The following is a 72,089-nucleotide window of genomic DNA, read 5'->3' on the forward strand; positions in this document are numbered from 1 at the left end:
GGAGGGTGGGGTGTTACAGTTGGTATCAGAGCAGTTCCTATTCTCCAGCATCACACATCAGCACCAACCTTGCCGTCTTCAAGTAAGAAAGTACTTAAATTCTTTTTAGTATGCTTTTCTTTTTTTGCAGTAAAGAGAAATCTTTAGAAGTATTTGTTTATATGTGCTTAAGCTAGATAAAAGTTCTTGTGTGAGGAACAACATGAGGTAGAAATATCCAGAATTGTTCTAAATTCGAGGATTAACTTTTTAAAAGGTATGGGGAATTGTAACATCCCAAATTTCCTCATTTTGAGTCTGAATAGTACTTAAAAATATTTAGAAATGCTTTATAAAAATTCTAGAGATTTTTAAAAATTTTTAGAGTATTTTTATGTAATTTTTGGAGTTCGTTTGGTATTTTTACCAAAAGAAACAAGTTGTAAAAAATAGAGAAAATTAGCCGAGATTCGAACGTGCAACCTCCGGCCAAACCAAGCCTTAAGCAAATCCGGCTGACCAAGTGGTCAAGCAAGTAGTTCTACTTAGAAAAGGTAGCAAAATCTATTTAAGATAGTTAACAGAATATTGGATTATAAAAGGGATAAGTTGATGTTGGATTTGTCTGTTTAGAAAAGGTAGCGAGTTTATTTAAGATAGTTAACAGAATATTGGATTATAAAAGAGATAAGTTGATGTTAGATTTGTTTGTTTAGAAAAGGTAGTGAATTTATTTAAGATAGTTAACAGAAATATTAATTTATAAAAAGGGAGAACTTAGGGATTATTTTCCAAAACCTAAACATCTCCTCTCCTTTTCTCTCCCGACGACACAGCGTCTCCTATTTGGGCGAAGGAAAAAAGGGGGGGGGGGGATCTAGGGTTCCTCTCCGGCGGCCGACCAAGGGAGATTTCCGGGAGATCTTCACATGGTTGTGATCCTCTCGTCAAGGGAAAACCGTGAGCACGAAGGAGGGGGTCGAAGCTTGCAATTCCCGCAAACCCTAGAAGTTTTCTTTCCGGTTGTAAGCCCAAGAACGCAAAGGTAAGTGCTTCTCACCTGCAGTAGGAGTAGTTTCGGACCTTTGTTCTTCTCGAATTTGAAGCATGAGAAGCGCTTATAGTGCAGATTTTTAATTAAGCCTATAGTGCAGATTTTAATTAAGCTTATAGTGCAGATTTTTATGTAGGCTTATAGTGCAGATTTTAATTAAGCTTGTAGTGCAGATTTTTAATTAAACCTATAGTGCAACTTTTTAATTAAGCTTATAGTGCAGATTTTTATAGTGCAGATTTTAATTAAGTCTATAGTGCAGATTTTTATGTAGGCTTATAGTGCAGATTTTAATTAAGCTTATAATGCAGATTTTTATGTAAGCTTATAGTGCAGATTTTAATTAAGCTTATAGTGCAGATTCTAATTAAGCCTATAGTACATATTTTAATTAAGCTTATAGTGCAGATTTTATGTTTGCACAGTATGCAGAAATAGTGTAGCATAGAATGCAGAATCTTGATTAGTATAGTATGCAGAATTTTGATTAGCATAGTATGCAGATTTTTGTTTATGCATTTCAAAGTTAGAATTTGTTTAAACATTTCAGTTTTTAAAGAAGTATTCTTTTATTAGAGGTATTAACAAGTATAAGAAAGATAAAGAAAAGAAAGAAAAAGGCCAAGGCCTTAAGTAGATCCCAAAGTCAAGACTTTAGGGATTTTTGGCACACAAGGTGCTTGTTACAATGCCGAGGCATTATATATTAGAAGTATTAAAAGATAACAAGTATTTTACTTTTATCAGTGGCACTATGCTGGACTCTCAGTTGTCCTTGGGTTGGGCTCCCATAGTCGTCCCTAGGTTTAGATAACCTAGTAGTAACGGCACGGCCGACGGTCGATGACCCGAGGGTCGCCAAATGGGCCGCCAAATGGGTCGGGTCGTTACAATAGTAAACCCTACTAGATTCGGGACTAGCTACCTCGGGTATAGTTAGGGATGCGCGCATAGCAAGTACAGTTGTCGGGCCCAAGAGAAGTTGATTATTATTTTGAAGTATTATAAGTATAAGTTTTTTAGCAAGTAAAATAAGTTTTACATAAGTATAAAAGTATTAAAGAAGAATTTTTTAAACAAGTGAAATAAAAGAATAAGTTTAGAACAAATGAAATAAGTTTCATTTTGTTTTAAAAGCAGCAAATTGAGTTTTCTTTTATGCTAACATGTTATTTTGATTAGCTTACTGTTCTTTGTTATTTTCTGAGCATGAGTAGCTTTACATGTTTAGCATTTCAACCTTTTTGATTCCTTTATTATTTGATGAGCATGAGTAATCTTCAGTAAGTAATCAGTTTGATCATGTTATAGATATATGTACATGCATATCGAGATTTTGTGAGTTAGATAGCGCTTACTAAGCATTTTGCTTATAGTTTGCATTTCCTCTTACTACAGATACAGGAAAAGAAAAGTTTTAGCAAAGGAAGGCGACAAGGAGGTGCGGATGGATGTGTGATGCCTGAACTATAGAAGCCTTGGGACCTAGCATAAGAATTTATTAAGATTGCCATTTATTAAGAATGTATTAGGTGAGTCATTTAGTCTTCCGCTGCTAGTTAATTGTATGTTTTGAGTTCTCCGAGAGTTTTAGGAATTTCTATCAACATGTGAACAAGGATAGTTAAGTAAAGTTAGTACTCCAGTAACGCTCTGCCCTCACAGTCTAGTAGTGAGGAGGGTGGGGTGTTACAAGGAAAGCTGTCTTGACATCCATTTGCCAAACCTCATAATCCATATGAGCAGCAATAGATAAAAGAATTTGGATAGACTTAAGCATGGATACCGGTGAAAAAGTTTTCTCATAATCGATTCCCTCTTTCTGAGTATACCCCTTCGCAACAAGCCTCGCTTTAAAAGTTTCCACCTTCCCATCTATTCCTCTTTTCCTTTTGTAGACCCATTTATATCCAATGACTTTTACATCATTTGGTGGTTCTACAAGCTCCCAGACTTGATTAGAATGCATAGATTCTATTTCAGAGTTCATTGCACTTTGCCATGATGCTGCATCTTTATTTTAGAGTGCTTCATCATATGTCCAGGGATCAGCTTTATCTTCACCAGGGATCAAGTCCGAAGACTCTCTCAAAAACATGAATCTTTCAGGTTGCCTAACAACCCTCCCACTACGACGAGGCATTACTTATAATTGTGCATCATTTGTGACACGTGTTGTAATTACTTGTGGTATCTCATCTTGTACCGTTGGTACTAAAGTAGATGTGTCCTCTCTTATTTCCTCAAGAATAATTTTACTCATGGCCTTGTGGTTCATTACATAGTCCTCTTCTAAAAATCGAGCATTGGTGCTAACAACGACCTTCTAATCTTTAGGACTATAAAACAAACCACCTGTCATTCCTTTAGGATATCCCACGAACAAGCGAACTTCTGTACGTGATTCCAACTTATCAGTGTCTCCCTTCAGCACATGTGTTGGACTACCCCAAATTCGAATGTGTTTCAAACTAAGCTTACGTCCATTCCACAATTCTGTGGAAGTAGAGGGTACTGACTTAGAAGGTACTAGGTTCAGAATGTATGCCATCGTTTCCAGAGCATATCCCCAAAAAGAATTTGGTAATTATGAATAACTCATCATTAATCTAACAATTTCCATAAGAGTCTTATTCCTTCGTTCCGCCACACCATTCTGTTGGGGTGTACCAGGTGTAAACAATTGGGATTAAATCCTCTGATAAGTAACTCCTAAACTCTCCTTAAAGGTACTCTCCACCATGGTCAGGTCATAGTGTCTTGATACTTTTATTATGATGTTTCTCCATATCAGTCTTGTACTCTTTGAACTTATCAAAGCACTCAGACTTGTGGCGCATCAAATAAATGCACCCATATATCGAATAGTCATCTATAAAAGAGACAAAATATTCAAAACCACCTCTTGCTTAGATAGTCATAGGCCCACATAAATCAGAATGAACCAATTCCAACACTTCTTTGGCTCTATACCCCTTTGCCTTGAAAGGTCTCTTGGTTATTTTTCCTTCCAAGCAAGACTCGCAGGTCAGAAAGTTTTCCACTACCAATGAACCCAAAGGTCCATCGGCTATTAACCTTTGAATCCTACTCAAGTTAATATGACCCAACCTTAGATGCCAAAGATATGTTTGGTTCACTTCCAAAGGTTGCTTTCTCTTATTAGAATTAGAAGATGTGTTATTAATTTCTATTTGTTGCATCGTGGGAGTTATTGGATTTTAGAGTATACAAATTACCAACCAACGCACTAGAACAGATAACCACCCTATTTTTCTTGACAACGACTTTGTCATAAAAAGAAACTGAATATCCATCCATAAATAATTTAAAAATTGAAATCATAGTTTTATTCCTACTATTTGATGTGCCACAACACAAAACAACCTCGACATGGCCGAGGGTTCAAATCATACATAAACACAAAAAGCTATAATAGTTGGACCTAGGATGCCTGCGACCACAGAGTTAATCTTTCTTGCACATCCTACTATTATCCTGCCTAAACCTATATATGAGAAGTGCATAATTTAACTGAAACTAATCACATGGAGCCAGAAACCTTGCTCTGATACCACTTGAAGGCGCTGGAATTCCGTTCTGTTTCAATTTCCCCTGTACAAAAATTATACAAGTACAGAACTTTTCCTAACAACCCACATTTTCGATCAGACATGTGTTTGATCAATCGAGCAAGTACTTTACGGATCAAAACACACCTTGATTGAAATATAAGATCGTTGACCTCTTGTGTTGGTATTCAGAATAGATATAAAGAAAACTAAACTAATTACACAGCGGAATCAAAGAACTAGTTGTACCTTTCCTTTATAGCCAAAGACCTCTTGATCTTCTGTTGTATTCCTCTCCTCTTCTTGGGCGTCGTGTGGGCGACGATCTGCCAAGATAACAAACACCCTTCCATTCATCGTTTCCTAACCGCAAACCACCACGAGAAGCTCTGGGATGAGGCACCTTCTCCTCTTCCTCTTCGTTTCCAAGCCGTCGTCCATAAAGGATGCTAAGCAAGGGGCGTCGACCCTAGCAAGAAAGAGGCACCGGCCCTAGAAAGGAGGAGGCACCGACCCTAGCAAGGAGGTGGAGGTGGCACCGGCCCTAGCAAGGAGGAGGAGGTGGCGTCGGCCCTAGCAAGGAGAAGTGGATTGTGGGAAAATTAGGTTTTGGGGCCGCCACCTACTCCCTTTTATAATCCTTGTCGCCGGCCTTAGGAAGATGAGATTAACCAAAAACTAACCGTGGATGGGTGGATGTGAGGCTTTATATAGAGGCTACAACAGGGACTTAGAGGAGGAATTGGTTTAGGCCTCCTGATGGGCTTGGCCTTCCTGTGTTCGGCCCAAACACTCAACTCAAGTCCATCTATAATAACCCATATCACTAAAGAGTTATTATTAAACTACCGCACCAATCTCATATTACAATATGGGCGCCTTTTTATCATGAATGTGTTAATCTCCCTGTGTTTAAGATATCGTATGTCTATTAATTAAATGAGTTACTGACAACTCAATTAGTTAACATCTGATTCCAAGAGTAGTACCACTCAACTTTATTATCATGTCGGACTAAGTCCACCTGCAAGGTTTACATGATAATCCTTATGAGCTCCTCAAGGGGGCATCATCAGCCTAAATAATTAGGACACATATTCCTTCTATAATCAACAACACACCATATAAACAGTACTATCTCCCAACTCATCGGGCCTATTGATTTAACGAATAAATCTCACCCATTGACAAGTTAAAGAAATAAATACTAACTATACGTGCTTGTTATTATATAGGGATTAAGAGGACGCACGTCCATAATAACAGAGGTTTTGTTCTTTTATCTAGTTAGTACTAATCAAACAACCTCAAACGATCCCGCTCAATACATACATAGTGTACTAGTATAATTTTATAGTCAAGATAGACTAATATTAAATTACACTACATCTGTTCTAATGGTTTGTCTCAATCCATCTTGGTTGTGAGCTACTATTTATAATTTATAAGGAACCGATAACATGATCTTCTGTGTGACACCACACACCATGTTATCTGCAATATAAATTAAATGGACAACTGCATTGACATATATATAAATATAAAATGCAAACATTTGACCAAAGTGATTCTCATTTCAAAATATTTCAAAACAAATATTCATACAAAAGCTAGGTTTATAGTATACATCTCAACAATAGTAACAAACTACTCTTCCTCTAGTAAAATGAAATGCAATATAAAAAGCTTTAATGACAACTTTGAGATTAGAAACTCAACATAGGTTGTCGTATGTAGATGAAGCACAGATGAACAGAGCTTGATTCACAGAGTAAAAACTTGAATGACTTATTGAAAACTCGGTAATGAGCCTCTAATTTAAGGTGCTTTTATAATCGTTTATCGGTCGACCGATCACCATGATTGGTCGGTTGAACCCGATCTAATCTTGTCGATTCAACTCTTGATTTCTGCCTTTATCAGTCTACTAAACTTCCTATTTGGTCGACCGAACATCAGTGTTGTCTGGGTTTGCGTCCATGTTCACATCTAATTGAATTGTATCTCCGTAAAATCAGCTTGATTAATTGATCAAGCATCCAAATCAGTAAGCTAAACCTCATTATTTTCTTTACATACTAGATCTTGTCTTATCCTATCAGAGTTTCTTTCTATGTTTGATCGACCAATCCATGGTTTGATCAACTGATCCCCTTCTTTCCATCAGAACGAGGATCTTATCCATCTTAACATTATCTCTTATTACCAGTCGACCAAACCATTTGGTTCGTTTAATACTCTATTTCCTACAAAATAGAGTTAGTACAATAGTAATACTAATAGTTCTAGCAAAATAGAGTGAGTAATAGTGTAGTCATGCATGCTCTACTTTAACAATAAGAATTGTCTAATATCGACTTTGAAACCTCCATTAGTTTTTTTAGTCAGATCAACACCTAAGATTGGTCTGACATTAGGAAGGGTCCACATGCCTTCCTCTCAGAAGACCTCTCTAGGACTTACATGCTAAACATCAGGTCCAGTTGACATGTTTGGACTTCCTTCGTTTAGTGTTTGATCTTTCTAATCCACTAAGACTTTACTGTATCACCAAATTAGCACAATAGATAGAAGTAGCAATGCAAAATAGTGTTAGCAACATTGTACTTTGGTCAACCAAATATGTTGGTACGGTCGACCTCGCGCAGTTGATCGAAAACCTTATTTTGGTCGTCGAACCTACTAGTCACACTTGCTTAGAGCTCACTCTTCCAAGACTTCTCATTATTTAAAGATTATTCCCTTAGGATTTTTTTTCTTTGCTAAGCATATGATCACCCTTGATCTGCTTGGGCTTTCACTGCCTTTGGGTTCAAATCCGGTAGAGCTTCCAATCTCCTGTGACCTGCTATCTCCGATTGACTCCTCCTATGACTTATTATCTCTAAGTGACTCCTCCTATGACTTATTAACTCTAAGTGACTCCTCCTATGATCTGCTATCTCCGAGTGACTCCTCATGTAACCTGCTATGACTAAACTGCAATATCAACATGTTGTAGTTGTTAGTCTCGGTTAGTTGCTATACGTTGTAGCAGTACTGTCTAATAGTTGCTACAACATATAATATAGTTTTGAGGAGTTGCTACAATGTGAAAGTGACAGTGTAATTACCCTTCTGCCCACATAGATTCCATGATCACTATAGCCCATAAAAGATAAACATTTTGAACCATTCTACATTCCTACTTGGTTATCCCTCATGTTTACAGCAAGGGTAATAGTATCATCTATCAACTTCACTGCGACACATGGTTTTCACCTCCGAATATTCATCCCTATCATAAGTTATTTTAATTTACTATTCACCTAGTGATTAGGGTTTAGAGTTTTATTTTTTTAGGGTTTTGAATTGGCTTCCAAAATAGCATAGTTATTTCTACAAAAATTTAAAAAAAAAACTCTATAGTATATTTTCTCCTTATTATTCTTCTTGTACTATTAAAATTTTTAATTTACTTTGAACTAAATCTGTCATTCCCTAGCACTAGAAGGTTTAGTTTGGATAATCAACTATATATTCCCCAAGTTGCATCGAAAACCAAGAATTGGGATAGAATTTGTATTAGTGGAAGAGATATTTTCATTCTATAACCAATATGCACAAGAAGCCAGATTTAGTGCAAAAATAGGCAACAAAAAGAAAAATAAGAGGACAAATAAAGCTAGATGAAAATAATTTGTATATTTTAAAGAAGGGCATACAGATGATAAACGGAAGAAAGAAGCACTAGTTCAAAGTAAAAAAGGAAAGAGCATATGGTGAAGTTAGGACTGGATGCAAGTCAAAGACTTCACTTGTTAAAGAACAAACCGGGTTAAATTGGGTTGTCACAAACTTCATGGAAAGTCATAATCATCCACTCTCCACTCCTTCAAAGGTGCATTTTCTATACTCACATCGTATTATTTTTGTAGTCAAGAAAGTATTAACTCAACAATTTTTATATGTTAATGTGCCAACTTGTCAACAAATTTGATTATTGGAGATAGAGTATGGAGGACCTAAACATCTAGGTTGCATAGAAAGAGATATTAGAAGCTTTAAGAACGATATAAGAGATGAATAAAAGGATATCGATGTCAAAACACTAATCAAGTTATTTGTAATTGAGAAATAGAAGAATTTAACCTTTTTATTTGATTATGAGATTGATTCAACTAACAGATTCACTAGATATTTTTGGGTAGATCATGTATCAAGGAGGGCATACAGTGTCTTTGGTGATACTGTTGTATTTTATATGGCATATAACACCAACAAATATGGGTATATTTTTGCACCATTTATAGGAGTTAATCATCATCAGACCATTGCTTTTGGTTGTGACTTTCTAAGTGATAAGAAAACTGAGTCTTTTATTTAGTTACTTAAAAATTTCATAGAAGTCATGCCTAAAGGTCCACCAACCATGATCATCACTGATCAAGATCCAACGTTGACAAAGGTCATTGCACAAGCTTTTCCTCAAATAGTGCATCAATATTGTTTGTGGCACATACTCAATAAATTTTTAGATAAATTACCCCATTTGACTTTCCACAGCTACTATCAAACCATAAAAGATGCCATTGTAAACTCCTCAAAGCCCGATGAATTTGAGAAGTCATGGAAAGAAGTTATCAAGTGTTCTAGCTTAGAGAAAAATGATTGGTTGTCATTGATATATGAATTATGACAAAGGTGGGTCATATTATATTTTATCCATGTATTTTGTGCTAGAATGTCAAGTAGTCAGCAATTTGAAAGCTCGCATTCATTTTTTTAAGAAGAATGTCTCAAATAAGAACTCATTGATAGATTTTTATCACCCATTTCAATTGGGCATTGTGACACCAAAGACAATGAGTTAGTTGATGTCCATATTAATATGAATGAGCATCTCAAGATTAAGATAAACTTGCCTATGAAAACTCAAATGGTTAAGTTGTATACAAAAAAGAAATAGTTGGATTTTCAAAGTGAAATGAGTGTGTGTCATGGTTATTATGTGCAACAAGCATCTATAGGTGTTGAAATAGTAGTTTATCATATCATGAATTTTCAAAGTTATTCTTTCTCAAAACTAAGGGTGCTCATGCATGATAAATATACAGAGTAGATATCTTGTAGCTATAGAAAATTTGAGTTTGAGGGCATTCCATGTAGGTATATATTAGCTTTTTTCATATCAACTAAGTGTTTCTACTGTTTGATAAGTATATACTCAAACAATGAATAAGAAATGCAAAGAATGGAGCAATATATGCTTTGGGTGAGAAAAATTTCATCGATAATCCAGATGAAAATTTGATATCCAGACACTTGAGGTTATCCTATAAATTTTTAGTAGTAATTGTTGATACATCTTTGACTGATGAGGGGGCAAACTACTTGGACGAACAATTCGATTGTATATATAGTAAAATATAAAAGATAAACATTAGTAGAACATGTGACAATGAAAAATCATATTAATATGAATGAACATCTCAAGATTAAGATAAACTAACCTATGGAAACTCAAATGGTTAAGTTGTATAAAAAAAAGAAATGGTTGAATTTTCAAAGTGAAATGAGTGTGAGTCATGGTCATTATGTGCAACAAGCATCTATAGGTGTAGAAATAGTAGTTTATCGAATCATGAATTTTCAAAGTTATTCTTCCTCAAAACCAAGGGTGCTCATGCATGATAAATATATGGAGTACATATCCTGTAGCTATAGGAAATTTGAGTTCAAGGGTATTCCATACAAGCATATATTAGCTTGTTTCATATCAACTAAGTGTTTCTACTATCTGATAAGTATATACTCAAACAATGAACAAGAAATGTAAAGGTTGGAGCAATATATTCTTTGGGTGAGCAAAATTTCATCGATAATCCAGATGAAAAATTGATATCAAGACACTCGAGGTTATCCTATAAAGTTTTAGTAGTAATTGTTGATGCATCTTTGACTGATGAGGGAATAAACTTCTTGGATAAATAATTTGATTGTATATACAATAAAATTTAAGAGATAACATTAGTAGAATATGTGACAATGAAAATCAAAGGAAGAAATCTATGGATGAGGCCCCCTCTATTGTTGATCCTTCTTTAGTAAGGGCAAAGAGATGTGGGAAGAGATTGAAATCATCAAAATAGTCGTTAACCTCAAATTTCAGGCTATGTCTTGGATGCAGTCGTCGACGTGTCTCACACGACAAGCGCAACTATCCAGTTTTGCAGCAAGGGTATGTATCCATTAATTATGCATTTGTATTACAATTTTGTTCTCAAATCAATGATTTTTATTAATACAAGTATATATGATGATGTGTCGATTACCAAATCAACTACTATAGAGAATCATCCTAGCAATGATGATGCCTCATATGAAGAAGATTTGACATCTATAGCTGGTACTATCAAAGTTTTATTTCATTTTATTTAGTGGTTCTTAATAAATTTTGGTTTATAATTATTTTTATTATTGCAAGTTCTAACAACATGTCCTTTGAGTTATGAATCTAGGTTTATCAAACTCATGATGAGTGGTTATTAGTTATTACAGATGAACTTGACATACTTATTGGTATTTGTAAGATTTTCTTTAAATGACTTTTCAAGTTTCATAAAATATCATGGAATAGTGAGGTTATCATATCAACTACTATGATACTATCGGCAGTAGCTACTAAAACTTTAGGTCCACAGTGTAGTAGCTACTGTGTGGTAGCTGTTACAACATTGGGGTATCTGCTATATCATTATAGCAGCTACACCACAATAGCTACTACAACGTGAGCCTCACGTTCACTATTCGTGAGCTTGATCATGACTCATGAGTCCTATTTAATTTACCATATTAAGATTGGAGAACAAATTTAAGAAATAAAATAGGAATAATATATACAAAAAAAAATTTTATTGGGTGATAAAAATGATTGAAGAACATATTTAAGCACCATATTTAACACAAATACATAATAATCACTCCATTTGTTGGTCTTCGGTACATTAAACTCTCGGCATACACGGTGTAGTAGCTACTGCCAACTAGTTACCACAACGTGTAGCAGTAGCTATTACATGTAGTAGTTATTTGGGAGTAGCTATTATACGGTGTAGCAGTTGTTGCCGACTAGCTGCTATAACGTGCACTAGCCAACTTGACAATACATTTACATGTGTTATATAATGGATTTAATCATCTTTTACAATAGTTTAACAATACATTAAGACTAACTTGACAAAATTTGTCAATAAAAATATATTTCGATTACAACGTAAGTTTCATGTTGTATTAATTACTATACAGTAGTTGTTATAATATAAATTAAGCGATATTACAGCTATTATCAGCTTAACAATACATTTACATCAACTACTATGAGAATATAATTCAAGCAACATGTTTAACATAAATACATAATAATCACACCATAAATAGAGTATGTGTCCCTTGTTATTCTCCATCTCCCTCGTGTACGTTGGTCAAGGCTGGGAGAATTTTAGTCGATCAGCATCCATAGTGTTCTCCATGGGCGATCAACCTTGATCACCATACACAATGTTTTGAATCCCAAACAACATCTATTATTTTGCATCTCCCTCACGTACTTTGGTCATGGATGGGAGAAGTTTGTAGAAGCGATCATTCTCTAGCTACTCAATGAACATTCCTCAGGGCATTCCTGAGGCTCTTTGTTCTAGCCAAAGGATGTTTGGACGATCAGCGTCCACTCCATGAGTGGTCTAACTTGATCAACATACATTGATCGGGGCTAGATGCTAGTATTTGCAATAAAGATATTCCTTTTCGAACCCCAAATAGGCTGCCTACTGCCATATAAAAGCTTACACTACATTGCAGAAGGCAACATGATCACTTTGTCATTTCCACTTTGAGAGGAAGAAACACTACTAGATTTCAGACAAAGACAATGGATGTCATGAAAGAAATGACGAAGGTGGTGTAATGACCCGCCTTCTACTAACTAAGCTGTAAGGCCGGACCGTCACATTATGCTGTGCTAAACTATTCCCTGACCATCATTAAACCTAGTTGCGGAACTGTACTATTTAAAATTTTGCTAAACTATTATCATTTCTTTATTCTATATGTGCTAGAGGGTGTAATCTAAGCTGTTGTTAATATATTTTACATCCCTCATGGTCAAGGAGCTGGACTAAAGGTTTCCCGGCTGATTTCAGGCCTCCCAATCGATCCACAGATCAATTGGAATGGTTGAATCGATCCAGTGATCGATTCAGCCGGATACTGTATGCGGGATTTGGGTTGGATCGATCCAGTGATCGATCCAGCACGCTACTGTGCTCGGGGCGATATTCTGGATCGATCGGCTGATCGATCCAGTCTGGCCAATCGATCCAGTGATCGATCCCAGAGCCTTCTGTTCGCTACAGAAATTGCTGGATTGATCGACTGATCGATCCAGAAGCCTACTGTTCGCGGAACAACTTGCCCAATCGATCAACTGATCGATTGGGAAACCTCGAATCGATCAGCTGATCGATTCAAATTTCTGATTTCAACCAAGGGTCTGATTTCAGCACTTGTTCGTGCCAAAATCACCTATAACATTTCTAAACTAAATGCCAAACATTCTAACATCACAAAAATAGTATTCTAAACATGATAGGATGCTTGATTAACTAATTCATAACATTTAACATGCTAAGGTGCAAAATAACCAAATGCTAAAAAGTTCTAGTGCTTAAACAAGCTTGCTGAAATTCCCTAAGATCTCTATTCCAAGTTCCATCCACACACATCTTCGTAGCATTGCCCTCCAGCCTCCGCTAGTCCATCTTTCCTTTACCTTTATCTGCAGTATAAGGAAAAGAAAGTATCTGTAAGATTTCGCTTAGTAAGAAATCATCTACCTCACTAAAACATGCAATCGATGCAAATCATGCTTTGAAAACATGCTATTTAAAACACGTACTGATTGAACTAAAACATGGCATGCTATCATACAATACATAGCAATCAAAAGCTAGTCATGGCATACTATCATCTAAAGCAGGTGTAATAAAACTAAACATAGAGCTATCATACATAATCATAAGAGAGAGCTGAACTGAGCTAATTCTAGCAAATGCTAAAACTGTATTGATTTCACCTAGCTATTCTGTGGGAGTTTAAAAACTATATACATATAATAGGTGAAAATACATAATCATGCTGCTGTTTGGGTCCGGCGACTGTACTTGCTGTGCGCGCATCCCTAACTAAACCAAGGGTTGCAAATTCCGAATCTAGTAGGGTGGGTTTGCTAGGTTAGCTGAACCTAGGGACGACTATGGGAGTCCAACCCAATGGATATCTAATCCAGTACAGTGTCACTGAGAAAGTAAAATACTGAACATAAGCTAATAGCTATTGTCTTGCTTCTACTAGGTTGTCTAAACCCAGAACTAGGTTATCTGAACCTAGAGGCGACTGTGGGAGCCCACCCATTGGACGTCTAGTCCTGTAAAAGTTGGAGCAAGACTAAATATACTATGTAAATGCTTTTAGTGCATTTATCCAAGCTAATAAAATGCCTAATTTGCATTTGACTGCGCTAAACATTCTATCGAGCACCTGGTGTACGCTAGTGCACACCTTATGTGCTGAAATTTGCATACGACTAAACTAATGCATAAAAATCACACGAATAGCTACTTATACCGCAGGTGAGGGGTTTCTTACCTCCTGTTCGGATTTTCTTACGATTCTAATCGCTAGATCTCCGGAGGAGACGATCTTCTAGCGTCCACGCGTTCCTCTCGCGGAGGGGAGCGTCCTCGTGTCGAAGTCATCGCTGGAAGGTGCCCTTGGGCGGAACCCTAGCCTTCCTTGTGGTTGGCGCCGAGAGAGGAAGAAAAGAGAGGTGGGCGGCGGTGAGGTTTTGAGGAGAGGAAAAATCACGATCCAAATAACCCTTCACTTAATTATTTCTTATTTATATTAAGTGATCTAATTCGCCCCAACTCCAACTTAAATAAAATTGATTCCCTTTCCTTTCAGCACGGCCCTGCTGGGTTGACTTGGTTACTAGAGTCACCCTATAAGACATAGAGTTCGCTAGGTCCCGGGTTCAATTCCCGCGTAGGCTATTTTCATTCTCTATTTATTTTTGCTACTTCCGCTATTCTAAAAATCCCATAAAAATATCCTAAAATTCCAGAAAAATCGTAGAATATTTCTAAAATAGTTTTGAGAATTTTTGAGCATTACAGGTGGTTTCAGGAAGATGATGTCAATCTATAGTTATGCTACTCGTTAACCTTTAAATGTCATGAAAGGAGGATCCCTCCATTTTATAGGAAAATAGAGGCGCTATAACTATTCAATCTAGGAATAGGTGTATCACGAGCCCACAGTTGCGCCCTTCTGACAAAGTTGAATTTTGCCAGTATCCATGGGTCATGATTTATGACAGGTATCAGTGGTCATATGATTTATGACAATTATGAGTAGTCATTCCACAAAAGTCATGGATCAATGAACCATATTAGGTAGGTCACCATTAATTAATCGATGAGTCTCCATAAATTCATTATTTTCAAATTATCTAAGTAACCATTAAATTATTATTAAAGTTTAGGGCTTGTTAGCTAGATCTACAGTATCTACTACAATATATAGCAGCTTCTTGGGAGTAGCTGCTACAATGTATAGCAACTAATCGACAGTAGTTGTCATACATTGTAGCAGCTACTCTTGAGAAGCTGCTGCACATTGTAACAGCTACTGCTGACTAGCTGCTACAACATGTTTTAGTAACTAATACAACGTATAGCAATAGCTACTACATGTTAAATATTTTGACTAATTTAAAATGATTTTAAATATTTTTTTTATCAAGTTGTTTAAAATATCAAAAATATTTTTACATGTTGTAGCAGCTACTGTGTACAGTAATTTTAAATTAATTTGACTAAGTTAAAATGATCTTTAGGGCTACTAGATTTTACATTATGTAGCAGCTAGTAACTATTTGGATAATAGTTGCTACAATGTATAGCATTGTAGCAACTATTTGATTTGATTTAAATAAAAAACAGAGATTGATATGATATATTATTGTTTAAAAATATAGAGTAATATCTTGTTGAGCGTAAACAAAAAAAAGAGTTGGAGACTTTTGTTGGGTTGAGATACATAAAGGGAATAATATTAATATCATAAATAAAGATAATAACAGAGGACAAACAAGAAGATCTTAAGCTAAAAAGTTAATATTAACACTAAAGTTTAGAAAGGGCTATAGCTAGACTTCAGTCATTTGATTTATAGCATTCTTTAATGCTACATTAACTTGAGACAATTGTCATCATAGTTACACAAGTTATGTTTGATTCTTTTTCTTTTGTAAAAGGGCAACATCAATGAGGAGTTCTTCCTACTAAAGAAAGATAGGATCAATGAACTTCACAAGGAAAGATGTTTCACTTAGTCATTTGATTTATAGCATCCTATAATGCTACATTAACTTGGGGTAGTTGTCATCGCAATTGCACAAGTTCAGTTTGATTCTTTTTCTCTCGTAAAAGAGTAGCATCGATAGGGAGTTCTTCCTGCTAAAGAAGGATAGGATCAATGAACTTCACAAGGAAAGATGTTTCACTCAGTCATTTGATTTATAACATCCTATAATGCTACATTAACTTAGAAAAGTTGTCGTTGCAGTTGCACAAGTTTAGTTTGATTCTTTTTCTCTCATAAAAGAGCTGCATCCAACTCCTTCCTCGCCTAGTTCCATTGTTCTATGAGAATCTTAATATAGCCATGAGTTATATAATGATCCATGGCTTGACTGAGAGACCTACTTAGATTAATTTATAAAATTCATAAGGAAAGAAAGATATAATAGAAGAAGGATAATATATATTGAGAAGCAAATGAGTTTACTGATAGAGATGGTCTTTCAAAGGTAGAAGATAGAGAGCTTATATCCTCATCGATAGGGGGTTCTTTAACACCACCCTCAGTGGGTTTCGTCTTCCTGCTAAAGAAAGTTATGAACATTGAAGGGTTTAACTAAAACTATTGTATAAGAGATAGAAGGGCTAGGCAGCTTGAAAGAGTGAGTTAGGTTAATAGATTGTACCTACATGTACCTCCCTCCATATCCGTAGGGCCGGCACTAGGGGGGTCGTTAATGTAGCAGATCTACATTTGTGAGTTAGGCTAATAGATGATTTATAGGAAAAATAGTTCTAACAACATTTACTCTTGATAAAGATAATTGAAACTGAAGCGTTTTTCAAAACCATAAAAAGGGTCATTAAAAGACTTACTGCAACTCTTCAAAACCTGTGAAAAGATAGGACAGAGAGTAAAGACAAAGATAACCAACTGCCAGACCTTAAATCCTACTATGCACCTACTGTGCAGTAGTTGTTACAACGTGTAGTAACTTAAAATTTATCAAAATAAAAGATTACAAGCCCTAAACCCTAATAAAAAAAGTATGCAACAATATTTTCTTACAATGGGGTGAATAATCTTTTATTTTAATAAATTTTAATCTGCTACACCTTATAGCAGCTACTACACAGTTCCTGCTGATAAGCCTTAACCCCTAATAAAAAAGCATGGAATAATTTTTTTCTTATAATGCAGTGAATAATCTTTTCTTTTGATAAATTTAAAATTTTGGTTATATAATTTGCAGGAAACTTGTCAAACATCATTTGGTTCTTTGAGAAATCAAAGTTTATAATTGTCTTTATTGTTACAGGTTCTAACAACATGCCCTTTGAGTAATGAATGAGTGTTTACCAAACAACAAAGATTGTGGTGTTTGCACCATAGTTATGAAATAGAAGGAATGACGAAGATAGTGAGGTCGGGTGGTTGGGACAAGAGTAATGAAAAGGAAGCGATAATGAGGAGGTTCCCTCTGTGTTGTAGAAGTGATAACTCGATTATTTAACACATCCTTTAATTGAAATTTGGTGATTTTGAGCTTATTGTGTTGGTTTATTGACACATATTAGATTATTTTACAAATTGAGAAGTAATTTTGAGCTAAATTGCATTTATTCTCTTAATTCATGATAAGAGCCTCATAGCTTTAATTTGGTTTTGTAGAGGATTAAAATGAAGACATGGTTCAAAGGAAGTCAAATTACGGGAAGGTGTGGTTCATTCAACTAAGTGAAGAAGCCAAAACCCTACTTGGGTTCAATCCGAGTCCAACTATCTCAAGGAGTGAAGATTCCCAATTGAACTCAACCCAAAACCTAGTGCAAGTGTGAACCGGTTCAGGTAATGGGATAAAACCCTGAAATTGGCACGGTGAACAATGGCTTGCGCTACTGTTCATCGTGCCCATTTCTTCTCCGCACGATCGCATTGCCCCTCCCTCTTCTCAGATCTACAACTCATTTCGACATTATTGAAGGGGAAGATTCCAGCATCCAGTGTTCAGATTCCGATCAATAGAAACACGATGCCGGTGTTCCTCCGACGTCTTTCTGTGTTATGATATTGTTCTATTTTTACTACAGATTGGAGCTGTTCCTCTTATCTGTGGCTCCATCTTCCATTGGTGCACACCAGTGGTGTTCCTCTGGCGTTTCTGAGGCCACCGTGACCGTCTTTCATCTACGCACAACACACCATCAATTCAGCCTTCCAATCGTGAAACTTTGATTATCGCTTGTTGACAGTCACGGATTGTGTTTAGCTCATCGAAGTAGTTCCTAAGGAAAGTTGAGCGACCTTCCGACTGAGTTTGTTGCTAGATCTCCCTCTTCAATTGCTGAAGTGAGGTCCACTAAGCTTCTTTGTGTGATGACAAAGAGAAGGAGATTTGAAATGTGATTAGAGATTAGGGATGCTTTTATTCTGCCTATTTCTCAATTTGTGTTGATTTGATTCTACCCTTCAGTTCTTGTTTCGACAATTTCAATTATTTTTTCAAATTCTGCACTCTTCATTATTGCATCTTTTGTTCTCTGCTTTTGTTCCGGCAACTTAGATTTCTGCAATTTAAATGAGCAATGCTTGTGTTCTTGCAATTAGGTTCTTGATCTTGTTTTAAATAGATTAGCTTCTGCAATTTACGTTTCATTTTGTCATTGCTCATTTGTTTAGCATAATTCTGTCTAGGTAAGAGTTTTCATATTCTAGGAAGTTTTGGTACTTCAAGTCTAGGAAGCCTTGTTGCATGGATAGCTCACCTCATTTCCAGCTAGCTTGAGTAGAGTAAGTTTGTCTTGTGGAGTTGCAATTTACTTCTTGAGTGCCATTAGTTTAGGGTTGGTAAGGAAGAAGTAAAAGAGTTTCTCTATTTATTCCACTGATTTTGTTTGTTATTTCAAGTTGTAGTGATCATAGTTTTATAATTTTAGTTTCCTTTAATTAGTTGCAATCTCTCTTGATAAGTAGGATTTAATTCCTGGTTAGGATTAGCTTAATTAGATTTACATTACTTCATTTTAAAAGTCAAATCAACCACCCCCTATTTTCAAATAGAAAATCCAAAAAAGAGTTTTTAAGTCTAAGGCGAATATCCACTTACTAGTTTTCCTTGAGAGATTCGACTCGGGACCTATACTTCATAATTTCTTTTGTGAGTTGAGGGTTTTTGATACTAAATAAATTTGAAGTCTATTAGTAAAAATCAATTTGGGCTAATCAAACAACTATAATTACGTAGCTGCTACAACATGAAATCTGTGTTATAGTAGTTTCGGACTACTACATCATCTTGATCAAAATTCAATTTTATAAACTCCTCTCGTTGTATTTAATATGCTATCTAGAAATGATGTTTCAACTCCCTAAAATAAATTTCACCACTTCTCACACTTTACCTCTAGAATTGATGAAATCACACCATTAAAAAGATGACATCCTAAACCCTTTACTCTTCATTATCATAAACCCTTCAATTTCAAATAATGGCTTCTCCTTTGAGAGCCAAGAAAATAATGCATTATCCTAGTCCCGTGATACTAAACAATGAATCAACATCTTCCTCTTCTTTAGGGGTTTAGGAAAACTCTTCGACCTCCCTCCCTTCTAAACCACAGGCAACCTTACAGCAAAAGCGAGATCAAGCGGTGAGCCAATTGAAGGGAACCCTTCATACATTGGTGGAGATCGAGGCAACTATGAAAGCAGCCATCGATCTATTGGAAAGCATGGAATTCTAGGGGCTCGCTTTAGAAGTCCGTAGGATAGAAAAGGGTTATTTTGTAGGTCTTCCTTTTGTTGTGTTGATGTTCCTTTTGTTTTATTGTTGTCTTATAATAACTATCTTTCATATTTTTTCTGTTTAATAGAATCATTAACTTTTACTTTTAATGTTGAACTGTGGGTTGATCTACCTCAACCTTGTACAAACACCTTATAGCATCTACAGTTACGTAGCTGCTACAACACAAGTTTGACGTTGTAGCGGCTATTGTTCAGTAGCTGCTACAACGAGCTAGTCCAGTGATTTTCACGTTGTAGCAACTAGTCTCAATTAATTGCTACATGATGTAGTAGCTAGTCTCGATTAGCTGCTACACGTTATAACAGTTACTGTCTAGTAGTTATTACAACATGGAATATACTTTCACTTTCACATTGTAGCAGCTATTGTTAGATAGCTGCTACAACATGAAAAAAAAGCAAAATACAACTTGAATCATAATACATTAAAATGTATCAAGAATGTAAACTATAATACTGATATAAAAAATGATAACAAGACAAATACAAATGTTTATTCTTCATAACTAATTTGTTTAAGAATTAATACATCGTGGAAGATTGAGAGCCAGAAGACTTATAAACACTATAACTTCAAATATCATATCTATTCTTCATCACTAATTTATAGAGAATCTAATTATTTCTCTATCTCTTCTAATGCATCTTTCAATTTTCTAAATTTTTCAGTCTTCGATAGTTTTCTCTCTGAGTTTGAACTTGATACGATATTTGAGGATGCACACAAACTTTCTTTTCCTCTCAATTTAAAGGAGGTAAGTGCTAGATTTTTATCAAAGGGTGCTTTAAAAGCTCTTATTGCATCCCCTTTACTCTCGAAAGACTGGTGTATAACACTCTTAAAATGATTAACTTGTATAGATGCTTCTATCCAGATGTCATAAACACTCGATTGACGCCCAATAAAGACAACATATATTTTCCCTTATATTAAATAGATCATTTAGAATCACGTATAAATAATATATTAGGATTAGAGGGAATTACAACTTAAAATGAAACGACTTTCCATCAAATAAAATGTGGGAGTTTCCTACAAATTTTATAACCAAAATATTTTAAGAAAAGGTTGTTTGGACTGTCCAAGTAACTGATACAACATGTAGTAGCTAAATATCTAAGTAGTTGCTACAACGTGTAGCAGCTAACTGCGTTATAGCAGCTAGAGCTTGTACATTGTAACATAAATCCTAATAATATATTAGGATTAGAAGAAATTACAACTTAAATTGATACAACTTACCATCAAATGAATTGTAGGAAATGATGTTTGGCAAGTTTCCTACAAATTATATAACCAAAAAATGATAAGAAAAGGTTGTTTGGACTGTCCAAATGGTTGCTACACATTGAAGCAATTAACTATCCAAGTAGCTGCTACATGTTGTAGTAGCTAGGGCTTTTAGATTGTAGCATAAATCCAAATAATATATTAGGATTGGAGATAATTACAACTTAAATTGAAATGTCTTACCATTGAACCAATTGTAGGAAATGATGTTTGGTAAGTTTTCTGTAAATCGTATAAACAAAAAAATTAAATTTTATCAAAAAGGATTATTAATATTGTAAGATTGTACGTTGTATGCTTCAAAAACTTTTCTTGCCTCCTATTTACTATCAGAGGACTTGTGTATAGCGCCCTTAAAACTATTAACTTGTGTAAATGCCTCTATCTAGGTGTCATAAACACCCGGCTAACACCCAATAAAGACAACATATGTTTTTTCCTATATTAAATAGAACATTTAGAATCGCATATGAACAATATATTAGGATTAGAGGGAATTACAACTTAAAATGAAACAACTTACCATTAATTATGAATGTGAGAAATGATGTTTGACAAGTTTCTTGTAAATTTTATAACTAAAAAATTTAAAATTTATCAAAAAAAATTTCTTACTTTATTGTAAGAAAATATTTTTTGGACTGTCAAAGTAGCTGCTATACGTTGTAGCAATTAGGGCTCGTACATTGTAGCTGTTACACATTGAAGTAGCTAATTGTCCAAGTAGCTATTACACATTGTAGCAGCTAGGGCTTGTACATTGTAGCATAAATCTTAATACAAAATATTGTACAAAGCTTCAAAACAGTCAATGGCGTGGAAATGCTTACAATTGAGAATGGAGAGGGTCCAAGTACACGGGAATTTCGATGGTTGATCCGTAGGCTTTTAAGAGATTTTGATTTTTCTAAAATGGACTTGACAAAAAGGAATTAGGAGAAATGAGGTACTGACAATTGGCATATTGCCAATCAGAATATCTGTTAATGCTTTTCAGATGCTGCAAAGTCACCAAAAATGAAATATCACGCTAAACTCCTTTTGGAGGCACACCCTTTATAGGCACGCACCACCATCTCTACATTTCACAAGGTTTGTTGACAATTTTAACCGCATCGCTCTGCAAGTAATCAAAGTTAAAATATTTTCATATAATCAGATTTAGCTTGATGTAATAGTAAAATTTAATCAAACGATGATTACTTCGACCACCTCAAAAGTTCTACTCGCTGTATGACAAAAATGGCTGTTTATTAGCTAAAACAGGAAGATGCTGATAACTCACTATAGCTTCGTAGTACACTGCATCATCCGAGAAGAGCTGAAAGCTTGACTTTACAAATTTGATCAACAAAAACAGCATAACGAACTTTGAGTACAAAGGTTGCTTTTTTACAAAAAAAAAAAAAAGATAATAAAATAAACTTCTGATCTAACATTTTAACTGATAATTCTCAGGAGTAAATTTTGTAGCAACATCAAATCATCTTTCCTTTCGGGAAGAAGAGTTTAGGCCTACCACCAGTTATGATTCATTTAAAAGACAAATTATGAGAAAGAAAACTGACACAAGGAAAAACAGAGAAACAAGTTACACAAAACTGATATTGGTACTTTTGCTCAAGTTCTGCACATGCATGGAGTTAGGGGATTCTCCCATATGTCATAGTTGGGGAACGTTTCTTCAGGAAGGCCAGTCCTTGTTTGGTGGGTAATCACAACATCCTCCAGAAAGGTTGCCCAACCCATGTAGGGATCCCCAAAGGATTTTGACATGAGTCCCTTGTCTGGTTTTATCGACTTCAGTCTATGGCCCATGTAACGGCGAGCTCCTATTATTAGTTTGGCAAAATTGCCACCATGTGTCATCACAAACACATCTGACTTCAAGCATACCAAAAAATCTAGGGCAGCCAAGCTAGTCACATGCTTCCTGAAATGGTCTATTTCTTCTATGCTCGCTAGTTCCTCCTTAGTAACCTGCAAGGAACAAAAAGGATTGCTTAATTGTTCTTTTAACCTCAGTTATTGTAACTGTTAAAGCTTGTCCCAAATGAAGCAAGATAGGTCAGTAGCACTTGAAAAACATTTCAAAAGCTAAAAAAACCACTTGGAACTTTATGGAAAATAAGAAAACTAACATTAAAACCACGCAAAATGCTTCGCAAAAAAAAACTTAAGGCTAGTTGGTCTGCGATTTTGGAAGAAGACAAAGTACACAATGACAATTTTCCCAGAAGAAAGCTTTTCTTATATTGTAGGGCAAAGAAAGAAAATAAGAATAAATTTTCATTTCCTTTAGAGCTTTTCAAATGTAGGAAAATGTAGGAATTATTTGACCTTTTAGAAAGATAGATTGGGAAACCAATTTCTTTCATACAGTACAGATGATGAGATGATAAATATACAGTGGTCTTTTCAATTTCTATTCTACTACCTGGTGATGCGATATGATTTTCTATTGTAAATCAGCCACAGTTTAAGCCTGCTTTAATTTGATTGCGAGGGGTTAGAATATAATTAATGTATGAGAAGATAAACATATGAATTAGATCAATTTCCTAATAGCTCAAGCTTTTGGAAGAGTTCACATTTAATTCTTGGTTGTTTTGTATTCTTTCCATCACTGCTGAAAAGAATACATAACTAAAAGGCCTAAAAGAAGTTACTAACACCTTTTTTTTTATTATTTTGAACTCATTGTGTTAATCAAAAGTAACAAAGATTCAAAAAAAAAAAAAAATCAAACACAGTTCTAAAGCTCATTTTGAGTAGCTGAATGTTAACAAAATTGAGGCAAGTTGGATCAATGCAAAGTTATGGCCTAGGTAGCCGAGGTCTGCTTAGGTTGCTACAATCACGAAACCAAATCAAACTTGCTTCATAAAGGTATCAAAACTCCAAATCCTCATTTGTCAAAGCCACAAAAAGTGAGACAAGATAGATGCAAATATCTTTTTAAGGGAAAAGCTAAAAGTATTTATTAGTAGAAATGAAGTTTTCACCATATCACCAGTCTAACTATTACGTTTCTAATTTAACTTAGAGAACTGATGCATTACCAGATTTGGAAACATATTTCTTAATGGTGCCATCCGGTTCTTTCCACCATACACTTGTCCTGAAGCAACATATATTTGTGTTTCCTTGGGATATCCCATTGCACGTAATATAACAGCAACCTCCCCTGGTTCAAGGGGGCAACGACCTTCCTTTCTTTTCTGAAGTGCAAGTTGCCAAAGATGAGATCCATTCTGCAACAATATGCTAATTAAATTTAACCTAAATTCACACAGAAAATGGATTTCTGCAATAGTTTATTCTAATAATAACATAAGAGCATCATGTCTTCAGAAAAGGTTATTATTTGCAATCACCTTGTACCGTCTTGGCCATTCTTTCTGTCTATATGCTGCCATCATTGCTTTCTCCTCTCTAGTTCCAACAAAATCACAGAAGGAGAGGCCTACCATTCCCTTCTCAAATCTCAGATGAAGTGCCCTGAAAGAAAAGAGCAAGAAGTTTATGTTGAAGGTTAATTGTTGTTATTGCTGAAGAGGAAGATATTACATGTATGGGTTCACACTGCCAGTGCGATTTCTCATTCTTTCTGCCAATTTATCAGCCATTTCCTCAATCTCAGGTAAAAATTTTAAGGCATGATAGTTAACTTTACACCTGAGCCTGTTTATTTCTGGTGGAACATTGTCGTACCTGAAAATGGCGTGAACAAAAGAATTTTGTCAATTACATATGCTATGAGAACAACACATGACGACATGTTTGTGATTTTATTCTAATGTAATGATGCATGAAATGCTACAATAATTAGAGAACAGGCAAAGAAACAATGAAAAGTGAATGTATGATTCATTTTAGCAGCATCACTTACCCCAACCTATCAACAAAAGGCTTCAAAGCCATTATCTTCTTCTCTTTGATCCTAGGAAGTACATTGTCAATATAGAAGTCTGCTGATGCATATTTTGGAATGTTCTTCACAGTTCGTCTATCATGAATACCACAAATTGTTAGTGCTACATTATTAAATTTATATAGTTCAACCCAATGCTCAGAAACTACATATAAGATGACCTAGAATTAGTTGCTGCAGTGCAAATTTTTTTTGTTGAGTCTGAGAATGATCAAATGAGAACATGACAAAATGCATAATATCAAATAGACAAAACAAACAAGTTACAGAAGTTAAGGGTCGTGTATAATAAAAAATATCCAATTCTGAAACGTGATGAATTAACAATCAGTCCTGATTCACATGAAGCATAGAAGTGAAAACTGAAAAGAGCGTTCATAAGATTAGAATATTACTAATTTACAACAAAGAGTTAAGAGAAAAACATTACTAATTCACAATAAAGAATTAAGTATAAAACATGTATAAAACCTTATACTGGTGAAGAGCTCTGCTTTGTCTGTAAACCACTCGGGAATATCTCGTATAATTCGTACATCTTCCTTTAAATATTCAATGAAATGATCAACATCAAATATATCTTCAAATTTCCTGTATGACAAAACCAAAACAGCAAATTTGGAAATGTCATTGAACGTATAGAACTTAAAACCAATCATGACATGCAAATATGGGGCCATAGATGAAAAGACAAAGGATCTACTATCTTAACTTCAAGGGATAGCCAAATATGATTTACAAAACATGCAAAACATGACACATAATCCCCTTGATTTTGATCTGTTTTATCTTGTTTGCAGTATTCAATTTTATACACCAGCAAATTTTCTACTTGATCATTCAGAAATGAAGTCCAAAATTTTGCAGGTTGCAAAAGATATCCTGCTATACCTTTTTATATGGCATGTGAAAGCATATTATTGCTGACTTCCCAATAATCAATAACTCGATAATTTTCCCTTCCAGCAAAAAGTGCAAACATCCAATTGACAATATTGTTATTAACTAAATAGATTATAATTTAGTTAGGAGAGTATTAAAGTCAAAATGATATACAACCTAAATAACACACTGGTTTTTGGATGGTTTTTGCATTGATAATGGAGATGCAAGGGCATTGACCAGGAAAAACTCACGTCTGATCTTTCCAAATTTGATCTTGCTTTAGTACTGGCAAAATAAGAGTTGCGCCCATTATCTTTGCCACAGCAACAGCATTGCATATCTGCAAAGAAAGCGATTAAGAAGGAAAATGAATTCACAATAATTTGCAGAAAATAAAAATCAATATATGGATGTTCCCAATATCTTCACATATCATGTCAGTATACAACACAACCTGGTCCAATAAAGTAGATACCTTTATTTCGAGATTGAAATGATAGAACGATTGAGCAAATATGCCAAGACAAAACAGCATCAGTCTTGGTATTTCAAAGCAGAGTATTCAAGCTTTGACCATTTTTACAATATAGACTATTAACATAACAGTGACACAGACATTGCACATGCTTGACCAACCAAATGCTTCCTAGTGTCAATCTACAGCGTGCTAGTAGTAACTATGTAAGAGAAGCATGTGCCTGCACTGCCACTAGAAGGTTGCAAGTAAATTGAGGGTCAGTTTAAAGGTTAAGCCAGACCTTTTGAATCTTACATAAAATCTATTAACAGGACAATATGCAATGTTTTGCTAGATGGATGGGACAGATACATGTAAATCAACTGATCTGCAAAATATTTGAAAATTATTTTCATGTTCGGAATTTGTGAATATCCATGGTTGCTCACTCTAGAACACCCTTCACAAGCTAGGAACATGAAGGTGTCATCCACTGTTTTGATTAATAGAAACAAGCAGAGAAGCTAAGTCAAGATAAAAACTAGCACATATTCTCCCATGCAGAGGGACAGACTATGTCGTCAATAATATAAAGAGCTAACAAGAAACATGATATATTTCAGCATCAAAACTTTGGCTATATGGGCAAATCCCATGAATTAAACGTTCAAGAGAAGCTAAATAGCATATCAACAACAGAAATGACCAAATCTTCTGAACCTAAACCTTAAAGTTAAAAGGAATTCAATTTGCATCAGCTCTTTTGATGATCCTAAATGTTCAAACTAGGTCTAACCATCATTTAGCATTTCTAATAATAGTCCTAGAAATACATATTAAACAAGTCACATCAGTCATTCAAAATGTACCAAAGTGTGAGCAAAAAACTCTAAGAAAAGTGACATAAAACACAAACAGAAATGATGAAAAAGAGTACACACAGCTATACGTTGTTGGTTAAGACCACCCTCGGCATGGATGAATATGTAGCCATTGGTTTCATTCTCAGGAGGTACTGAAAATGAATGAACCATCACTTAATCAGCATGACAAATAGCATGCAAATAGTAAAACAGAGTTTAATATATGAGAAACAAGGAAAATAAAGTTGGCAACAAAAAAATCTAGATCAAAATAGCATCACATGTAAAAGAACTTAAAAAGATACACAGCATAGTTAAAATGAAGTGAAAATATAGGTTACAATAGTGTATGTACATGAAATAACATATATGCCTAGGTACGCAAGTATATGAACATGTGAAGAAAACATCAAGCTCATTCAGTTATTAAGCCTGCTAGATTCAGGTACTTATAGCACAGTGACCATGTTGAATAATACTCATGACAAGAAAGTTAAGTGAACCAAATATTACAATAACTAAATCTTATCCCACTAGGTGGGGTCAGCTATTGTGAACCAAATATTAGCATACAATTAATACTATGGCATCATCATAGACATGCACCTAGGTTATGACTCCTAGAATGCGGCTAAGAAATAAAGTTTGATGTAAAAGCTCAAAACATACTTTATTTTTGAGGTTGCAAGTGCAAGTGTACTATACCAAGTCAGAACAGCAACAACGTTAGCCACATTCCACTAATGAATTTGCTCTCTACGTTACTAGAATCATCATGATACATATCAAAAAAAAAAAAAAACATTACATGTTTCACTATGCGCATAATTATGTACAAGTAACCCCACAGGTTGGCGCAGTTGGTAGATGGGTGTTTGCCCCAATAAGTCTTGGGATCAATTCCCAATGAGTGTGAAAATGCATCGCTGGTGCCTTACATCCCCTATGTAAATAGGTCGCTCCACTAAGGCAAATGTCCCCCATGATTTACGCCCTTCTAGAGTGTGTGGGGTCGGCTTCACCTTTTTTGCCCCATGTACAAGTATAAATATAATATAAGCTCACAATGATTGGTCCTAAGCCCGGATGAGAAAGGATGAGAGTTGTGTTAGGTTTCTAGCCAGTGTTGACTTAGGCAAATGTTCAATGAATGGATTCATTAAACTATTGTGTTAATGCTAGTTTATTCCCCATAAAGAACGTGTTGCAGGGTCCGACTATAATGTCTCGGCAAGGACTACTGCATTTCTAAAACTCGTGTAGTGTTAAATTTGCAAGAATTCTTACACTATATGTTGGATAAGAACAAATATTATAAGAAAACTAATGGTCTAAAATTTAGAACATGAAACATAGGAATGCTCACTCTTAAAATAATAGAGGTAGTAGATACAATGATTAGGAGAAGAATTAATATTTTGTATGTACAAGAGACAAAATGGATAGGAGAAGGGGGCAAAGATGATAGAGAACTCGGGTTTTAAGTTATGATACACAAAAATGAGTAAAACAAGAAATGAAGTAGATATTGTTATACATAGTTCATTAGATGAAGTTGTAAAAGTAATTAGAATGGGATAGGATTATAGCTCTCACAATAATAATAACGAAAGAAACTAATATCATAATTAGCATATTTACATTAGGATTAGATGAAGACATCAAATTTAAGTTTTGGGATGATTTAGATAAGATATTACAAAATATACCGTCAAACAAAATGACTTTAATAGGAGAAAATCTAAATGGATATATTGGAGTGAAAAATAAGAAATATGATAGGGTGCATGAGTTTGGAACAAGAAATAAATAAGGAAAAAATTATATTTGATTTTGCGATAGCATATAAACCTTATACTAGCTTATACGTTTTTTAAGAAAAGAATACTCAGTTACATTGATCACGTTTAAAAGTGACAATAATAAATTGCAAATTGATTTTATTATGGTTCAGAAGAAGGATAGAAAGATTTATAAATATTGCAAGGTTATCCTGGAAAAAACTTAACCACCCAATATAGGTTAGTAATGTTATGTTGGATATATGCCACAAGTAGCGAAAGTTAAAGGATGAGAAGTAAAACACATTTAAGGAGAGGGTAGGAGTAAGTATTAGGAGAAATATACGACGACTCGAATACGACATGGATAAGATAATATCAAAGTTGAAAATAATAGCAAAGAATGTACTTGGTAAGTCAAAAGGACGTGCACCATCATGTAAAAAATCTTTGTGGTGGAATGAGAATGTACAAGAGAAATTGAAAAAAAAAACGAACTTATAAGGCATTATAAACTTGTATGAACAAGGAAAACTAAAAAAATATACAGTAGTCAAGAAAAATGCGAAGAAAGAAGTGAATGAAGCGAAAAATGAAACTTTTGAATATTTATATTGAAAATTAAATACAAAAGAAAGGGAAAAGTAAAAGAGAAAGAGACATTTACAATAACTAAAACAAGAAATAGGAAGTAAGATGTATTAAATGAATGCAATATAGTACTAGTAAATTATGAGGGAATAAAAAAAGTGATAGATGAGGTATTTTTATCAACTTTTTAATGGAGGTTTAGGTAACCAACTTAACTTAAGGAATTAAGTAAGTCAAATGAGTATAGAAATTTAATTTTTTTTATCCTAGAATTCAACTTTCAGCTTCAAATGAAATGCAAAATAAAAAAGTAGTTGGATCAGATAATATTCCAATAGAGGTATAGAAGTACCTAGGGAAAATGACTTATAAAGTTATTTAACTTGATATTAAAAATAAAAATAAAAAATGTTTAAGGGTAAATACTCTACTTCCCTTATATAAGAAGGGAGGAGACGTACAAAATTATGAAAATTATCGAGGTATTAAACTAATGAGTCATACTATGAAAACTTTAAGAAAAAAATTAAAAAAAAAATTAAGAAGAGACCATGAGATGATCGAAAATCAATTTGAATTCATGCTTAAAAGGTCGATATTAAAAATCATATATCTTCTCATGCAACTAATTGAAAAGTATGAACAAAAGTAAGGTCTAAATATGGTATTCATAGACCTAGAAAAAGTTTAAGATAGAGTCCAAGAGAAATTATATGAAGAATTCTAGAAAAGAAAAGTGTTAACATAGCATATATTAAACTAATTAAGGATATGTACGACGATGTAACGACCAAAGTGAAAATTTCAAGCGGATTAACCGAAGCATTTCCTATATAGACACGGTTACATCAAAGATCAACTCTAAATCCCTGTCTTTTACATTAATTATGGACGCACTCACTAGACACATCCAAGACACGATATAATGATACATGTTGTTTGCTGATAATATTATTTTATTAGATGAGACACGTGAAAGAGTAAATACTAAACTTAAACTTTAGCGCGAAACATTAAAAGTGAAAGGTTTTAGGATTTGTAGAGTAAAGATAGAGTATATAAAATTTAAATTTAACAATATTAGACATAATAAGATAACTGTTAAGATAGGAGACACCGTATTGTCTAGATGGAAAGTTTTAAGTGTTTAGGATCTTTTTTGCAAAAGGATAGAGGGATTAAGAGATATGTTGAACATATAATATAAGCAGGATGGTTGAAATGGAGGAGAGTGTCGCGTGTTCTATGTGATCGTAAAAAAACCTCTAAAATTTAAAGGGAAGTTCTACAAAACTACTATTAGGCCAGCTGTGTTATATAGAGTTGAACGTTTGTCTATGACTCGAGCATATGAGCAAAAGATGAGAGTTGCAGAGATGAGGATGTTAAGGGGATGCATGGACATACGAGGATAAATACGATAAAAAAAAAAAAATATTAGAGAGAAAGTCAGGGTTGCATCTATTGAGAGAAAAATTTGAGAGACACGTTTAAGATAGTACGGATATGTACTTAAAGGACCAATAAATGCTCCAATTAAACGATGTAAAACTATGACAAATATGCACATCAAACGCAAAAGAGGAAGATAAAAAAAAATCTTAGTTAGCAACAATAAAACAAGATAAAATTTATTTAAATATAGATGATGATATAGTAGAGGATAGAACTATAGAAGGATTCATATAGCCGACCTCATCTAGTAAGATAAGGCTTGGTTGTCATTATTATTGTTGTTATAAATATGATATAAAAGGAAGCATTTAAGCAAGCATGTATTATCTGATTAATTTAAGGTTAGATAACCATGTTTCTTGATCTTTTCACTTATTAAATTGAATACAATGGACTTTATGATAAACTACTTACGCGATCTCAACTCATAAGGGTCCAAAATTAATCAGTATAAAGTTGAAGCAATTTGAACAAGGAGACTAAAGACTCAATTATAGTATCTTCATAAACCAACAAGAGATTATCAATTATTTTGCATGAAAGTAAATTCCAAACAAAATAAGCAGCAACAATACCAAATATGACAGCAAATCTTAAAGAATCATAGAGGAGAGAGAGTAAATAAAGGATAAATAATATAGCAGCACTTTGAACAGATTTCATAGAGATAGTTGAATTCACCAAAGAGAAAGATGATCTAAGGTAGACAATTGGAACCCTTTTAAAAGTTCCAACCAAGCATAGGAGGGAAGTGGAAAGTTATGAAGTGCTTCATGGAGAAGATAGCTCCGGCACTTGTTCTATTATATCAAAAACTCATGAGCAATTTGGTGAAGTTTATTTTCTGTGATTTAAAAATGTCTTCTCCAATGGAGGAAATAACTCTAAATGCTTCCATGAGGAGCTAGCATTGTCTATGCATCAATTATACTCTCAACCTAAAGATATTGTTGCACCATGGAGGGAAGAGCAGGCACTTGAGTTGTAGATGCACAAGTAGTAACCAAATCAGCAGATAAAGAGAAAAGCTCAAATTGTCCATTGATATGGCAGTTGGTCCTCTAAATTGAAAATTGGATTAATGCTCAATTTAAGCAACAATCTGATCTTTCTCACAATATGAAAGTATTAATATAGTGAGCAAAAGTCTTAGTGGTCAATGAGAATGCTAACAAGTACATAGTGTCATATGATGTACTCCTTATGTTTAAGATATGCATCAACTTATAATTTATAAGTTTTATCACTTATTGTTATTTTCCTCCTGACATGGTATGAATCACTCAAAAGAACGAGACGTGGCAAGTAGAGAAATCTAAATAATAAATAGGTTGACAAGTTCTAGACTCATAAATGATTGCAAAAGGACATCAAGAATTGTTATTAATCAACAAAATAGATATCTAAATTCCCAACATTTTGTCCACTAGCCACCTAAGAAAGTTTCCTAAACTACAATTGATAATGTTGATCTAGTCATCAGTTTGAGATTAAATGTGGATGAAAATATAAGTTGAGTCAAAATAGCTTCCATCCAAAAAAAAAAAACCTCATAAACTTAAAATTCTTCACTGACATCATTGACTCGACAGTCCATGCAATCTACCAACTTCCTTAAAGGACATCATATAGAACCTAACAACAACCACTAACATGGAATCATGACTTGCATTGGTAAACAGTAAATATAAAACTTGGGCAATAGACATTAGTGTGCAAAAAGGTGTTTTCTTAATGGCCTTGGTTGTCAAGCACACACAACATTGAGATATGTTCTAGCAACATCTCATCTTAAGGATGACAAGTAGAACCTATCAAGAATGAGAGCTAGAGTCCTGTCTTTCCCAAATCGACCGGTGCAATCACTTGCTTATTACCATATCTAAAGGTCTCTAAGTGAGGTTCAAGGAATGTACAAGTGTCTAGAGCTAAATAGGTAACTGTACCTAATCACAAAGTAAATCTAATCATGACAATTTTCATCCTTAATATCTGAAAAAGAAAATCATCCCCAATGTTAGAAAAAGTGGGGCACTCAACCTTAAAACCTATTATTGTTGTTCACTCTATGTAAGGCTGCCACAAATTGAACCAATGCAAGTGGATGCTTTAAACAAACTCATACTTTGGAAGGAATTCAACCCACCTAGCGTGTTTAACACCTTTTTTTTCTCTTTTTGATTATATGAAGCACAGTGATGTCTCGATTTGAATGTCCCAGTAATAACTTTCTTATGCTTTCTAAAATTCAACACCCCTGACCCAATTGTGACATGTATATAATCACTTTCAAACAGAAACATATCTCATTGATAGGAAAAGAGGGAGAATACTTGCCTGTAATACCATTATCCCAGCGTTCAGCACATGGTTTCCATGAGGTAGTAGAAGAATAAGGATTCTCCCAAAGTGATGGAGGCTCCTTCACCTGTAGCAAGGAATACAGAAGAAGGAAAAACAATTTAGGCCAACAATAAAGGAAAGATGTTTCTACAGCCATGAAAATCCATGTTTAAAGATGATTATAACAACTGAAAACTTACACGTGGACAATGAAGTGTGATCCCTTCTTTATGGCACAAATAAGGTGCATTCTACCAAAAAGACAGAACTTAGTCATTTGGACCATCTCATTTCGCAAAAGTCAATCAAACAACTTATTGAGATCCATGATAACTTCAACACCAATATACTAACGGAACGAGAAAAAGATAACGAGAAGAAAATGAATCAATTGAGCGCCGAGTGAGAGAGAGAAAAAGGATAAAAAAAAAAAACATATCCTTTCGGCTAAAATGGGCAAGACAGTAATCCATACCAAGTTTACTACTGCAAAACCTCCAATTGAAGTAACAGGATACAAATCAAACAAGCGCGTCAAGGAGTAATGCTAAGGAGAAGGATCTCACCAGCCGACTCCAAAAAGAGGGGAGGGATAGTAGGCCAACCAACACAAGAAAGGCGAGGAATCCAACGAGGATCCGGTAGGAGTAAGAGGTGGACACCCTCGGGTCCTCGAGCGCGAAGAGGGATCGGAAGGGGGCAGGCAGATTGAGTAGGGCTGAGGCGAAGAAGTGGCGGTGGGGATCCTTGTCGTGATCCCGGTCTTGATCTCGTCCGCCAAGGTCGGTGGCGGCAGCGGAGACGAAGGAGTGGGAAGCTTCCTCAACCTTGGCAGGGGAGGCGCCGGCGGAGGCCCTGCTACTCATGGAAGCCGAGTGGCGGAGCTCCGCCATATCGCGCTCGCCGCTTCTCTCTCCCTCAGTAAACGATCCAGCCCGAAGTAGCGGATTCGATGGATATTATTTTCATGGAAATACAAATTAAAAACTAAATATAAATTTTTTTTTTTTTCAGTTTTAATCATGTAAATGAGTCAGCTATAGTCTGTTTTCACTAATGGTGAAATTGCACATGCGGATGAAAAATTTATATGAGTCGAATCAATCAAAATTAAATGAACTAAATAAAATTGTACAAATACAGTTAGGTTCTAGGTGGCTAAGGTCACTCAATTAGTAGAAAATGTACCTACTATTATTATTATTATTATTATTATTATTATTATTATTATAATAATAGAATAATTTTTTTGTTATTTATTTTTTTATTATCTACTTATATCTCTTTTTTCTTTATAAATTCTAAGACTTCATAATACAATTTGTTATCCCCTTTTTTGGCCACCTCTTGCTCTCCTCTTTATATTGTATTTTTATATTCTATTTGCATTCTTTACTTTGTTTATGTGGCATCAAAGTCAATCCATCTCCTCTCGTCACTTGATGAACCGTGGGAGAATTTTATTTTTGAAGTTCTTTGAGACAATCGTAAAAGAATTATATTTTTTTCTATTTTAACTATTGAATCACCTTGAAATTTTGAGAGAACTTCCTCACATCTAAGGCTACAATTTGAACGGTGAAGATCAGATTTTTAAATCTTTTAAATTCACCTTAAGATAAAAAAAAAATGTCACTAGTCATTCTAGTACATATATTGCTTTTATTGTTATAATGATGAGTGCAAAAGATAATTCACTTTAGTCTATTAGTGTGAAATTAAATGGGCAAAAATACTCCTATTGGAGTTATGTGATGAGGAATTTTTTGAAAGGCAAACATATGTGAGGGTATGTTTCGGGAACTTTTATCAAACCTGCAAGTAGTGACGATGAAAAATATGTAGAACAATTAGATATCTAAGAAACTTGCAATTAAAAAATTATCATTTAGATCAACAAATCTGTGTTGCAATTGATAGACACCCAACTTACAAAGTATGAAACTGCCCAAGAAGTTTGGGATCACTTAGAGGGATTGTATACTCGATCTAATTTTATAAAATAGTATTAATTGAAGATAGACATTCATGCTTTATAACAAAATAGTATAAGTGTTCAGGAATTTTACTCTGCAATATCTAACCTTTGGGATCAGTTAGCACTTACAAAATCTGTACAATTATGAGGTTTTTCTGCATATGTTGTTCGTAGGGAAGAACAATGTGTTGGAGCAATCCCAATGGTCCGTGGGACCATGTATTTTGGTGTTTGGGCAAAGATTTTAAGTTAGGATTACCCTCGTTATTTGATATGTGTACTTGAGTTGTGCAGGACTGCAGGTGACACATGTGACTCAGGTTGACGGCTTTGGGTCCGGTGAAGGATGGAGCATCCGAGGGACCGTGGACAAGGCAGCAAGGACAAGGGCCGATGGAAGCGACTTCGAGGCATACGCGAAGGATGGCATTGGGGATGAGCTGTGGGCTTGGGTGCATCCGAGGGACGAGAGCTAAAGGAAGTAGGCTTGAAGGCAAGAGGTCAAAGCTGCGAAGAAGAGTCAAGTGAGTCGTGAGGGTCCGAGTGCGAGAGAAATGTACTCGGGATGGGAAACCCTAGGTTTAGGGTTGTACCAATCGACTGGTAGATAGCCGTTGAGAGAGTCGTTGGGCTGGCACCAGTCGACTGGTGCAAGGACCAGTCGACTGGTAACGGGCAAATCCCCAAGCTCTATAAGAAGGAGCTTGGGATGACTGACCAAGTTGACGAAATTAGACTTGGTTAAAGCCTAAGTAGTAGTCACCAAAGTGCTCAAGGTCTCTTGTGTCCAAGTGTTCTTGGTTGGTGTTGTGGTGAGGTTTCTCCACCCACAAGGAGGTTGAGCTAGCCGGAGTTTGCCGGGGACTAATCCACCGATGGATTGAGGGATCGTCCACCTTATGGACACGCTGTGGAGTAGGAGCAAGTTATCTCCGAACCACGTAAACGAACGTGTTAGCGGTTTACATTTCCATTCTTGTATTTGGTGTTTAGCTTTCTATTTGTGTTCGTTTGTATTCTGCCGCGCTAACATCGTAGGAAGCAAGGATTTGGGGGCGCCGTCTATCCAACCCCCCTTTAAGCAGGCCGCAAGATCCCCCAACAAGTGGTATCAGAGCGAGACCGCTCTCTGTCAGACTAACCGCCGAGGAAGCAAAGATGACCGGCTTGATTGAACCTCCAAAGTTTGAAGGAGGAAGCCTTGGGAACATCACCTATTGGATGATGAAGATGGAGATCTTTCTTCGACACGGATTGGGACACCATAATGGTGATAAATGAACCGTTCGAAGTCCCGAAGGATAAGAAAGGGAAAAAACTCCGACCGCGATATTGGACGGAAGAGCAAACCTCACGGTCAAAGGCAAATTCAAAGGTAATATCGATTTTAATTGATATTTTGCCTAATAACTTGATGAGTCGTGTAGGTGACTATGAGAACGCCCACGATTTGTGGAGCAATGTGAAGATGGTTCTACGGGAAGAACCTAAACCTACACAAAAAGAAGAAGAACCCAAGGAGATGGGTTTAATTGCTCAAGTTGATGAGGAGCAAACGGAAGTTGAGTCACGCTCAACATCTGAGGAGGAAAAGGAAGATGAGATATCATCTACATCCTCAAGAATTGAAGAAAAATCTAAGACAAGTGAAGAAGAAGAAGAAGAAGTCTTAGAAATCAACCTAGCAAGCACCTCCACCGAAGTGAAGTCAAAAGACCATATAATATGCTTCGGGTGCAATGAGAAGGGACACTACAAGAATAGATGTCCTATGTGTAAGAAGAAGGTAACTCCTAAACCCATTCAAATTAATTTGAATATTAACAAGGGTTGTAGGAATGAAGAAACCCAAGGAAGGAGGATGCGCATCATATACTTCACATGTGGAGAGAAGGGCCACTACCACACTAAATGCCCCAAGAAGGGAGAAATTAAGAAGCTAGCGCATCTAAAGAAATGGGAGAAGAAGGAGAGAAGCAAGTGTCAAGAAGGGGAGACCTATGCATGATAGACTTAGGAAAGTTAAATTCTCATTACCTAAGGAGAAGAAGGTAATAGAGAACCAAGGTATTAATCCCAAGAATGGGAGACATATGCCTAGGAAGGGTAGGTCTAGGAATGTCCAAGGTGGACAAATTAACTCTAGGGTTAGGAACCTAGAGAAGGAGAATCAAGCTTTAAGGGGAAAGCTTGATAAGTTAGAACAATTCCTTAAGAGATTCAATGTTGGATCTAAGGAATTAAGTATGGTGTTGGGTAGTCAAAGACCCAACAATGATAGATCGGGCTTGGGATACCGATCTAGTCCCTCCAAGGCTAAAAGGAGACCATGTGCTAGGGTGGCACATGATAAGGGCAAGGGAGAGTCATCTAAAGCCAATGAGAAGAAATATGCTAGGGTTGCATATGATTATGGCAAGGATGATGTGTCCAAGGTGCACCGCTGTGGTTTAGCCATAATGGAGAAAGCATCTAAGAAGATGGCTAAGGTTAAGAGCTATAGGGGGAGCTCAAAGAGTCAAATTGGGACCCATGGCCAATGGATCTCAAGTGGGTACTACTTGGGAGTCTAGAGGAGCCATGGAGTGTGCCAAATGGTTTGGAGACGGACTTGAGTCTTAAACCTAGGGATTTTGCATACATGGTTATGTTTCATGCAAGAAATATGACATTTGGGGTCATATTGCATGATATTTGGTTTTGGATGTATAGATGTCATATAAACCAATGCTAGGGATGCATTGTGGGTTGGTATGGGCAAATACATCAAAAGGAAGCCAAAACTAGGACTTTAGGTCAAGGTTCAATTGAACCATTTAGCTAGTTTTGGATTTTATGTCAATCTTGGGATTTGTAATAGATACATTTTGTAATGTATTTTTCCCAAGTAGACAAGGGTACAATAGACCTCTCCACAAAATTTGGAAATTTTTAGAGGTCTAGGGAATTTCTGATGCATTTCTGAAGTTGGTCTGAAAAGGCTAATTTTTTCAGAAATAAAGTGTCAGTCGACTAGTAACAGTGTTTTTTGACTACAGAATGGTTATGTAAGGTTGTGTCGAAAGGGGCAGTCGACTGGTACTTGGGGCAGTCGACTGATATCAGCCTGATGTTGTTTCTCAGTGCTGTTCTTGACCATGTCAACTCGTTTAGATGTATGAGATCCAAGGAGGATAAATACATGAGTTTAGGGTCAGTTTGGATGATAAGTTTTCAACAATTAGGATATTGTTGGAGAACTTTTTGGATGTTAGGCAAAGGGGGAGAAGTAAGGTTTAGTTGGGAAAACCTTAAGTGCCTTTGCGTAGGGGGAGCCTTGTGATAGGTTCTTAAAAATCCCTATGGGAAAATCCTAGCTCATTGGAGAGCTTAGGTGTAGGGGGAGCCTTGTGATAGGTTTCAATGCATATTTGCATTTTTCCATTCGGCGGTTGCCAAGTGTGTAGCCTTGGCAACGTAAGTCCATTCGGCGGTGTAAGTCCAAGTGTGTAGCCTTGGCGACGTAAGTCCATTTATTATTAGCATGTTTATTTGCTATTTGTTTTCCCTAACTTAAACGTATTGCCAAACACCAAAAAGGGAGAGATTGTTGGAGCAATCCTAATGGTCTGCGGGACCATGTATTTTGGTGTTTGGGCAAAGGGTTTAAGTTAGGATTACCCTCGTTATTTGATATGTGTACTTGAGTTGTGCAGGACTACAAGTGACACATGTGACTCAGGTTGACGGCTTTGGGTCCGGTGAACGATGGAGCATCCGAGGGACCGTGGACAAGGCAACAAGGACAAGGGCCGATGGAAGCGACTTCGAGGCATACGCGAAGGATGACATTGGGGACGAGCCACGGGCTTGGGTGCATCCGAGGGACGAGGGCCAAAGGAAGTAGGCTTGAAGGCAAGAGGTCAAAGCTGCGAAGAAGAGTGAAGTGAGTCGTGAGGGTCCGAGTGCGAGAGAAATGTACTCGGGATGGGAAACCCTAGGTTTAGAGTTGTACCAGTCGACTGGTAGATAGCCGTTGAGAGAGCCGTTGGGCTGGCACCAGTCGACTGGTACAAGGACTAGTCGACTGGTAACGGGCAAATCAGCAAGGCTGATTTCCCCAAGCTCTATAAGAAGGAGCTTGGGATGGCCGGCCAGGTTGACGAAATTAGACTTGGTTAAAGCCTAATTAGTAGTCACCAAAGTGCTCAAGGTCTCTTGTGTCCAAGTGTTCTTGGTTGGTGTTGTGGTGAGGTTTCTCCACCCACAAGGAGATTGAGCTAGCCGGAGTTTGCCGGGGACTAATCCACCGACGAATTGAGGGATCGTCCACCTTACGGACACGCCGTGGAGTAGGAGCAAATTATCTCCAAACCACGTAAACGAACGTGTTAGCGGTTTGCATTTCCATTCTTGTATTTGATGTTTAGCTTTCTATTTGTGTTCGTTTGTATTCCGCCGCGCTAACATCGTAGGAATCAAGGATTTGGGGGCACCGTCTATCCAACCCCCCTTTAAGCCGGCCGCAAGATCCCCCAACACAATGCTTGGTTCAGTTTCTAATGACTCTTCGAGATGATTTTGAGGGCCTTCATGGAACCATTTTGCATTGCAATCCACTTCCTTTTATTGACTTTGTAGTCAATGAGAAGTTAGTTGAATAAATTCATCTAAAGTCTTGAGGTGAAAAAGTGAGCACATAAAAAGGAATTCTTCCTCTCAATCCTTCTATTTTTGTTGCCTAGCCCAAGCCTCCCTCCAACAATCAAAATATATCTCAAATAAAGGTCGGTTATGATGAGTGCAGTTTTTGCAAGCAAGAGGGTCATTGGAAGGCGCAATGTCCCAATTTGCTAAATAGAATGTTACCATCACAACAGTATTCTTCTTAGAAATCTGATAGTCAACCACAACAACGATTCCTTAAACTTGGAACACCCGATATGGCAGCAGCAGTTCCTTTTACAGACTTTGGAGTGACTCAATCATCTAATGCCACAATTGATGCTTTTACCGAATAGTTTCAGAAGTTCCTTACATCTCAGCCGCATGTCATGTCTGCCTCTTCTCACATAGTTTTTTTTTTCCTCTAGTGGTACCTCAGATATACCTTCCCCGTCTAGATCCTTGATTCTAGAGCTTCGCATTATATGTCATCTAATGTTAATTCTTTTGTATCTGTAAATTCATCTCCTTCTGTGTCGATCATGACCATTGATGGTACTCTCATGTCATTAGCTAGTGTTGGTTATATTTATACGCCTAATTTATCTCTATCTGATGTATATCATATTCCTAATCTTACCTTGAATTTTGTCTCAGTTAGTCAATTATGTGATTCTGATTTCTTAGTTTCTTTTTATCTTTATGTTATATGCAGGATCTGTGGTCCCAAAAGCATATTGGGATAGGTCGTAGGCAGGGGCTATATGTATTGGAAGAGCTGAAAGTTTCAAATCGTGCATCTTATAGTGTTGATTTGTCATCCTTTCGGTTAAGCTCTACTTCTTCTGATTTTTATTTATGACATTCTCATCTTGGACATGCTTCTTCTTCGTGTTTGAAATACTTAGCTTCTAAGAAAAATTTAGAAAAATTACAAACCCATATTATTTTAGATTGTTGTGGTTGTAAATTGGCAAAATTCTCTGTTTTACCTTTCTAAACAAGTATCTCTATTTCTCTTGTACCATTTGAGTTGGTTCATTCTGATGTATGGGGTTCATCTCCTATTCGTACAAAAAGGTGGATCTTGTTATTATGTTTCCTTAATTGCTGATTGTAATTGTTACACTTGGGTTTATCTTATGAAACATCATTCTAATTTTCTTAGTATCTATTATATGTTTCAGGATGGCAATTTCACCCGAACCTGATGGAGGATCCCATATCTGACCCCGAATGGAGGAGGGTATGGAGGGACTATCAATACTCGATACCCTACTCGAATATCTGATTAAATAATAGATATACATATATTAAAGAAAATTTTCTTTTTTCAAAATCAACTTACTATTTTTGCTGATATTAGGAGAAGACTATATAGATGTTTAATATATTTTTTTAATTATGATGATAATTTTAATATATTTTTATTGAATAATAATAGTTAGATAGAAAGTAAAAAATTATAATTATAGAAGATATCCGATTTTTTAATGGGTATGAGTATACCCATCAGAGATTCTATATCCAATAGATATGGGGACGGAGGATATAGAATTCGACCCGAACCTGACCCATTGTCATCCCTACGTGCCATGGTAAAAACTCAACATAATACTATTATTAAATGTTTTCGATGTTATTTGGGTGGTGAATATACATCCAATCTTTTTCTGAACTACTTGCCTCAGATGATACCTTTCATCAAAGTTCTTATTCTGAAACTCCAGAATAAAATAGTGTTGCTGAAAGAAAACATAGACGTATTATTGAAAATGCACATTCTCTCCTGTTATCTACATATGTTCCTAGCGAATTTTAAGGGAAGATATTCTTACTACAGTCCATTCTATCAATAGAATTTCATCTTCTATTACATCTAGTTTGCCTCCTCTTAAAAAAAATATATGGTTATGTTCCTGATTATTTTGTCTTAAGAGTTTTTAGATCCACATATTTTATCCTTCGTCCTTATGTTGAGCGTAGTAAAATTAGTTCTCAGTCCTCTCTTTGTATTTTTCTTGGCTATAGCGAGGGGCAAAAGGAATATAGAGGTTATGATCTAGTTAGTCAAAAACTTTATATCTCGCGTCATGTTATTTTTCTTGAACACATCTCATTCTATTCCATTCCCTCTAACACTCCTAATATTCAAAAAATCTAATCTCACTCGTATTGATCCCTTTTGCACTGACTCAAATAATATGTCATCTCATGTTTTCCCATAATTAGGCCACCCTAGTACCTCTTCTTCTAATGATGCTACTTGCAGGATTGACACTCATACAGATTCTAATCATCAACTTACCGATGATCACCTTGCTCTTACTACTCCCCATGATGCTCCTGTGATAGCAAATCCTCCTCATTACCCTCAATGATCTCCTAAGTCCATTTAATTACTTGATTGTGTGTATTATATTTATTCTAGTTCCTTATCTTCTCTTTTGACTTCTATTCACCAATTGTCTGAGTCTTTCTCTTATAGAGAGACTGCTTTTGATCCTCGTTGGCAACAATAGGCAATGACAGAAGAACTTTTTATTTTATATCAAATAGGTACTTGGGATTTTATTCCTCTTTCTTTAGGGAAGCATGCAATCGATTCTCGATGGGTGTATAAGATCAAAAATAAATTCGATGGGTCATTTGAGTGGTATAAAGCTCATTTGGTTACTAAAAGATTTTTCTAACAGTATGATATGAATTATGAGGAAACTTTTGCTCCGGTTTCCAAGTTTGTTACTATCTGTACTCTCATTGCAGTTGCATCAGTTCGTCGATGGTTTATTTTTTAGATGGATGATAAAATACTTTTTTAAATAGAGATATTCAAAAAGAAGTTTATACCGTATATCTACTAAGTGTCACTCACAACCCTGATGAAGTTTGCAGACTGAAGAAGGCTCTTTACGACCTTAAACAAGCTCCTCGAGCATAGTTTGACAAGTTCTCCATTGTGATTGCATCTCTTGGCTTTCTTCCTAGCCAACATGACCCCAAGCTTTTTGTTTGTTATACTTCATTAGGTTGCATGTTACTCTTTCTTTATGTTGATGACATGATTATCATAAGGGATGCTCTAAATGGAATAGCAGAGTTAAAATTACATTTGGCTTGTGAGTTTGAGATAAAAGATTTGGGTCCTCTACGTTAGTTTTTGGGAATTTAAGTAGCTTATTCTCCTCGTGGCTATCTTCTCTCACAATCCAAATATACTGATGACATTCTAAAACAAACTCATCTACCTGACACTCGCACCATTGATACTCCATTTGAGGTTAATGCTTGGTAGTCTTCTACTGATGTTGTTCTCTTACTAGATCCTTCTTATATCTCACTCTAGTTGGCAGTCTAGTGTATATCATCATCATTAGACTTGACATTGCTTATGATGTCTACATTGTCAGCTAGTGTGCTGCTTCTCCCACTTTAGTACATTGGGAAGTTGTGTTTCGCATCTTTCGATATCTTCAATGTACCCAGTTTCATAGTCTTCTTTATCCTTCTACTTCTACTTTTGAATTGCATGCCTACTCACATGTAGATTGTGGTCATGATTCTACAGATAGTAAGTTTACTATTGGATTTTGTGTTTTCTTGAGAGATTTTCTTATATCTTAGAAGAGTAAAAAGTAAAATATTATCTCTCATTCTTCTACAAAGCATAATATTGTGCTATGGTCTTTACTATTGCTGAAATTATTTAGTTGCATTGGTCACTTACTGATATGAGTGTTTTCTCTCTGGCCCTACTTCTATGCATTGTGACAACTCCAGTGCAATTCAAATTACTCTCAATTCTGTCTTTCATGAGTTCACCAAGCATATTGAGATTAATTGTCATCTCACTCGACATCACTATCAGAATGACACCATCATCTCATCGTTTGTCTCATCTTCTATGCAAATTGTAGACTTGCTCACCAAGGCACATTCCACCGCATGTTTTCAATTTCTAGTTACCAAACTCTTGATGTTTTCTGCTAGTGCATCACGATTTTGAGGGGATGTTAGTATATCTTATTATTATTATTATATAAGGGTATACTGTTATTACTTTTTTTTGTCTATTTATATCTCTTTTTTTTTTTGGGTAAACCATAATATTTCGTAATATAACTTGCTAGCCTCTTTTTCCGGTTATCTCTTTCTCTACTTCTCTTTTTGTTATCTTTTGCATTCTATTAATTACATTCTTTGCTTTGTTCACATCTATCATATTCTAAAATAAAATGACACCGTTGTTGGATTGAGATGCGCTAAGAGGGGGGGGGGGGGGTGAATAGCGCTCGTGGCTTTCACTTATCGTTTTCGAAAACGTTCCAGTAAAGTAGCGGAAAATAAAACACACACAAGAAGATCCAAGTATTTTTACTTGGTTCGGAGCCTTAGGCGACTTCTACTCCAAGTCTCACGATCGTTGATCACTTTCGGTGGGTAATCACTATCAATCCATAAATCTTTTACAATGTTAAAGTACAAGTACTGAATAAAGAATTATACCGGCAGTACAAACAGATGAAGAAAGTCATTGTCGGAGTCGTAGAGTGTAGAAGGATCATTCAGAGCAGCGTACAAGAGCACATGTTGTTTAGTTTTTTGTTGTTTCGAAGCTGCTTCCCGAGGCTCCTTTTATAGCCTCTACAGGACTGATCCAGATCCTCAAAGCTCGGGATCAGGTTTGACCCGAAGCGGATCGATCGACCAATACCCACGTTCGGTCGACCGATCAGATGATCTCCTCCTCATCCGATCCGCTCGCTCAGCTTTGATCTGGTCAAGTCCTATCCTTGGTTCGGTCGACTGATCCCAAGGTTCGATCGACCAATCAGATGACCTCCTCATCCGATCCGATCCCCTCGATTTCGATCTGGTCAACTCCCATCCTTGGTTCGGTCGACTGATCCCCAGGTTCGATCGACCGATCCCTCGACTAAGCCCGGTCTGCAATATGGAAATCTGGTCCTTTTGTGCTGCGGTTCGGTCGACCAATCAAACTGTTCAGTCGACCGATCATGGCTGAGTCTGTCCCTGTAGAAATGTTAGTTTCCTGCAAAACAGAGTTAGACAAATAGAAAATAAAATAAATAAGTTGGCAGCTTTCGGGTTGTCCGGTTCTGACTTCGGATTTCCTATCGGAAATCCTAGGTTGAACTGACGTCTACTGTTCCCTCCACGGGGACGCGTCTTCACCTACTCCACTCAGGAGAGCATACCTGTTGCCGGTCCGGTCCTCCAGATTGATTGGACTTTCTGCCTAGGGTTACCACCCCCTAGGGGTTTTCGCCACCTAGGGTTACCTCCCCCTAGGACCTAAGGTTGCCTCCCCTTAGGATTTGCACCACCTAGGGTTACCACCCCCTAGGATCTAAGGTTGTCGCCCCTTAGAGTTTTCCTCCACCTAGGGTTACCACCCCCTAGGACCTAAGGTTACCGCCTCTTAGGGTTTTCCACCACTTAGGATTACCACCCTCTAGAACCTAGGGTTACCACCCCTAGGGTTTTTCACTTGCCTAACCGCAGTTAGGACTTTCCTGCAACCTCATTCACACACATTAGTTAACAAACCAACTTAACTTGAACCCTTTGACAAAATCAAAATACCGGTTCGATCGTCAGATACTTCCCGCACCAACAACCGCATCTCAACAAGTTAAACCTATATGATTCCAACACAATATTAACAATTCTATCTATGTATGCAGACCTCTGAGTTCTCTCTATATAATTTGCCTTTTTGAGTTTCCCGTGTACTTGATGTTGGATATTGGGGCCTTAAATGGACCAAAACAATTTTGAGGAAGGAAGCCATCAATTGTTGAAAGTCGTAATTGACTTCAAAATTGAAATCTACGATTCGCGTAGATAGATTTAGACTATTAATTTGCTCAAAACCGATTAAGGGTGAATGAGAAATTAATATTTAAAGTCGGCCCAAAATAACATTTATTATTCATTAATAAAGTGCATGGGAGAATAGTCCCACATCGGAAATTCTCGATGTGTATTCTCTACTTATTAATGAAGATGTGTTAATGGAGTTAACACAAAAATAAAAGGACAGGTGCTCCCTTAGCCCAAGGCGAGCAGGTGCTCGCACCTGTGAGCCCGCTACCCGCCACGTGCGCACGTGCGCACGTGCACAATGGGCGCTTTGTAGGCGCACTTTGCACTCAATCCTCTCTTCTCTTCCTCAAGCATTCATCTCATCTTGTGCATTCAAGAGTCCAAGAAGTCTACTAGAAGGTTCGCTGGTCTCGGAAGTCGGAGTGCTACTATTCTGAGACGTTCGTCGTCGTTGTATCTTGGAACGAATTGCAACAATCCGTTAAGCACCGTAGCAGAGCAATATAGTTTACGGAGATAGTGTCGAACACTAGCCTCGACGATCAGTTTGCATACTCTAGAAGCTATCCGGGATAACAGTCGTAAACGATATTTCGTGCAAACTGATATGACTACCAACGACATTCCGACGGCCGTTCCGACCGCCATTCCGCACGGAGAAAAGCCGGAGAAATTCACCGGAACCGACTTCAAAAGATGGCAGCAGAAGATGCTGTTTTATCTAACAATGCTAAACCTTGTACGGTTTTTGCACGAAGACACGCCAGCCGCTACGGAAGGTAGTAAGGCTGCTAGCGATGCATGGTCTCACGGAGATTTTTTGTGCCACAATTATATACTCAATGTCTTGGACAACACGTTATATAACATATATTGTTCTCTGGAGACGGTGAAATCTTTGTGAGAATCTCTTGAGAAGAAATACAAGACCGAAAATGCTGGATTGAAGAAATTCATCGTCGGTCGGTTTCTGGATTTCAAGATGGTGGACTCAAAAAACGGCTCATCTCAAGTCCAAGATATGCAATTAATACTGCATGATCTGGACGCCGAAGGCATGAAGCTGAACGAGACATTCACAGTTGCTGCGGTAATTGAGAAGCTCCCTCCGTCATGGAAGGATTTCAAGAATTACCTAAAGCACAAGCAAAAGGAGATAGGGCTGCAAGACCTGATCCTAAGGCTACGAATAGAGGAGGATAATCGAAAATTATCCGACTCCAGAGGAACAAAGCGAACTATAGACGAAATGTCCAACCTGGTCGAGCCGAACGCTAAAAAGCCGAAGCAGTTCAAAAAGAAGGCTCAAGCAAAGAAGTTCAAAGGCTCCTGCTACAACTGTGGACAGGCAGGACACCTGTCCAAGGACTGCAGACGCCCAAAGAAGCCAACCAAGGGGCCAAAGGATGCTGCGAATCATGTCGCAACCTCTCTTGAGGACTTGGATCTCACTGCGGTTGTATTTGAAGCCAACTTGGTGGATACCAACCCGAAGCAGTGGTTCATTGATACTGGAGCAACTCGTCATATCTGTTCCGATAAGGCGATGTTCTCCAAGTATACTCCGATAAATGGCAGGAAGCTCTATATGGGTAATTCCACGACGTCGCCAATTGTTGGACTCGGAAAGGTTGTTCTGAAGATGACGTCCGGAAAGGAGCTAACACTCATTGATGTACTCCATGTTCCCGACATCAGTAAGAACCTAGTTTCTGGAGCGGCATTGGTCAAGGCCGGATTTAGGCTAGTGTTCCAGTCAGACAACTTTGTACTTACGAAGAATGGTGTCTTCGTAGGAAAGGGGTACCTAGAAAAGGGTCTATTCAAAATGGTTGTAATGCCTGTACTCCGAAATTTTGATAGTAATAAAATAAATGCTTCCAGCTATGTTGTTGAGTGTTTTAATTTATGGCATGATCGACTCGGACATGTGCATAATAATACTCTCAAACGTCTCGTCAAATTAAAATTATTACCAAACGTCAATGTTGACGGAACACACAAATGTGAAGTGTGCGTGGAAGCGAAAATGACGAAACTACCTTTTCATTCGGTGGAAATGACAACAACTCCTCTAGAGTTGATACACAGTGATCTATGTGACTTGAAATTTGTGCAAACTAGAGGAGGTAAAAAATATTTTATTACTTTTATCGATGACTGCACAAAGTTCTATTATGTCTTTCTTTTAAGAAGTAAAGACGAAGCCCTAGAGGCGTTCAGAACCTATAAAACAGAAGTTGAAAACCAACTTGACAAACGAATTAAAATAATTCGAAGCAATAGAGGTGGAGAATATAGTGCACCGTTTGATGAATTTTGTACAGAATCTGGCATTATCCATCAAACAACGGCGCCTTACTCACCTCAATCAAACGGTGTTGCCGAACGTAAAAATCAGACACTAAAAGAAATGATGAATGCCTTGTTAATAAATTCAAGCTTACCTCAAAACTTGTGGGGGGAAGCAATATTATCGGCAAATCACATTCTCAACAGAATCCCTCATAAGAAAAATGATAAAACTCCATATGAACTATGGAAAGGCCACGAGCCATCATACAAATACCTGAAAGTGTGGGGGTGCTTGGCAAAGGTCGAAGTATCTAAACCAAAGCAAGTAAAGATCGGACCTAAAACGTTCGATGCGGTATTTGTCGGATATGCCCATAATAGTAGTGCATATTGTTTCCTAGTTCACAAATCAGACATTCCTGATATACATGTAGGAACAACCATAGAATCTCGGAATGCGATATTCTTTGAAAACGTATTCCCAAATAAAAAGGGAAACGTTGAAAGTGATAACAACGGAAGTTCAAACAAAAATGACGTTACCGAACTTAGCTGTTATAAAAGGACTATTGACGATCAAAGTGAAGAGCCACGTCGTAGCAAACGGGCTAGAGTTGAGAAATCGTTCGGGCCAGATTTCATGACTTTCATGTCAGAAATGGAACCAAGAACATTAAGTGAAGCTCTCTCTAGACCCGATGCTCCAATGTGGAAAGAAGCTGTCAATAGTGAAATTGAGTCTATCATGAATAATCATACTTGGGAATTAGTAGACCTTCCTTCTGGTAATAAACCATTAGGTTGTAAGTGGATACTAAAACGTAAGTATAAAGCTGATGGATCAATTGACAAGTATAAGGCCAGACTTGTAGCCAAGGGGTACAAGCAAGAGGAAGACCTTAATTACTTCGATACATACTCACCGGTGACAAGGATTACGTCCATACGAGTGCTAATAGCCATTCCAGCATTGTATGACCTTGAAATACATCAAATGGATGTTAAGACTGCGTTCTTAAATGGTGAGTTGGAAGAAGAAATTTATATGGAGCAACCCGAAGGGTTCATGGCTCCTGGAAATGAGGAAAAGGTGTGTCGACTTGTTAAGTCGTTGTACAGACTTAAGCAAGCGCCTAAACAATGACACGAAAAATTTGACAAAGTAATGATGTCAAACGAATTCAGAATAAATGAATGTGACAAATGCATTTATGTCAAAAACACATCTAAAGGCTATGTAATTGTCTGTCTATACGTAGACGACATGCTAATAATGGGCAGTAATCATGATGTAATCATGACTACAAAGAAAATGTTGACCAGAAATTTTGATATGAAAGATATGGGTCAAGCAGATGTTATATTGGGAATTAAAATTCTCAGGACATCAGAAGGGATAGTTTTAACACAATCCCATTATGTAGAATCTGTATTGAAAAAATTCAATGCGTACGATCTCTCTACAGTGAAAACACCTATGGATCTAAGTCAACACTTAGCAAAAAACCATGGTGAGACCATATCGCAGTTGGAATATTCTCGGATAATAGGCAGTTTGATGTATCTCACAAACTGCACACGTCCAGATATTGCCTGTACGGTCAACAAACTGAGTCGTTTTACGAGTAATCCAAACGACACCCATTGGAAAGCATTGATGCGAGTTCTCAGATATTTGAAATATACTATGAACTATGGATTACATTATGGAAAATATCCCGCTGTGTTGGAAGGATATTGTGATGCTAATTGAATATCAGATACAAAAGACTCCAAATCCACTAGTGGATATGTATTCACGATCGGTGGGGGAGCAGTATCTTGGAAATCCACTAAGCAGACTTGCATTGCTCGATCAACTATGGAATCCGAGTTTATAGCACTAGACAAAGCAATGAGAGGAATCGAATGGCTGCGAAATTTCTTGGAAGATATTCCGAGCTGGATGAAACCTGTGTCTGCCGTACTAATCCACTGTGATAGTCAATCGGCGATTGGAAGGGCACAGAGTAATATGTATAATGGGAAGTCACGACATATACGTCGTAGACATAATACCATTAGGCAGTTGATCTCGAATGGAGTGATTGCAATCGACTATGTTAAGTCCAAAGATAATTTGGCAGATCCTCTAACGAAGGGGTTGAGTCGAGATCAAGTATACTGCTCATCAAGAGGAATGGGATTAAAAATCTACAACTAAAAACGACTGTAGCGGTAACCCAACCTTGTTGACTGGAGATCCCAAGATCTTGGTTCAATGGGACAACGAAGTTACAGAAGTTGTGGTCCAGCACATTAGATAGTTTATCTCTATCCCAATCCTAGGATGAATTTGTGCTGTCCTACCTCATGTAGTGAGGTTAAGCTTATGCTTTTAGTGACTTCTATACCTGATAAGGTGGAGTATGGTAGGATACTCTTGATAGAAGTGTCACCTATGTGAGTGTGAAGACAGGCCGCTTCAATGAAACACTCATGAATCCAAGATGGTATCCATGGCCAAAACGGAACCAACCATGAGAACCTAAAGTAGGTGAGATAGATCTCTGTGTAGGTGTTGTTGTCTAAGTATACACCAACAGCTGAGCAGTTCAAGACATCACGTTCACTGCGCAGCCTAGTATACTCGATAGCATTTCACTACGGAAGGTTCAAAGCCACAAGCTACCTCTCCCGATGCAGTGACTTATCGATTGGACTCTTGTAAAGTGTCAGCATGCATACACGCATTGCATTAATTTCCATTCATGTGGGGGATTGTTGGATATTGGGGCCTTAAATGGACCAAAATGATTTTGAGGAAAGAAGCCATCAATTGTTGAAAGTCGTAATTGACTTCAAAATTGAAATCTACGATTTGTGTAGATAGATTTAGACTATTAATTTGCTCAAAATCGATTAAGGGTGAATGAGAAATTAATGTTTAAAGTCGGCCCAAAATAACATTTATTATTCATTAATAAAGTGCATGGGAGAATAGTCCCACATCGGAAATTCTCGATGTGTATTCTCTACTTATTAATGAAGATGTGTTAATGGAGTTAACACAAAAATAAAAGGACAGGTGCTCCCTTAGCCCAGGGCGAGCAGGTGCTAGCACCTGTGAGCCCGCCACCCGCCACGTGCGCACGTGCACAATGGGCGCTTTGTAGGCGCACTTTGCACTTCGCACGTACGCATCGTACCGTTGATCAACGTTGATCAAATAGGTATGATGGATCGCTTGTGATGCGATCTAGAGCGTTGGATCGCAAAGAGTAACGATCTGACGGCTTGGGATGAGACTTGATCTGAAGCATCGAATCAATGGATCCAGATCCGATGGCCGATGACAATAGGCGGGATCTGAGCGTCACAACTCCTCAGATCTGATGGATGAGATTGAAGTGGGCTTGGTGAAGGGTTACAACCCTTCAGAATGGATGATCTAGATCGATCCAGCCCAAGGAACACATCAACTCACCCAAAGGACAATCAACCTCTTCTTTCAGTATAAATAGAACCCTCCAGATGATGGAATATTCACTCAATCATCTCTTCTCTTCCTCAAGCATTCATCTCATCTTGTGCATTCAAGAGTCCAAGAAGTCTACTAGAAGGTTCGCTGGTCTCGGAAGTCGGAGTGCTACGATTCCGAGACGTTCGTCGTCGTTGTATCTTGGAACGAATTGCAACAATCCGTTAAGTACCGTAGCGGAGCAATATCGTTCTATAGAGTTCACTAAGTTAGTTCAAGCCTCTAAGATTTCTTTTAACTTGAATTCCTGGGTTCCATGGCTTAGACTTAGCAAGCTACACCTGAAATTCATTCATGGGTTCACTTAGGTAGAACTATTACCCTAACGATCATCCAATTGGCATGACCGTGATTTAGATTAGATGATTCTCCACATCTTGATCTCTAGCCTATAATGGTCGAGTAATCAGTGTCATAATTAAATGGAATTACTTTGAGATTAACAGTTATAATGAATAAAGGTTTCAAACTTCCAAGGAGATCATAGGCATAATCTATGCATGTAAATTTTGTATAAATAATAAGCTACGTGAACCCTTTAGTCCTCTTGACTCTCTGAATTCTATCTATTCTTCTACTTTCCACCTTTCATGACACCTAGTGATTTTGGAGCATCGGAGGAGCTCTCTGAATTATATTCATTCTTCTACTTTCCACTTTTTTACAACAACTAGTGACTCATGCACTAGAGGGGTTTTTACTAGAGATAACCTCTAGCATCCAGTGACATTTCTATTTTGCATGTATATCGAGTCACTCTTCTACCTCAGCATTTGACCTACCGATCAACTATGTATACCAAGTCGACTTGGCACCCCTCTCACCCTCCACATCATAAACTATTTTCGCATCATATTTCTTCTTCATCATTTTTGGTGACTTCTATGGAAAATCCATTAAATTGAGCAAAAACATTGAGGATGGTGAAGCAAAAGAACAACCCGAAGAAGCTGAGTTATATGTTGGTTGATAGCGTCAACCTCCACTCAACACCCATGGAGATAGCAGTAGGATCCATTACTCTATTGCAATCGACCCAACTCATCACCACAATGGTGGAGGAGGTTCTCTAAAGAAACGTTGCCAAAAGTCCTCCTCCCTTTGACACATTGGAAGAGGAGTTAGAGCCCCATATTGAACAACCCTGGGAATCTATGGCCCAAAGTTCTCAAGAGAACCTAACTCAACCAATTACAGGGAGAAATTAGCATGACATCTAAGGGATCTAAACGATAACAAGGGAAAATTTTCCATGTAAAAGAACTCTCTTCTTGGTCGAGATCCTAGATGAAGAGCTACTTGCCAATTTTCAATCATCATAAGTGCAAGAAATTAAGTGAGTATAATAACTTATCTGAACTAGAAGGCCACTTGTGTTAATTTGAGAATATCGCTCTCCTTCATCGGTACTCTAACCAAGTAAAGTGTCAAGTGTAGCCCATTATCATTCACTCCTTTAAAAACTTATATTTATGTAAGGGTTGAGGGTCTTGTTCAGGCCAACTAGAGGGGAGATGAATAACCTATAAGTTAAATTACAATTTTCTTTTACTTTCCAGTTTAACAAAGACAAATGCGTTAGTTAGTTAGAAATAAAAATATAAAAGAAAAGTCAGAGACATGAGCAATTTACTTGATTACAACCGGAGAAGTTGTTAATTTAAGACGTTGAAAGTACTAACAAACTCCTTCAGTGAAGGCAGAGTAGCCTCCTACAGTGTTTAAGCACAGACAGAAAGAAATACAGAATGTCGAAGTTAAAACACAAGTGTTGTACTTAAATTTATAGGACCAGAGCTCTATTTATAGTCTACTGATCGAATTCGTCTGTTGGCTGACGTGGCAGCTCCGAGTGCATGGAGCAACTCCGAGCACCCCCAGTGGTGCACTTTATCTGCTTCGCAATGGCTTTTCAACGGACTGAAGATAAAGTTTTATCCTCACTCGGGTGCCTGAACAAGTCTGGGAGCCTGGACTGGTGCTGACGTGGACTCTGAATGTCATCCTCGCAACAACATATCGAAGGGGTGTTTGTTCTGGCCCAAGGTGGTTCGAGCACCTGCACTGGTCCGAGCGCCTGGAGTCTGACTAGATGGATAAGTCAATTTTATGTTGACTTGTCCAGCTGTTCCGGTCGCTTGGGTAATTCTCCGACCATCCAAGCTTGAGCTCACCCGAACCCAACTCTGGTCTTCTCCTCGAACAGACTTCTGTTCTGGCTTCTCGCCCCTCGAAAGTACTGCACTCATCCTTCTCGTCTGCTGATGTATTCTTCTGCAGCATTGTTAGGATGTATACTAAAAGCCTAGCTTTTGATATAAACATATATCTAGAAATAAGAATTACATTGGTCAAATGTCTACATTTATGATAAATGTAGTTGTTCAATTAATTTATATTGTAGATAATGTAACGACCCGCCTTCTACTGACTAGGCTGTAAGGTCGATCGCTACATTATGCTGTGCTAAATTACTATTGCGAAAATCTGGATTGATTAAAATTTTACTAAACTGATTACTGTAAAATCTGAACTTAATATTCTAGGTGTACCTAGGAGTTGTACACATGCTAGGGAAGATAATCTATGACTCTCGGATGTCTTGCTAGCTGTAATCAGGCATTTCAATCGATCCATGAATCGATTGGGCTGTCGGATCGATCCAGTGATCGATCCAGCTTAATACCGGCACCGAGAAAAGTTCTGGATCGGTCGGCTGACCGATCCACAGCTTTCTCGCTTCTGTACGTGGCTGGATCGGTCTACCGACCGATCCAGGAGCACACTGATCGGTCGGTAGACCGATCCAGTGGCTCACTGATCGGTCGGCTGACCGATCAGTGAGCTTCTGTGCTCCCTGTTCGCAGATGCTAACTCTCCGTACGCGACCAACTCTCTGTTCGCGACTGGATCGGTCAGCTGACCGATCCAATGGCACAACCCAACTCTGATCGATCTGTAGATCGATCTGGGTTTCTGATTTCGCACTGAAACTCTGATTTCAGCACTAGTTCGTGCCAAAATCTCATATAAGAGTTCTAAAATCAATTGAAATAAGTTCTAACATCTATTAACTAGCATTCCAACATAATTACTAACAACTTAAACAAATCTTCCATGGTTTAAACATTCTAAGGTCTAAAAGTGCATAAAGGTACTCGAGAAAAGAAACTAAGTTCTTAATTTGCTAAACTCCCTAAGGATCTTCATTCTAGGTTCCTGCCACACACACCATCACTGCATTGACCTTCAGCTTCCTCTGCTAATCCATTTTCCCTTTACCTTTATCTGCAGTATAAGGAAAAAGTATCTGCAAGCTTTAAGCTTAGTAAGAAACCATCTACATCACAAAAACATGCAACGATGCAATCATGTTTTTAAAGAATGCTATTTAAAAACATGCACTGGATTTGTTAAAGCATGGCATACTGAAGTTACATGGCATAAACACTGAAACATGGCATGCATAATAAAATCTAAGCATGGAGCTATCTCATGGTATCAACTAGGAGAACTAAACTGAAACTGAAACTAAAACTGAGCTAAAACTGAGCTTAAACTATATTCACATAACTAGGTTACGAATTTGAAAGCTATTATCATAATAAGTGAAAATAGTAATCATGCTGCTGTTTGGGCCCGACAACTGTACTTGCTGTGCGCGCATCCCTAGCTAGACCCGGGTTTGCAAGTCCCGCATTTAGTAGGGTTTACTAGGTTATCTATGTTAGGACCTTCGGATGCGGCTAGAAAGGGGGGGTGTGAATAGCCGACCCCAATTTTACGTTTCTTTCTACAAATCAAGTTAGCGCAGTGGAAAAAAAATAACAGAAACGTAAATGGAGAAATCAAACCTCAAGCACAGCGATGTAACGAGGTTCGGAGATGATACTCCTACTCCTCGGCGTGTCTGTAAGGTGGACGAAGCATATCAATCCGTCGGTGGATGAAACCCCGGATAACCGGCTAATATGAACTCCTTCTGGGTGGAGAAACCTCACCACAAAGTCTTTGCAACAGCAAAACAGAGGGGTACAACAATAGAGGAAACAAACAAGAACAATAGAAATTGTAAACACACTTGCTTGCCTTCTCGTCGGAGTCCGTTGATGAAGCAGCAGCTTCACGGCTCCAGCAGCTAGAAAACCAGCACGAAGCTCACGCGAAGCTTCAGCAAACCGAGAGCTCAGCAAAGCTCAAGAGGAAGAAGAAGAATTAGCAGAAGCAGTTCTTTCAGTGTTCTCAGTGTTTTCTTTCATTCTTCACTGTAGAGGCCTTATATCATCTGGTATCTCCCTGCAACCTGCGAAGAAGAACAGACGAAAACAGACGAAGCAGAGATAGCCGTTGTGTCGCAACGGCTAGGCCTGGACCGATCAGGCACACTCCTGATCGGTCCAGGAGTGTTCTGATCGGTCTTGGGACCGATCAGGCCTTAGGCTGATCGGTCCCCAGACCGATCAGCCAACTCTCACAGAGAGTTGGCCTCGTCTCTGATCGGTCTGTGGACCGATCAGATCAGTGGATCGGTCCACAGACCGATCCCCTCTTCTTCTCCGCCTCTGATCGGTCACCAGACCGATCAGGTAATTCACAGAAACACACTGTTTGGTTACTGATCGGTCACCAGACTGATCAGTCAACCAGCGTATCACTGGATCGGTCACCAGACCGATCCAGGTTTAGAGCTCCCAGCCCTAAACCCTATCTAGTCCGGAGAACGAGCTACCGAGCCCTCTCCGACTTCGTCCAGAGAACGAGCTACCGAGCCCTCTCTGACCTAGTCCGGAGAACGAGCTGCCGAGCCCTCTCCGACTTCGCATGCCAAGCTTCCATACTTGGACTTTTCCCGTGCCAAGTCTCCATACTTGGACTTTTCCGTGCCAAGTTCCCTGCTTGGACTTCTCCGTGCCAAGTCTCCATACTTGGACTTTTCCGTGCCAAGTTCCCTGCTTGGACTTCTCCGTGCCAAGTCTCCATACTTGGACTTTTCCGTGCCAAGTTCCCTGCTTGGACTTCTCCGTGCCAAGTCTCCATACTTGGACTTTTCCCGTGCCAAGCTCCCTGCTTGGACTTTTCCACGCCAAGTCTCCATACTTGGACTTTTCCCGTCCCAAGCTCCCTGCTTGGACTTTTCCACGCCAAGTCTCCATACTTGGACTTTTCCCGTCCCAAGCTCCCTGCTTGGACTTTTCCGTGCCAAGTCTCCATACTTGGACTTTTCCCGTGCCAAGCTCCCTGCTTGGACTTTTCCCGTGCCAAGCTCCCTGCTTAGACTTTTCCACGCCAAGTCTCCATACTTGGATTTTTCCCGTGCCAAGCTCCCTGCTTGGACTTTTCCGTGCCAAGTCTCCATACTTGGATTTTTCCCGTGCCAAGCTCCCTGCTTGGACTTTTCCGTGCCAAGTCTCCATACTTGGACTTTTCCCGTGCCAAGCTCCCTGCTTGGACTTTTCCACGCCAAGTCTCCATACTTGGACTTTTCTCGTGCCAAGTCTCCATACTTGGACTTTTCACCAGATGTCTGGTCAACCTTGACCTATCTGGATTTCCCTTGCCTGGCTTCACTCACCAGGACTTTCCAACTGCCTGACTTCACTCACCAGGACTTTCCCTTGTCTGGCTTCACTCACCAGGACTTTCCAACTGCCTGGCTTCACTCACCAGGACTTTCCCGAATCAGGTCGACTCACCTCGGGTCAACCAGGTCAACCTTGACCAAAGATTGCACCCACAATCTCCCAAGTTTGTATTCTGTCAAACATCAAAATACAACTTTTCTATTCTCGTCAAACATCAGAATAGAACTTTCCTATTCTCGTCAAACATCAGAATAGAACTTTTCTATTCTCGTCAAACATCAAAATACAACTCGAGTCAGGTCAACCAGGTCAACCTTGACCTAAGGTTGCACCAATAATCTAAACCTAGGGACGACTGTGGGAGCCCAACCCAATGGACATCTGGTCCAGTACAGTGCCACTGAAAATAAAATACTGAATATAGCTACTGATTGTTTATTTTGCTGTTTCTAGGTTATCTGAACCTAGAGCTAGGTTATCTAAACCTAGAGGCGACTGTGGGAGCCCACCCATTGGACCGTAGTCCCATGTAAGCTACAACTAGACTAATATACTGATTTAAATGCTACTAATGTATTTAACTGAGCTGTTAAAATATCTGAGGTGGTATTTAGCTACACTAATCATTTTGTCGAACACCTGGTGTGCTCCAACTCTCCCCTCTAATAGGGAGACCACCTCTAGGCACCCGACAACGTCTAGAGCCTCCAACTGAAGGAGAACAACGTGTCTGGCCCATCTAGAGGTGCTCATCTAGATCCCTAATCTGTGAGGAGGGTTTAAACACACCCTGGGTGTCGAAAAATCTGCATATAGCTAAACTAAAGTCATGCAATCAAACGAAAGCTACTTATACTGCAGGTGAGGGGTTTCTTGCCTCGTACGCTAATTTTCTTACAACTCTATTCGCTAGAATTCCGGTGGAGACGATCCTTTCGACAATCTCCTCGCTCCAACGCGTTCTTCTCGCGGAGGGGAACGTTCTTGTGCTGAAATCGCTGCGGGAAGGTGCTCTTAAGGTCCTAGGGAAGGAACCCTAAGTTGTTCTTGTGGTTGGCGCTGAGAGAAGGAGAGGAGAAGGGGAGTCGGCGGTGAGGGTTGGAGAGGAGGAGAAGTTGCCGAACGAAACAAAAATAAACCAAACCCCACTTAAACTTCCTATTTATATTAAGTGGGTACTTTGGCCCAACTCTAATATAAATTAAATCGTTTCCCTTTCCTTTTAGCATGGCCCTGCTGGGTTCATCTGGTTACTAAGGCTAACTAAAAGTTATCGGATCCGAGAGGTCCCGGGTTCGATTTCCGCCTAAGCTATTTTGCGGTTCTAATTATTTTTGCTACTTCCGCTATTCTAAAAATTCCGGAAAAATATCTAAAAATTCCAGAAAAACCATAAAATATTTTTAATGCAGTTTTGAGAATTTTCGGGAATTACAGATAACATGGTGTGTGGTGTCACACACAGAGGATCATGCTATCAGTACCTTATAAATTATAAACAGTAGTTCACGACCAAGATGGAAAGGAACAAACTATTGGAAGGTCGTAGTGTAATTAGGTATTAGTTTATCTTAACTATATAATTACACTAGTACACTTAGAGTGTATTGAGTAGGACCATTAGAGGTCGTTTCTTTTATACTGACTTTATAAAGGAACAAAGACCTCAGTTATTATGGAAGTGTGTGCTCTTAATCCTAATATAATAACAAGCACATATATTTGATATTTATTTCTTTAATTTATCAATGGGTGAGATTTAGTTCGATGAATCAATAAGCCTGATAAGTTGGGAAATGATATCACTTATAGTGTGTGTTGTTGATTATAGAAGGAAACTGTGTCCTAGAAATCTAGGTTGAGAATGTCCCCAAGAGGAGCTCATAAGGATTGTCATGTTAAACCCTGCAGGTTGACTTAGTCCGACATGACGATAAAGTTGAGTGGTACTACTCTTGGACTAAGATATTAATTAAATGAGTTGTCAGTAATTCACTTAATTAGTGGACATTCGACATCTTAAACACAGGGAGACTAACACACTCATAATAAGAAGGAGCCCAAAATGTAATTTGGGATTGGTGCGGTAGTTCAATAATAGTTCTCTAGTGGAATGAATTATTATTGATAAAATTAAGTTGTGTGTTCGGGGCGAACACGGGATGCTTAATTTTATCGGAAGACCAAAACCAATTCCTCCTCTCGGTCCCTATCGTAGCCTCTTAATTATAGAGTACTATACCCACCTATACCCACCTTCTTACCCATCCTATAGGGGTCGGCCAAGCTAGCTTGAAGGCCAAGCTAGCTTGAAGGCCAAGCTAGCTTGAAGGCCAAGCTAGCTTGAAGACCAAGCTAGGGCCGACCATAGCATGGTTCATGGGTGAATTCATGTGGCCGGCCCTAGCTTGAACTCAAGCTTAGGTAGCCGACCCTATTAAAATAAAAAGGAATTTTAATTTAATTTTTTTTCTTATGTGGATAACATGATTTAAAAGAGAGTTTAAAAATTCAAATCTTTCCTTTTATAAGATTCTACAAAAGATTAAGAGAAAAGCTAAATCTCTTTCCTTATTTGTAGATTAAAAGGTTGATTTTAATTTTGGTAAAAACTTTCCTTTTAATCATGTTCATGATTTAAAAGAAAGTTTAAAAATTAAAAATTCTCTTTTATTAGTTTCTACAAAAGATTAAAAAAAGATTTAATATCTTTCCTTATTTGTAGATTGAAAGGAGATTTTAATTTTTAGAGATAACTTTCATTTTTGGAAATTATCCACATGTTTAAAAGAAAGATTTTAATTTATAAAATTTCTTTTTTATTAACCAATCATGAAGGGATAAAAATTATTGGAGAAATTTTTATAAATTTCTGGAAACAAATTAGAAAGTTTTAATTTTTGTTTTAATTAAAACTCTCATTGTTTTGGGGAAAGAGGTGGCCGGCCATTGTAATTGAAAAAAGAAAATTATTTTAATTAAAATAATTTTTCTTTTTCATGGTAAAATAATTAAGGAAGTTTTTGTTAAAATTTCCTTATTTGCCAAGGCCAAGGATTATAAAAGAGGGGGTAGAGGTGCCTTCATGGTGAACGACTCTATTCTTTTTCTTCCTCTCTTTTCTTCCTAGGTGTGGCCGGCCCCTAGAGGTTCCACTTCCCCTTCTCTCTTCTCCTTCTTGTGGCCGAGACTTCATCACCTCTTGGAGACATAGAAGTGGCCGGATCTAGCTTGGAGAAAAGGAGAGAAAGGAGGCTTGTTTCTTGCATCCCTTGGAGCTTGGTTGGTGGAAAAAGTTCTTCATCCCTTGGAAGTTTTTGCTTGGCCGAAACTTGAAGGAAGGAAGAAGAAGGTGCCTTGGTGGTTCTCATCTCGGAAGATCATTGCCCACACAATGTCCGAGGTTAGAAGAGGAATACGGTAGAAGATCAAGAGGTCATTGAAAGTTCACAAAGAAAGGTATAACTAATAATTATTTTCAGCATCATACTAGTTTTATTTCTTTGTAAAAATACCAAATACAAGAGGCATGTGATTCTAGATTTCGAATTAGTTTTCGATGTTGTGTTCTTTTGTTTTCTTTTTGAACTTGTGCTTCGATTATTCCTTTTGGTTAACCTAGAGTTATTTAAGGAAATTAAATATTAACTTTCCTTAAAAGGCTTTGTCTAGGCAGTGGTGGTTGCTCCCATATCCAAGAAGACTATGTGCCTTGCCATGCAGTCCTGGAAGCCAAATTTAGAAATTAATATTTAATTAACTTTGTGACCTAGGTGATTTGGATCGAACGTGTTAAGTTCTGCAGGAGATCCAAATCTAAACCTAAAAGAACATATAAGTTAAACTTGGGATCAAACGTGTTAAGTTCCGCGGGCGATCCAAGTTTAATTTAAAAGAACACATGGTAGCTAGGAAAGGTTCAGATCTTGTATAAAATTTTTGTACAGAGGAACCATTAGGTTTTCTGAGTAGCAACCAACAACACCTCATGTTGGGATATACCCGATGAAGTGTGTGCTAAAACACGTTTCGTAAACATGCACAACGAAAGACTAAACGTAAATAAATTTAATTTATTACAACACACGCACCACACGTATGCCGGATACAATTACACTGGACAAGATCATAAAACAAAATGAAAAATGAATAACAATTATTCTAGGTATATCTTACGAATGACCTGTAACGAGAAGGGCATCAACCGTAGCGATGTTGTCGAACCTCGCCTCTATTCGTATCCACACCAAAATCCTCAAAACAACTCTTTGAGTACAAGCTTTTTCTTCAGAAGTTACTAGCCACAAGCGAAGGAGATGGATCAAGAGAAAGAAATGAAACAAGGAAGGAATACTTCCTTGCTTGGGCATGACAACAAGGAGAAAACTTTCTCCTTATTGTGGTGGGTGGTGGCAGAAAGAGGGAGAGAGAGAGGAGAGGAAGACTTGGTTTCCAAAAACCCAATCAACCAAATAATAAAAATTATGTCTAATTCTCTCCTAATTACATCTATATATAATCCTCTTTAATGAGTTGGATTAGAAAGCCCAAATCAACACATTATCCCTTAACTAAAAATTAGCCCATTAACCTCTTGGTTTGATTCACAACTAAATCAAGTTGGTTCATGACTAATCTAAATAGTGTCTAACTCTTCCATAAGAGATGTGGTCTATCCGCTTCTGATTCAACAAATATTTTCATATTTGTCTTATGTATGGTCCAACCAAACATTTATTTCTAATCTAAGAATCATATTTTTTTTTAACTTATTTTACGTCTTTTAGAGACTCGTAGTGCGTGTGACCCAATAGGTTCCCGGTTTATCTTGGTTGTCTATAATTAACTACCTAATTATGAAATGATCATGAGTGACACCTAGTAGTACATCATGATCTCCAATTAGTCAGAAAATCATAATTGATTTCAGAATTAATTCTGAACCCTTCAGCAGTTACGTGAGTTGTGTCTCATTCCTTTCACTCATCTTATACCCACTTGGTTCAAGACATGGTCTATGTGTCAGTCCCCACTAGGCTTACTACGTCACATCTAGCCCAAGTAATACTTCCTTGTTTTATGGATTCAAATTACTCGTACATGTGTCTAAGAGTCTTATACTCTTAACATGTGATGCTTTGGCCAAAGACTTTGAGTAATAATCCTAACGAGTAGCCATAGGGTATATGTCTCCTCGGAAGGAGTGGTGAATCCTCTACGGGCTATCCAAATATCTTCGGGCACTTTAACTTATACCCAATCATCCCGGGTCCACACCTCGATGAGGTGCTTGCTTAAGATATCAAAGTATAAGTCTCCATAACCAAGATGACCTATATATCTCAAGTCGATAAAAACTTGCACTCGAGCTATAGGAAGAGCTTCACAAACATATGCATATATGTAGATAATCATATGAAGTCTTACACCAAGTCACTCCAATGAACTAGTTACCATAACTAGCATTCATGTTTAACTCTCGACATCCCAATGTCTATAAATTGATGATGTTCGAATGCATCAATTCGATGACTAGGAAAATTTTAATACATTTATAATTGCACATGTAGAGGTAATAAGAAGTTGTGATCTAATCATAAATTCTTTCATGCTATGAATTATATTATAGACATTCAGTAAATGAGTTTAAGACCATCAAACATATAATATGCACTCAAATAGTGAACTTTTTAATGAAGGTTTAGGAGACCAACTTAACTTAGGTAATTTAATTAGGTCAAATGAGCATCAAAATTTTAATTTTTATCGTAGAATTCAAACTTCAGAAGTAAAACAAGTTTTAAATGAGATGCACAATGGAAAAGTCGTTGGACCAGATGATATTCCGATAGAGGTATGGAAGTGCTTAGGGAAACAAGGTATTGAATGACTTATAAAATTATTTAACATGATATTGAAAACAAAAAAAATGTCTGATCAATGGAGGATAAGTACTCTAGTTCCCTTATATAAGAATAAGGGAGACGTACAAAATTGTACAAACTATAGGGGTATTAAACTAATGAGTCATACTATGAAACTTTGGAAAAAAGTAATAGAAAAAAGATTAAGGAAGGAGACCATAGTGACAGAAAATCAATTTGGGTTCATTCCTGGAAGGTCGACAATAGAAGCTATACATCTTCTTAGACAATTAATTGAAAAATATCGGGAGCAAAAACAAGATCTACACATGGTATTCATTGACTTAGAAAAGGCATATGATAGAGTACCAAGAGAAATTATATGAAGAATTTTAGAAAAGAGAGGTGTTAGCGTAACATATATTGAACTAATTAAGGATATGTATGAGGATGTAACGACCAGAGTAAAGACTTCAGGTGGAGTAACTGAAGCATTTCCAATAAAGATAGGGTTACATCAAGGATCAGCTCTAAGTCCCTATCTTTTTACATTAATTATGGATGAACTCACTGCACACATTCAAGACATAGTACCGTGGTGCATGTTGTTTGCAGATGATATTATTTTGGTAGATGAGACACGTGAAGGAGTAAATGCTAAGCTAGAATCTTGGAGAGAAACACTAGAAGGGAAAGGTTTTAAGCTTAGTAGATTAAAGACGGAATATATGGAATTTAAGTTTAGCAATATTAGAAGTAATGAAACAATTGTTAAGATAGGAGAGGACGAGTTGCCTGGAACCGAGAGATTTAAATATTTAGGATCATTTTTACAAAATGATGGAGGGATTGAGAGAGATGTCTTACATAGAATACAAACAGGATGGGTGAAATGGAGGGGAGCGTCGAGTGTTTTATGTGACCGTAAAGTACCTCTTAAACTTAAAGGTAAGTTCTATAAAACCGCAGTTAGACTTGCTATGTTATATGGAGCTGAATGTTGGGCTATGACTCGAGCACATGAGCAGAAGATGAGAGTTGCAGAGATGAGGATGTTAAGGTGGATGTGTGGACATACGAGGATGGACAAAATAAGAAATGAGAACATTAGAGAGAAAGTAGGAGTTGCATCTATTGAGGAAAAACTCAGAGAGACACGTTTAAGATGGTACGGACATGTACTTAGATGACCAATAAATGCTCCAGTTAGGCGATGTGAAACTATGATAAACATGCATATAAAACGAGGAAGAGAAAGACCAAAAAAGACTTGGTTAGCAATAATAAAACAAGATAAAATTTATTTAAATATAGATGATGATATAATAGGAGATAGAGCTCAATGGCGTAAAAGGATTCATACAGCCGACCCCACCTAGTGGGAAAAGGCTTGGTTGTTGTTGTTGTTGTAAATAAATAATAAAAATCATAAGGCGATTGTCTTAAGACATCTCTCACAATCTTTAAATAAAATATGAGGGGTTTCTTACTAGTTCATACCTCATATGGAGTAGTTGAGATTGCTTTCGTCGAGACTCTGTTTAGCAAGTAAACAACTATCATGAGTGCATAACCCCAAAAGGTTTTGGAAAGATTTGCAGGATCCATCATTGACCTACCCATGTCTAACAAGGTTTGGTTATGCCTTTCCGATACATCATTATGTTGTGGCATGTAAGGCGGAATCCATTGAGATAATATACCATTTTCTCTTAGATAATCTTGAAACTCTTGGCTTAAATACTCACCACGTCGATCAAATCAGAGTGTCTTAATACTTTTTCCAAATTATTTCTCTATTTCATTTCTAAATTCTCTAAACTTTTCAAAGGCTTCAAACTTAGGTTTTGTTGGTGCAGGAAGCACTAGACAATCGAACATGTGTTTTGATTATGTCAAACGATCCAAAGTTAAAGTTATTTGTTATCTGACAAGTTTGAATAAGATTGCAGGAAAGTCCTAAGTGTTCTTAGGCAAAAGTGCTAGCTGCGATTAGGTAGGTGGAAAATCCTAGGGGTGGTAACCCTAGGTCCTAGGAGTGATAACCCTAGGTCGAAAGTCTTGGCAGGTCGAGCGCTTTGGGCAAAATTATAGAGTCAGGGACTCTAGGTTGAAATCCTGGTGGTCGCGGACCGGATGGAAGCCTGGATGGATCACGGAGTGAACGTCCAGCATGAAGACCAGAAGCCTCGGGCGCTGAGCAAAAATCCAGTCGGTTTGGAGGACCGGTCTAGCAATAAGTAAACTCTCCTAAGAGAAGTAGGTGAGGACGCGTTCCCCGGCAAGGGAACAGTAGATATCGGTTCGACCTAGGATTTCCGGAGGAGAAACTCGAAGTCAGAACCGGGCAATCTGATGACTATCAAATACTTATATTTGTATTTTATTATGCTAACTTTGTTTTGTATGGTACATGTTGTGTTTGGACTAACATACCTTGCAGGAAAGGTGAATCACAATAAAATTTCTCGGATGAACAGTGTCTGAGGCGCCTCCTGGGCTATTGGAGGCTCCTCTGCTACCTTGGCTGCAATTGCGTAGGAAGCAGGGCAGAAGGCGCCTTCCAAGGATGCTGAAGACGCCTTGAACGCTGGATGGAGGGCGCTCCATGGAGCTTAGAGGCACCTTCGGGTGGATAAGAAGCGGACGCCGCGGAGGTTATCGATGCTGCGATTTCGGGATAAGTATCCCTATTGAAGGCGCCTCCTATGGATGCTGGAGGCGCCCTCAATGGGCTACTTAAGGTAGTCTCGTGAAGAGGCTGGTATAGACTTGATTTCAACAATCTTTCTACTGTGCACTGCTCAAAGGACGATCCGACAAAGTCATAACTCAACTCCGACAACCAAAAGCCTTAAATTCCCTCTTCTTACTTGTCGGTATACTTTTAATTATTGCATTAAAATTGTACTTCAAGTTATAATTTTCCGAAGTTATAGTGATTGTCCATCGAAAGCACTCTTACGTGTGGACCTTGGAGTAGGAGTCGACACAGGCTCTGAACCAAGTAAATTCTTGGTATTTGTGATTGATTTCTGTTTATTCTACTGCGTGTTTACTCGACTTTTTTTAAAACGAATGAATTAGCCACGAGCGCTATTAACCCCCCGAGCGCTTTTCGATCCTACAATTAGTATCAGAGTGGGATCGCTTCGAATTGGTGAAATCACCATTCAAGCAATTTTTTTTCGTGGTATTAATTCTTTTGTTTTATTTAATCAGAGTTGGTATAATTGCCTTATTCCGATCATTTTATTACAATTAAAAATTTATTTTTCCTCGAAGCTGATGCAACAACATTCGAACTCACTTATTTAAAATTATTATCCTGCACTAATAATCCAAGACCAAGTCTTGGAACAAGTTTTCTCATTTTTTTTCATGCTAGATTCTTTAATGACCCACCAAGAAGGGTATATCACTGCACGCCCTCCCCTCTTCTTCGGTGAAGATTTCAGCTACTGGAAGAGCCGAATGGAGTACCACCATAAGACACAAGTTGAGATATGGATAATCATCCAAACTGGTTTCGAACTCCCACTCGACGATGCTAGAAAGCTAGTATCATGCCAGAACTGGGACACAACCTTGATGAAAAAAATTGAGGCCGACACCAAAGCAACATGTACTCTTCAATGCGGCTTAACCAAAGAAGAATTGAACTAAGTCAGCTCGTTCTCAAGCGCCAAAGATCTATGGGAAAAGCTAATCGAGCTCCACGAAGGACTTCCGACACGAAGGTAAGCAAACATGACTTAATATTAAATAAACTATATAACATAAAAATATAGGAAGGCGAAATGGCAAGCCAACTTCACGCGCATATTCAGGACCTTCTGAATGACCTTCATGCAATCAGACAAAAAGTGGAGAATTGCGACGTCATAAGGTATGCATTAAATGCATTTCCAAGGAACACCTTGTGGGTATCCATGGTAGATACTTACAAAGTGTCTAAGGATTTGTCATTAATCAAATTAGATGAATTATTTTCTAAATTCGAGCTTCATGAACAAACTAATACTACTCCAGCCAAGAAAGGTATTGCTTTGATTGCAGGAACCAGCAGAATGCAGGAATCAAAAGCAAAGCCAAAACTGTACCTGAGTCCGGAGATGAACCGTACTCAGAAGACGATGAAGATGAGATAGTAGCCGAACTCGTCAACCTTGTACAAAAACTCTACAAAAAGAAGAAAGGGTTCACCAAGAAAGACATCAAGAAAGTGATTCAGTCCAAGATTATGCAATCAAGTCCTAAAGTGAAGTTCGAATTAACCTGCTACGGCTGCAACAAAAAGGGACACATCAAAGCCAACTGTCTGAACCAAAAGGAAACAAAGAAGCAAAGAAAGAAGAAATCACTGCAGGCGACATGGGATGAGTCTTCTTCAGAAGATTTTGACTAAGAGCTCGAACAGACGAGCTTCCTCACGCTTACGACCCGAGAATAAGTCGACAAATCTGAAATCGAAAGTGAGTCAGAAACAGAATCCGAGAGAAGTCACAGATCTGTATCCATTTTCGAAGGGACTAACCCCACTATAAGAACTTCTCAGATAGATAAATTGCACAATTTAATTAATTATTTCATGCATAAGTTAGCCAAACCCAACCTCCGATTCAAGTCACTCCAAAAGCAGGTAACAATCCTTAAGGAGAAGACTAAACTAAGTCCTTTTACTGAGCCAGTTCAAAATGGAAGTTCAACTCAAGTCCAACAACTTGAGGAAGAAAATTCAATTTGAAAACTCAAGTTAAAGAAGTTAAGGATACGTTGGAATGGTTCACCTTGGGTTTCAAGAATCTTGATCTGATTCTTGAAAAATAAAGAGTCGTTTACAACCGATCCAAACTTGGATTTAAGGCTGAACAAAAATACAGATCTTACTTGTCACTTGTAAATAGAACAAATAGAAAATTAGTCCAAGCATGAGTCCCCAAGTCAAACTTGATTAATCAAGTTGGACTTAGTCAATATTGGGTCCCCAAGGATCAAATCCACTATCTTGATAGACCCTATCGAGGCTATGATCCAGGGGGAGATGATAAAAAGATAATTTTTATCGATAGATAGATTTGTTTGATGCTTGCTTTACTACTTTCACTATACATGCTTAAACTAAGGTAGATAAGGACCTAGGCTTGATTCACACTTGACTAGTTAGACCGAGGAGTTTCAGAAAAGAAATTAAATATCCAATTTCTTTGAAAGGCTTTGTCTAGAAGTGATGGATGATCTCATACCCAAGAAGGCCTATTGCCTCGCCATAGCCTGGAAGTCAATCATTGAAATAAATATTTAATTGACTAACTATAAAATCTTAGTCTAACTCAATTACAAATCAATCCTTAGATTGGAATTTAAATTAAAAATTAAATTAACCATCTCACAAAACTATTAAGGTTCCTGATTGATAATTTAGAAAAAGGGTGAGATGGACCTAGGTTTAAAGTAGTTAACCAAATCCAAATTAATTAAAATTAATTTAATTAAGTTAACTTAATTAATTTTAAAATTTTAATTTTAAAATTTTAATTTTTAAATCATAATTAATATGTAAGTTTATAATTTCAAACTTAATTAATTTTTAATATATTTTCAAAATCTTCAAAATTTTAATTATTGTCAAATGTTTAAATCTAATTAAACTTATATTTTAAAATTTGAAATTCAAACTCATTGAAAATTTAAACTTATCTCAATTTCAATATTTTTAAATATTGATAAAATTAAAATAAACTTAACTTCGTCTCACACAAATTCATAAGTTTTACATGTTTGAAAACTTAGAAAGGGTGAGATGGAAAATCAGGAAAATAGAAAACTAGCTACCTTGGAAAAATTAGAAAAATAGATAATTTCTTTTATCTTATACATTCTTAGACACTAGGATCCTCAAAATATTTTTAAGGCATTAATAAAGGGAGAGTAAAGGGAGTCAAGTTAAGTTAATTTTTTGTTTTGAATAGTTAAAGTATTCTTTTTCAAACTTTCAAAGTTAAACTTTTCTTTTTGCTCTTTAAAATGTTAAAGTTTTTTTTAAAAGGAAATTCAACTTTCCTGTTTAACTATTTTTTTTAAATAATCCTTAAATATTTTATTTGAAAAAGTAAGTTTAAATATTTTTTATCTAGAAAAACAAAAAAAGGGGTACATAACTAAGCTTCTTATCAAAATCATTTTTTAACTAAGTACTTAACTAAGTTTTGATAAAGCTAAGTATTTTATAAAGTTTCTTTTTAAAATAATTCATCTTCTTAGCTAAGTTTTGTTTACAAGGAATTCTTTTTAAAGTTAAATGTTTTATCAAAATCTTTTTCAAACCTAAGTGTTTATCAAAATCCTGTTAAAGCTAAGTTTTTCTCTAACTCTTTTTCAAAAGTAATTATTTTCAAAGGTTAAGTTGAGCTAAGTTTTTTTTTAAAAAAAAAACTAAGTATTTTAAAAAAAAAACTAAGTATTTTAAAAAAAAAACTAAGTATTTTCAAAGTATTTCTAATTTAATAAAGTGTTTTTCAAAGTAATTATTTTCAAAAGCTAAATTTAGCTAAGTGTTTTTTTAAAAGTTAAGTCATTTTCAACTCTTAAAAATTAACTAAGTTTCTTTTTGCTACCTTTTAGGGGAGCTTAAAGTTAAATAGAGTAAATTTTTTACTATCTTTATATATTAAATAAACTTTCTCTCTACTTATTTTATTTTTGATTTATGTCAAAGGGGGAGAGAGAAGTTAAAAGTTAAGAATCAAACATAATTTTTGTGAAAGGGGGAGCATACAAATTATTGTATTTATGCTCATGCTAAAATTTTTTTAATTATCGTCATGTTTTACTTAACTTTGAACCAGGTTTCCATAATCAAAAAGGGGGAGATTGTTAGTGCGGGAAGCACCAGACGATCGAACCTGTGTTTTGATTATGTCAAAGAGTCCAAAGTTAAGGTTATTTACGGTCTGACAAGTTTGAATGAGATTACAGGAAAGTCCTAAGTATTCTTAGGCAAAAGTCCTAATTGCGGTTAGGCAGGTGGAAAACTCTAGGGGGTGGTAACCCTAGGTCCTAGGGGGTGGTAACCCTAGGTCCTAGGGGGTGGTAACCCTAGGCGGAAAGTCTCGGCAGGTCGAGCGCTTCAGGCAAAATCCTAGAGTCAGAGACTCTAGGTTGAAATCCTGGTGGCCGCAGACCAGGTGGAAGTCTAGATGGGTCATGGAGTGAACGTCCAGCATGAAGACCGGAAGCCTCGGGTGTTGAGCAAAAAGTCTAGTCGGTCTGGAGGACCGGTCTGGCAACAGGTAAACTCTCCTAAGAGGAGTAGGTGAGGGCGCGTTCCCCGGCGAGGGAACAGTAGGTGTCGGTTCGACCTAGGATTTCCAGAGGAGAAACTCGAAGTCAGAACCGGACAGTCTAATGATAGTTAAATACTTATATTTGTATTTTATTGTACTAACTTTTTTTTATAGGGTATATGTTGTGTTTGGACTAACATACCTTGCAAGAAAGGCGAATCACAATAAAATTGCTTGGATGAACAGTGTCCGAGGCACCTTGGGCGCCTTGGCTGCAACTGCGCAGGAAGCAGGGCAGAAGGCGCCTTCCAAGGATACTGAAGGCACCTTGAACGTTGGATAGAGGGCGCCTTCCATGGAGCTTGGAAGCACTTTCAGGTGGATAAGCAGTCGACGTCGCGGAGGTTATCGATGCTGTAATTTCGGGATAAGTATCCCTGCTGAAGGTGCCTCCTATGGATGCTAGATGCACCTTCAATGGGCTACTTAAGGCAGTCTCGAGAAGAGGCTAGTATAAACTTGATTTCAGCAATCTTTCTACTGTGCACTGCTCAAAGGATGATCCGACAAAGGCATAACTCGACTCTGACAATCAGAAGCCTTAAATTCCCTCTTCTTACTTGTCAGTATACTTTTAATTATTGCATTAAAATTGTACTTCAAGTTGTAATTTTCCAAAGCTATAGTGATTGCCTATCGAAAGAATTCTTACGTGCGGGCCTTGGAGTAGGAGTCGACACAGACTCTGAACCAAGTAAATTCTTGGTGTTTGCGATTGATTTTTTTATTTAGCTACGTGTTTACTCTACTTTTTAAAACAAATGAATTAGCCACGAGCGCTATTAACCCCCCCCTCTAGCGCTTTTCGATCCTACATGTTTCATTAGATACACATACTCATAACGAGAGTGACCATCAATGAAAGTAATAAAGTAGCTATAACCTCCAAGTGTGTGAGTTGACATTGGTCTACATACATCGGTATGTATGAGCCCAAGTAACTCATTAACTTGTTCACCGTTTCAGAAAAAAGTAATTTTGTCATCTTGCCTTTTAAACATGAATTACATGTATCAAATGTATCTAATTCAAATGATTTAAGAGTTGTAATCTTTTACAATTCAGACATACATTTCTTGCTTATATGGCCAAGTTGGCAGTGCTATGAGTAAGAGGTTAATTAATTATCTATTTGAGCGTGTTTATTGCTCGTTTCGATATTGAGTACATTACTAGATATATCTAACGTGTATATGTCATTGCATAAAATTTCAGTGCCATAAAGAACGTCATTCAAAGTTATATAACAATAATTGTTATTAAAAGTCAAATGAAAACCTTTTCTATTTAAGCAAGAAATAGAAATAATGTTCTTTATTAATACAGGAATAAAATAATAATTATCCAGTTCTAAGACAAGTCCACTAGGAATCTTTAACAAGTATGTTCTAATAGCGACTACAACAACCTTTGCTCCATTCCTAACTCGTAGACTTGTTTCTCCCTTGACAAGTCTTCTACCATTCCTTAGCCCCTATATGTCATTACATATATGTGAGTCACACCCAGTATCCAATATCCAAGTGTCTGAGGAAATAACATGACAATCAATAATGAAAATACCTAAAGAGGATGGGGCATCAGATGCATTA

The 72,089-nt window shown here is 37.2% G+C and overlaps 1 protein-coding gene across 1 annotated transcript; it reads right to left on the bottom strand.

Moving 5' to 3' along the window:
* Positions 1–22,524: 22,524 nt before the first annotated feature.
* Positions 22,525–34,373, bottom strand: LOC121993247 (protein PECTIC ARABINOGALACTAN SYNTHESIS-RELATED-like). Its single transcript, XM_042547964.1, has 11 exons — positions 33,985–34,373; positions 33,619–33,669; positions 33,413–33,503; positions 27,327–27,400; positions 26,180–26,268; positions 25,515–25,634; positions 25,002–25,118; positions 24,680–24,823; positions 24,487–24,610; positions 24,172–24,363; positions 22,525–23,089 (listed from the first exon to the last, which is right to left on the bottom strand). Exons 1-11 carry the CDS (start codon positions 34,309–34,311, stop codon positions 22,730–22,732), a joined length of 1,689 nt encoding a protein of 562 aa, XP_042403898.1. The 5' UTR covers positions 34,312–34,373; the 3' UTR covers positions 22,525–22,729.
* Between the last annotated feature and the right edge of the window lie 37,716 nt (positions 34,374–72,089).

This window comes from Zingiber officinale, chromosome 6B, assembly GCF_018446385.1.
Source record: "Zingiber officinale cultivar Zhangliang chromosome 6B, Zo_v1.1, whole genome shotgun sequence".
Lineage (NCBI taxonomy): Eukaryota > Viridiplantae > Streptophyta > Magnoliopsida > Zingiberales > Zingiberaceae > Zingiber > Zingiber officinale.

Coding starts and splice junctions, on each gene's coding strand:
- LOC121993247 (XM_042547964.1), bottom strand. CDS start 34,311: ATGGCGGAGCTCCGCCACTCGGCTTCCATGAGTAGCAGGGCCTCCGCC. Junction 25,635..26,179: donor CAAATTTGGAAAGATCAGAC/GTGAGTTTTTCC, acceptor TTTGTCATACAG/GAAATTTGAAGATATATTTG. Junction 24,611..24,679: donor GGCAGTGTGAACCCATACAT/GTAATATCTTCC, acceptor CTTTTCTTTCAG/GGCACTTCATCTGAGATTTG.